Source organism: Tamandua tetradactyla, chromosome 6 (assembly GCF_023851605.1).
Source record: "Tamandua tetradactyla isolate mTamTet1 chromosome 6, mTamTet1.pri, whole genome shotgun sequence".
Taxonomy (NCBI): domain Eukaryota; kingdom Metazoa; phylum Chordata; class Mammalia; order Pilosa; family Myrmecophagidae; genus Tamandua; species Tamandua tetradactyla.
In genome coordinates, this window is record NC_135332.1 from 5,615,952 (window position 1) to 5,688,040 (window position 72,089).

The 72,089-nt window shown below is 39.9% G+C and overlaps 2 protein-coding genes and 1 pseudogene across 3 annotated transcripts in view; 2 read left to right on the plus strand and 1 right to left on the minus strand.

The window, feature by feature from the left end:
- The first annotated feature begins 14,156 nt into the window (after positions 1–14,156).
- On the plus strand, positions 14,157–41,422 carry MILR1 (mast cell immunoglobulin like receptor 1). Its single transcript, XM_077163586.1, has 9 exons — positions 14,157–14,308; positions 14,398–14,436; positions 19,370–19,639; positions 27,865–28,149; positions 29,645–29,755; positions 32,282–32,371; positions 33,378–33,446; positions 33,826–33,905; positions 40,933–41,422. Exons 1-8 carry the CDS (start codon positions 14,191–14,193, stop codon positions 33,876–33,878), a joined length of 1,035 nt encoding a protein of 344 aa, XP_077019701.1. The 5' UTR covers positions 14,157–14,190; the 3' UTR covers positions 33,879–33,905; positions 40,933–41,422.
- Positions 40,978–50,797, plus strand: LOC143686549 (ribonucleoside-diphosphate reductase subunit M2 pseudogene; annotated as a pseudogene).
- Positions 50,798–62,777: 11,980 nt separating this feature from the next.
- POLG2 (DNA polymerase gamma 2, accessory subunit) overlaps positions 62,778–72,089 on the minus strand; it is a 29,882-nt gene continuing 20,570 nt past the window's right edge. Inside the window, exons 5-8 of one of the 2 annotated variants that reach the window (XM_077163592.1) lie at positions 70,534–70,674; positions 68,363–68,443; positions 65,613–65,713; positions 62,779–64,587 (exon numbers count right to left, since the gene is read on the minus strand). In XM_077163592.1, the coding sequence (XP_077019707.1) occupies positions 64,422–64,587; positions 65,613–65,713; positions 68,363–68,443; positions 70,534–70,674 (489 nt within the window). In that variant the 3' untranslated portion in view covers positions 62,779–64,421. Of the gene's footprint in view, positions 64,588–65,612; positions 65,714–68,362; positions 68,444–70,533; positions 70,675–72,089 lie in introns of both variants that reach the window. The other variant, XM_077163593.1, reaches the window with a different exon arrangement.

Genomic DNA, 72,089 nt, shown 5'->3' on the forward strand with positions numbered 1-72,089 from the left:
AAACCTTTGGCCTAGAACAAAGATCGAAGGTGTCACAGCCTGAAAAAAGTTGAAATATTTCAGAATATGAAATATTTATTTCCCGAGGTTATTCTAGGATATAATCCTTCACTTTGCTTTATACAACTGTCTTACTATTTCCTGTTTCTTTACGGCTTTTTTTACCTGATTAAACAAAATTAAAATAAATAAATTCATTAAAAAAAAATGAGGCTGCCAAGCTGGGGTATGAGAACACACACAGGAAATGGCGCTTCTAGACAGAAATGAGATCCAGTGATTTAGGTCCGAGCCAGGGACCTGGGTAAGCATTTCTAATATGGAAAGTGTGAGAATATGTGTAGGTCTCCAGACAGCTTCTCACAACCCTCAAGGATCTGCTTTAGTTAGAACTGTTTAAAAATAGGCCAGTTGCTCAGAGACATCATTTTCACACAAAAACCTGTCCATGAACATTCACTGCAGCTCCCTTTGTCACAGCAAAAAAACTGGAATAAGCCCAAAGATCCTTCCTCTGATGAATAAACTGTGGCATAGCCATAGCAAGGAATATTACTCAGCAAGAAAAAGGAGCAAACTATTGATATATGCAACAACTCGGATGGCTCTCCAGGGAATTTTGCTGAGTGAAAAAAGCCAAACCTAAGAAAATATGACTCCATTTCTATAACATTAAAAAGAAAACAACTTTTGTGGTAACCTATATACAACATAACATTTCCCACTTTAACCACTCTTGAGCATACCACCCAGCAGCGTTAATTACATTTGCAATGTTGTGTTGCCATCACCATATGTAATATTTCTGAAATGACAAAATGTTAGAAATGGAGGACAGGTTGGTGGTTGGCAGCGGTTAGGGATCTTAGGGATGGAGTAGGGTGAGTGTGGCTATAAAAGGGCAACAGGAGGGATTCCTGTCATGTTGGAGTTTTTCGGTACCTAGATCTACGCAGGTGATAAAACTGCAGAGAATTATGTAAACTCATAGAGACAGAAGTTAAAGCACAGGTGGTCAGGGTCACAGATGGGGCAGGGGGCAGGGAGATTTAATGCACATGGGTGTGGGGGCTTCTGGTTGGCGAGATGGGAAAGTTTTAATAACGGAAGGGGGAGAGGATACCACAACACTGTGAACACATTTAATCCCACTGAATGGTGTGCTTGGGGCTGGATGAGATGGGGAAATTTATGTCGTCTGTAGGATCCCATAATTAAACAAACAAACAAAAAAGAATGAGCAACTAGAGAAACAATAACTATTAAATGCAATACATGATTCCAGACAGGATCTAATAACAGAGGAGAAAAGGCCCCAAAAGGATATATGAAAAAATTGAATAGAGATTATAAGCTTTATATCAATGTTAAATTTCTTGAACTTGATAACTGCAGTTAAGGTGGTTACACAAATAAATATTCTTGTTCCTAGGAAATGTATCTGGCAGTAAAATGAATGACATGGCAAATGTGGCAAAATGTTAAAATGGGTGGGGCTAGGTATCTGGGGGCATAGGGAGCTTGTTGGAGTCCTCTGTATAGGGTTTGTATTATTTTAGTAACCGTCCCGTAAGTCTGAAGGTAATTCAAAATAAAATAGCTTTAAAAATATATTTTAAAAATCGTACAGAACTAAATGCACACACATGCAAATGACTACAAGTAAAACGGGGGAAATATAAATAAAATGGAGGATTTATCATTGTCAATATCTTGGTTGTGATATTAAGAATATAGTTTTGAAAAAAGTTACCTTGGGGGAAACTAAGCAAAGTTTAGTTTTCCCCAAGGTACTATTATTTCCTTATAACTGTACGTGAATCCACAATTATCCCAACAAACTTTTCAATTAAAAAAACAATGGAGGCTGCAAGGGTAGTTTAGTGGTTAGAATGCCGGCCTTTCATGCGGGAGACCCAGGTTCGATTCCCGGACCATGCACCCCTCCCCCCCAAAAAACACACAAAACAATGAACGAGTTCCTGTTGGTGAAGGGCTGGTTGGACCGGCCCTGTCCGGAATGCTGTTTAGGGGCCTACTGACTTAGGTGACCCCAACGCCTTCAACTCTGCAATTCTCCCGGGGTCTTCCCAGGAGTGAGACCCTTCAGCTGGGCATCGTGTGGAAGTTTTTCATTTCCCCTGGTCCTGGTAGCAAGCAGAGTGAAGAAGGGAAAACTGGAATATTCTGAGAGGCCCACGCTGCCGAACCAAGAGGAAGCGGTGAGGTGAGCTGTTAGGCAGGCATTTGACAAGGCTTCCTCTGTCACCATCTGCTTTTCCTTAAGTGGGGGCTTCCCTGGGATCCTGGGGTCCCAGCTGCTCCGCTGACAAAAATGAAACATGAATTTTTCACACTGCTGTTTAAAACCTGGAAGTACCATGAAGATCTCCAAGGATGAGAAATAGCAAACATGCTCCAAATAAAGGGAAATTCTGGATAGAAACCAAACGGGAACATTTTGCATCTAGGAAAGATCTTGGATGTTCAAGGGGGTGAAGCGGATTTTTGAAAACTATTCCAGACAAGATGCACGGAAACGTCCTGGTGCCCAAATGAAATGTTTCTCTCCCTGGTAATTTCAAGGCCAGTTCATTAGAAAGTTATTGTTAGCTGGACCATTCAAACAGCGAAATGGGTATATGTGGGGTGCCCTGCCCCCCTCGACTCCCCGCCTAGAATGAAGCGCGGCCCTGACCGGGCCTCCAGCTGACAATGCACGCAACGCATGTGGACACAAAGTGACTTGGGGGGGGACACAAGCGTGAGGCCTCCCCTGTACCCCAGCTCCCCTCCCCTGCACCCCATTTCCCTCCATTTCATCTCCCCCTACCCGCATCTCCCTTCCATCCACCCCTTCCCTCACTCTGCATCCCTTAATCGACAAAAACAGATGCTTCTTGGGGTGTCCACAAGCGGGGGGGTCCCTGGCGCCCAGGGGGCTCTGCCCGGTGTGTAACTGCACCTGCCCTGCCCTCGCAGACGGCCTTGAATTTAAGTGTGCTGCCACCTAAGACCGTGCTACCTGCTCCCGCTTGTAAATCCGTCTTCAAGACCCGGTTAGGGAAGCTGAAGGAAGGGGAAAAGCGGGGCCACCAGTTCAGCCCTGGACGCCGCATTGTTTTCCGACCCGCATTGTTCTCGGCCGGCCCGGCTCAGCCCGCCCCCCGGGGAATCAAGTGAGATTGTTTTTCCCAAGATCGGGCTCGTCAGGTGTGAGCGGCGGTCCCTGGACGACGCAGGGTACGGCGGCATTTGTGCAGCAGGAAGGAGGAAGGAAGCGGAGACGCGCGCGGGGAGGGCACCAGCAAGGCGCGCCCAGCGGCCGGCGGCGGCGAGGGGAAGAGCTCGGGGCCGCAGAGATCAGTCCGCGGGGAGCCGGCGGGGCAGAGGCGGCGGGAGGCCTTTCCCTTCCCCGGGCTCCCCCCAAACTCATTCCAACACCTAGAGTCGCTTGGGGGCGCGGGGCGGGGGACTGGCGCCCTCCAGGCTGAGCCTCGGGAAGCGCGGGCAGAGAGAGGAGGAGGAGGGCGGCGGCGGGAAGGGAAGGGCTCGGGACTCTTTAGTTGTTCCTTAAGGGGAAGCGCAGGGCCTGAGCCCACAGGGCCGGGGAGACAGGGCCCTGCACATCTGGGTAGTCACGCGCATTCTTCTTCTTCTTCTTTTTTTTTTTTTTTTGCATGGGCAGGCACCGGGAATCGAATCCAGGTCTCCGGCATGGCAGATGAGAACTCTGCCTGCTGAGCCACCGTGGTCCGCCCATCTTCGTCTCCCCCTCCTCCTCCTCCTCCCCCTCCTCCTCCTCCTCCCCACCTCCTCCTCCTCCCCCACCTCCTCCCCCTCCTCCTTCTTTTTTAATGCAATTCTATCGAGATATCCTCACACACCATACAAACCATCCAAAGTATACCATCACTGGCTCACAGTATCATCATATAGTTGTGCATACATGCCCATGATCGCATTCAGCACATTTTCATACTCCAGAAAGGAAATAAAAAGAAAAAGGAAAATCCAAATCCTCCCATACCTTATTGCCCCCTATACTGACCCATAGTGTTGACGTGGTACATTTGTTACTGTTGGTGAAAGAGTATAAAAATATTAGTTATCTATGGTCCATAGTTTGCAATAGGTATATTTCCCCCCCATTTACCCTTCTATGATTAACTCCTTGTAATAGTGTCATTCATTTGCTCTAGTTCATGAAAAGACTAGTATCTGTGTAGTTTATCACAGGCACTGTCTACCACAGGATTCACTGTTACACATTGCCATGTTTTAACCTCCAACCTTCCTTCCGGTGACATACGTGACTTTAAATTTCCCGTTTCCACCACACTCCCGCACCATTCAGCACTCGTAATTATTCTCACAATTACGTGCTACCATCACCTCTGACAATTTCCAAACATTATTTTTCTCTTTCTTCAATTCAGCATTTGTGGGATTCCTCCCCACTCTTTACTGCCCTCCAGAGTTCTGAACAAGTGAGAATTGTCTTTTTTTTTTTCTCAATCTCTGGGGAGAGATGTCCAGTTGCTGTCTTACATCGCTATGTTGGATGATGCCCCACATGCATTCTTACCTTGCATTACCCTGCATCCTGCTTTTTGCAATACTATGTTAGATATGTGAGGCCACAACACAGGTATTATTAGCTCTGTTACAACAGAAAAGAAAACAGGCCTGGGTGAGAGCGAACAACATGCCAGAGACAACTTACCATCTCGGTGGAGATGCTACAAGTTGCTGCTGGAAGTCTTTCGAGCTCTCATATGAGACCCTTTCTCTTGCCAAAATCAAACTATTTCCCCCCCTAAGAACCATCTCAGTTTTTTTTTTAATGCTCTGAAATATCATTAGTTCCAAGCTTCATTCATAAATCTTCATCACACCACATTCTCTTGCCTCTTACCTTTGCATATGTTCTTCCCTCTGCTTGGAATGCCCTTCCCTCCTTCGTTGATCAGCTAATTCTCCAGGGGAGATCCCTGATCCCGCCTCTCCCACTGCCTCAGGTGCCTTGTTTTCTGAGCTTCCATAGAATTTATCACACCGTAGCATGAGGGAATGGAGAAGTGGTAAGAGAAAGGCTCATCTAGGCCCAGACAAGCTGTGTGATCTTGGGGCACTTACTTAACCTCTCTGAGCCTCAGTTTCCTCATAGGCAAGATGGGGAGCAGTACCTCCTTTAATAGCGTATTTGTGTGGATTAGAGGTTCACATACCTAAAACCCTTGGAAGGCACTGGCACAGTTAGTGCTCAATAAATGCCAGCCACTAAGGAACTAGCTTTCTTCAAACACGGACTGTCTTTCATGCACGTCCCTAGATCCGGATGCTTGGGTGGTTCAGCGTGTCTTCCACAAATGTGTGTCAAACAAACTCCGAATTCAGGGGAGGCTCTTTTCCAGCTACCCTTTGTGCAGGGGGCACCATGACATGGGTAAGTCCCTCCAAGCCTGGGCCCAGGTAGCCAAGGTCTGCCATTTTGCCAGGGAAGCTGTGACATCTCCTCCCAACCTCCTGCCCTGCCCCCGCCAGGCCTGGAGAAGGGTCCAGCTCTCAGCCTCCCCAAGGTTAAACCTGTGATCCATAAACACATGTTATTCCACATACCTGCAGCCCAGAGGCCACGCAGATGCAAAAGGCAAACCACACGCTGGACAGTCACACGTTCATTTTGATGCAAATATTTTGACCAAGACCCTGTTTCTTTCTCCTGACCGAGCTGCCGACCTTACTCCTTGTGCCTCCAACCGTGCCCTCCTCCATCCTAACTACCTTGAAACTCATCTTGCAGCTGTGGGGACTGCAGAGAAAAACAACCGACTGCAGGAAAAAGGAAAAAAGCCAACTTCAGATCCAAACTATTCTCAGCATCAAACTCACCGCAGATCTCCGCCTCCCTTCTCCCTCTCATCCTGGGTGAGAGGCCCTGAGAGGCTCCTGAGAGGCCCCTGAGAGGCTCCTAATGCGACTGGGTAGCCCCCCAATCTCTCGTCTCCTCCTCTCTCCCAGCCCTAATTGACTCCGAGTTATTGCAAATGGTGGCCCATTACTGCAAATGAAAACTTTCTGAACCAAATGTTCCTGGTCGCAACTGCAGTCAATCCCTCACCCGTCTTGGTGGAACCAAAACTGTCCTAATTCCACCTCAGTAAATCCCTCCACCTACCCCAATGACCAAGCCCCCAGGGGCTTTTCCTATAACCCACTCCCAGCCCTTAAAAAGCTGGCTGTCTTTTGTTTCAGAATGAATTCTCTCTCTCCCCCTGCGTTGCAGCCCCCCAGATTAAGACATCCCAGTCTGTTTAACACCATCCAGTGCAGTCTTTTTCTTTGACAATTAAAATTTTTAACCAAGTTAATAGCCTAACAACCAAGCATCTCCACTTTAATATACAATCTTCCCCAAATCTAGAGACACAGAATGCAGAGTGGTCGTTGCATGGGACTGGGGAAGGGATTGGGGATTGCCCACAAAGGGACAAGAAGGAACTTTTGGGGTCTTGGAAAGGTTCTCAAACTGAAATGTGCTGATGGTTGCACAACTCCGTATGTTTATTAAAAAATAGGGTTCCCAAATTTACAAATAAAAACACAGGACAGCCAGTGAAATTTGAATTTCAGGTAAACGACAGATTTTTCTTTACTATAAGTATGTTTCCAAATATTGCAAGGACATCCTGTAGGCTATCTAACTTAAAAAATCACTGAATTATTCACCTCTTACAATGGGCGAATTTGCGGGTATATGAATTAAACTTAATAGAGCTGTTAAGAAATTTAGCACAGGGCCTAGAACAATATTGTTACATACATATCTACTGCACCTGTAATAGGTGTGCACACTGGATAAAATGCCGATAATAATGACTGCGTTTACTGGCAGGGTGCTAAGGGATCCGCATGGTCTGCCCACCCACCGAGTCCCATGCAGCGGGGCTGGGGGTGGGGGTCAAAATTACTGAGACTCGCCCCCAGGCCACCGCTGCTTAGGGCAGAACTGGGATTGGGGCCCAGGAGCCTTGGTCTTACCCACCAGTTCAACCCCCTTCTGGCTTCTGGCTGGACTTAAAGCAACCCAGCAAGGGTGCTCCTTGTCTATTAGGAACTTTCATCAAATACACACACAGAATTAAAAAAAATAGAAAAAACATGAATTACTCGGTAAATGTCATTTCGAATGAAGCCTGCCCGAGAGTGAGATTGATAAGAGAAAAATAAAAGAAGTCCTGTTGTTGGTGAAAAGGTGGGAATACCAGCCTGCCCAGAGTTATGGAAAAATTCCAGAATCTCAGAGAGCATTTTGTACCTCTGATAATCGGAATAGTGGTGGCGAATACCTCTAGGACTGAGAGGAAAATCACTTGTTCCCAAGCGCCAAGGATTTGATGGTATTTTTCATCTAATGACTAGATTGCTTTACTAAGTCCTCATTTCACCCCCCCCCCCACTCACACACTGACTTGAAATAGCACATTTCTTTTTTATATTTTTTTATTATAGTATCTGTTCCCCCTATTATTTATTTTTATTCCATATGTTCTACTCCTTTGTTGACAAGGTAGATAAAAGGAGCATCAGACACAAGGTTTTCACAATCACTCAGTAACATTGTGACAGCTATATCATTATTCAGTCATCATCAAGAAACATGGCTACTGGAACACAGCTCTACATTTTCAGGCAGTTCCCTCCAGTCTCTCTATTACATCTTGAATAACAGGATGATATCTACTTGATGCATAAGAATAACCTCCAAGATAACCTCTCGACTCTGTTTGGAATCTCTCAGCCATTGACACTTTGTCTCATTTCCCTCTTCCCCCTTTTGGTCGAGATGTTTTTCTCAATCCCTTGATGCTAAGTCTCAGCTCATTCTCGGGTTTTTCTCAATCCTTGATGCTGAATCTCAGCTCATTCCAAGATCTCAGTACCACATTGTCAGGAAGGTCCACACCCCTGGGAGCCACATCCCACATAGAGAGGGGGAGGGCAGTGAGTTTGCTTATCATGTTGGCTGAGAGAGAGAGGCCACATCTGAGCAACAAAAGAGGCTCTCTTGGGGGTGACTCTTAGGCCTAAATTTTAAGTAGACTTGACCTATCCTTTGTGGGGTTAAATTTCAATATAAGACTGGGGGCTCAGCCTTTAGCTTTGGTTGTCCACACTGCTTGTGAGAATATCAAGAATTCAACTTGGGGAAGTTGAATTTCTCCCCGTTCTCACCATTCCCCGAAGGGGGCTTTGCAAATACTTTTCCACTCACTGATCAAATCACTCTGGGATTCATCAGGGTATCACCTGGACAAACCAACAAAATCTCATGTCCTATACAAAGTTCCATATACTTAAGGTGTTCAATCAAACTATCTACATAAGTTATATTAGGAAATGTACTAGTCAAAATATAAATTTTGTACCAAACATTTTTTGCTTTAGTCTCACACATAAGGTGACATTTTAAAATATTAATTACCATCTATTTTCAGCACCCTGCAATAATGACATTCCTTTGTTCTTCCTCATGCAAAAACGAAATAGCACATTTCTGAAGGGAGATTAAAATTTTTTTTTAATTTCTAGGAACTCAAAAGAAAAGCAAGCAAAAATAAAAACAAGATGTTACAGGCATTTTATTGCCAATAAATGCTCTCTTCCTCGCTCACTCTTCCTTCCTCTCTCTCTCTCTCTCTCTCTCTCTCTCTCTCTTTTTCTCTCTCTCTCTGCTTCCCCAGCCCGATTTGAAACTACATAGACTTGACCATGGCACCATCTAATGGAAGATTAGAATATTAGACCAAAAGAAATTTTTTTTCTTCTACCCAGTAGATTGTGTTAAAAATCAGAATTAAAAAAATCAGATTTTAACACAATCTACTGTAGAGTTTAAAATCAAGTGTTTTCAGAAATGAAATTTAGAGACTTTCAGAAAAGAAAAATACAGGCATAGGTATATCGTTGTAACTAAAGAACCACTCTGTTCCCTGTAGAATATATTTAGTGAAATAAGGAAACACATTTTGGAAAACTTATAAGGCAAGGCAGTGCTAAAATTTCCTTGTTGACAAAACATCAAATTTCACATAAATGTGTGATCTGAAGTTATTTAAAACGCAAAATCAAGACTTTGAAAATAGTGTTAGGTTTTGTTGCTTTTTTACAGAGGAAAGAACATCTGAACTACAATCATCAAACTTTATTATTAGTACTTGAGAAATACGGATTCAGTGAGAAATACATCGTGAAGACTTATTGAATTTTGTACAGGGATGAGTACTGGAGCAGGGCTCAAGAAAAAATCTAGGAAATCTGTTCTTTTGGCCAAAATTGTAGAGAGCATTTACAGAGCTTTTAACTTGGTGGGCAGAGGCTGCGGAGCCACCAGCCCGCTCCTCCAGACTCTCTCGGCCTTGCCTTGAGACACCTGGAATGTTCCATGCACATCCTAGCAGGCCAAGGAAGGACCGATGAGGAGGGGAGTAAAAGCCCAGCCCCTTGTTTCAAGGTGGATCAAACGTGTGGTGTGACTCCATCTCGGCTCTCCCCGTGGGATTATTTGAGGATCAACTTCAGCCACAGCCATATCTTTGCTCTTCTCCTGCCCTGTCCCGTTTCCCAGCTCCCTCTCTTCTCCTGAGATCACTCCCTCCATAAGCGACCGCCTCAAGAATCTCATCCTAGCCTCCGGGGCTCAGGAACCCACCGGCAGGTCCAGGTGGTATCAAAATCTCTGCCCTCATCTCTGGGCCAGGGAGTTAAAGACGTAAATCAAGTCAATCACTTTCAGTATTTTCCTGACAAAGTTTATGTTTATTCCCTTTCATCCAATAGACATCAGAGAGAATTAAGTAATGTATCTCAAGACGTGGGAATTGAGATAATGAAAACTGGAAACCTGTGGTGTTGGAGCTCTAGGAACACTGTGGAAACTGTATTGAGCTTGGCACAGTCACTTTAGGAGAAATGATGAGGACATGGGTTGGAAAATGAGAGATTTTAGAGGGCTTTATCCTTATTTGGTGCTAATCTAACAGTGAAGGCAAACCTTTTAAATATGCAAGCTTAACTTGATGAATGAAAGAGAAGTGGAAGGTACTATAAAGAAATGCATAAAGATGTGTAAGGGAAAGATGAATTTTTAGAGTCTGTTCTGTTCCACTGACATTGCCGTAGTGTGACCTTGGTAATGAATTGCTGAAATGTGCACCCCGGCTGGGAGGCCCGGCTATCCCCCGAGGAGACGTACTTTGATGAAGTTATCTAGGTCCCAGGAAACTCTTCTCAGTCCCTCGCCAGTTCCCAAACGCCACCGGGGCCAGGTCACATAGGCTAATTGGAATTCGGCCACTATTGTGTAAAGATATCATATAAGCTGCATGCCACGCGGTTAGACAGGAGAATCTTATGAGAAAAAGGGAGAGAGTCTCATCATCAGAATCTTCTCCGGGAAAAGAATGCTCTGCTGTGGATTTTTACTTATGAGACTCTGAATGTTGTCTTCAGATTGCTGCAGAGTTTTACTAATCAGACCCTGAATGCTGTCTCTGAGATCCCCCAGGACTCCTCTCCAGGTATTGGCACTGTCCTATCTGGTGATGTCACTATGTCTTATTTCTAATAGTCTTTTACTTACTTTCCTAATAAGTTCTGCCTTTATGTCACTGAAGTCTGTGTTGTCCATGAATCCAAGCTATAAATTAAATGGCCACAAATATCACGTTGCCTTTCATGCAAAAAAATGGCATACTACTTGCAACAAAACAGAATAAAGGATTGCTTATGAGAGAAAAACGGTTAGATTTTAAGATAGCAGGAAAAAATAGAATAAATGAAATTCAGAGTCATTTAAAGTTTTTAAATTGATAGCTGATTAAATGGTATTTATAAAGTTCTGTGGAAGGATAAGTATAATTAAACCAATGAATTCAATGATTTGGGAGACTTAGGAATATTAGGTAATAGAAATATCGGATATATAAAAGTTTCAAACTACATAAAGGCTACAAAATTTTTGCTTATGTTCATCGGGGCTGAGCATTTAACACTGATTCACATTGGCATGAAGAGAAATTCTCTATTTATTGAGATTACACATTAACCAATAACATTAATATCAGGAAATTCATTGCAAAAGTTCAAGGCAGTTCCCCAGTCAGTGAGTGCCATTCCACAATACCAACCCAACCATTTCTGAACATTAGCACAACTTGGGAAATTTTTCAGATGGTTGAATTAATCATTTGTGTAAAACCCTATGTTGCTGATAAATAGCTTTATAATAAAGTTCTGTTTACTTAGAGACAAAGGGGCAATATATTTTCAATGTTTTGATTCATGTATTGAGTTACATCTTTACATATTTCTATTACTCTACTGGTTGCTAATTTTTCTTTTTGCATGGGCAGGCACTGGGAATTGAACCCGGGTCTCTTTGGCATGGCAGGTGAGAATTCTGCCCCTGAGCCACCATCACACCGCCCAGTAAATGTTTTTAATATCATCTCTGTACACACCTCATGGCAATTTTGTAAGGTTTAAATGAGATTATCAGCATAAAGCTCTTAGTACAAGAGGAATAAATAAATATAAACTTAATTATTTTATTACTATATTATTGCTATAACTCTTATCAATAAGCTGACTCCTTGTGGACCACAATGATTTGCATTGGTGTGGATTTGGCCCCAAGGAATGCTGTAAGGTCCAGGGATAAATTTTTTCTTTTCTATTTAAGACTTCACCTATGACTTATTGTGCAACCTTAGGCAAATGACTTTCCTTTCTCAGGCCCTCACTAAAGCACCCCAGCAACGTTTACTAACAACTATAAGTTGCACTTCCCCTGGTTTCATCTGCTATCTTTGTAGCTGACATCTGCTGGCTTCCTGTCCAGCTGAGGGTTTCACACACAATGCTCCAGGCTCATCAGCTTTGGTTGAACCCACCCCCACCCCCACCCCATCCTGCCTGGCACCATGGTTCTCCAGACCCAGCCTCACTTTCTACCCAAGTAAGACTGGAGAAGATGCTGGTGGGAAAAGTGTCAAAACCTCTGAAACCTCACATGCCATTTATTAGAAATTCTGTCGTTGAGGGGTATCCCACTGTAGACTTAACTTGTGGGGCTCTTCCCCCTTCTCCCAACTTCTTTAGTTTTTGCAGCTGTCTGTACTGGATTAATAAAGTTTTAAAAACAAGACTGCTGGTACATTAGCAGTTTCCACAAATCCTTACTGGGCAATGAGATTGTTTAGGTAGCAGAATTTTCTAAGTGCTGTGGTGGGTTTGTGGTTGTTGGGAATTGAATCAAGTCCTCCACAAAAGGCATGTTCTTGTCCAAACCTCTGGTCCTGTGATGTGAATCCATTTGCAAATAGCACCTTTGAAAATGATATTGGTTAAGGTGTGCCCACTCTGAATGAGGGTGGGTCTTAACCCACTGGTGAAGGACTTCCTCGGCTGAAGTCCTCACCAACAAAGGAAGTTGGACACAGAAGAGAAGTCACATGGAGCAGCCAGAACCCAGAGTCAATAGAACCTGAAGAGAAAGAAGACCCTATTATGTGCATTGCCGTCTGACGGAAAAGCCAGGTACCCCAACGACTGCTGGCCAGTCAGAAGAAAACAACCCCTGGGAGAGGGGAGTGGGGAGGGAAATAAGCCTTCTAGCCTCTGAACGTTAAATTTCTGTTGTTAAGCCAACCCATTGTATGATAGTTGTTTTAGCAGCTAAGAAACTGAAATGGTGATGATGGCTGAGAAGAGGCTTCTCCCATATTTGGAAGGGCGTTAGCTTGGTGACTCCAAGTGCCTGAGAAGTGATTTGATTATGTGTTAGGGCCTAAGCTAAAGAGATGAGTGTCCCAGTTTATTGTAGCCCCCAGAAACACACACTCTATTCTACCTTCTACTTCCTTGATGAATCAAGTAGAAGATGCCTATGTGGGTTGACCAGATGTACCACCCACCTAGTCCCATGGCCAGACCTTCTTTCTCCTGTCCCCCTGGTAATCTTCATACCACCAGATTCTATACATTATGCTGTATTCATACTTCCTTCCCTCAGTCCTGTCTCTTCCCTGTGTTCCTCCACGACACGTTCACCTGGAACTGGAGTGTTCGCCATAACGACAAGCCCATGTAACTCTCCTGATGCAGAAATCACAGAGGCAGCGGCATCTTTCAGAGGTCACCTACTCAAACCTCTGCTTCTAGGATCTTGGTTCTCAAACACGCATAAGAATCATTTGGGGCCCTGATTAAAAATCAGAGTCCCATAGAAAGAAAGTAGATTAGAGGTTACCAGGGACTAGGGGAAGTGGGAATGGGGAGTTATTGCTTAACAGGTACAGAGTTTCTATTTGGGGTAGTGGAAAAGTTTTGAAAATGGATGTGGTGATGATTGCACAACATTGTGTATACCATGAATGTACTTAATGCCACTGAATTGTAGACTTAAAAATGGTTAAAATGACAAATTTTGTTATGTATAACCACAATAAAACATTAAAAGTATATAGATTTTTAAAAACTAGAGTTCCAGTTTCATCCTTGATAGGTGTTGGGGGTTTGGGGGAGCAGGAATCAGCACTTAACAAAATGAGACGTTTCTAATGCCACACTTGCCTGTGTGTCTACTCTAGACAGTCAGTATTTGCTCTCCAAGACGAAATCTGATTTCTATGAAACTGCTTTCAATGCAGACCAAGTCCAGAGGGAGATGAGCAGGTGGATTTAGGAAAAGCCAATACAGTAGTCTGATTTCTCTCTCTCCTTCTTTTTCCTACTGTCCAACTTCCTAGGCAGCTCGAGTCAGGCGTAAACTACCACATCGTTCTCTTCTTATAAGAACCCATGGGGGGGCGGGCCGCGGTGGCTCAGCGGGCAAAGTGCTTGCCTGCTATGCCGGAGGACCTCGGTTCGATTCCCGGCCCCACCCCATGTAACAAAAACGGAGAAACAGAATACAATAAAACAAGAAAATGTTTAAAAATGTTTCCCTTTCCTCCTTCCTTCCTTCCTTCTATCCTTCCTTCCTTCTCTCTGTCTTTCCTTTAAAAAAAAAAAAAAAAGAACCCATGGGGAAAAGGAGGTTGGTCAGACCAACCCATCATATTGTGCAAAGCTTGCCCAGACTCTTCAATTTCCGTAACTCACTCAAAAGAAGAAGTTCTTGAAATGCCTCACCACAGTTGTGCCACTACGTCTCCTTTACCCTCTTCTCTGACTGTGTTAGGAAGAATGTGCAGCCACTTGAACAAGCTATTCTTTTTGGCCATTTTTTCCCCCGTCACATGTAAGAACCACTTATTTTGAGGTTTGAATCTCCAGACCGAAATGTATTGCAGAAAATGAGTTTTCTCAACCTACCTTTCTGTCTTTCAGTTCAAAAAGCTGCATTGGATTGTAAGACAAGAGTAAATGGTAAGTTTCATTTACTTCTCTCTTACGAAAAACATTTCTATGGAGATGGGGAGATTGTTAGCTTTAAACGCGGTCATTCATGAATAAGTTTTTCTTTGCTTTTAGATGAAGAACCAAAGAGTAAAGTCTTGTCCTTCAGCTTTTGTTTAAAATGAAATGATTTTAGGAAGGTGAGTTGGAGTATTTTTCCTGAGGTTCAGAGACAAAATATTGAGTGCTTTTAAAATGAATGTTGTATTTGTTGTGATTGTTATTGCTTAATTAGAAAACCATAGAAATATATTTTTCTTAAAAGAAAAAAATGAGTAAATTGAAATACTAGCGGCCAATGAAAGGGTGGGGTAAGGGACATGGGATGCGTGAGTTTTTTTGGTTTTTTGTTTCTTTTTCTGGAGTGATGCAAATGTTCTAAAAACCATCGTGGTGATGAATACACAACCATGTGATGATATTGTGAGCCACTGATTGTACACCATGTATGGACTGCATGTGTGTGATTTGTCAATAAGAATATTTTTTTTAAAAAGAAAAAACTCATCAGATAATCTCTGTAAAATAACTCAAACAACACTAAGAATAGACATTGGTAGACAGTTCAACTTTAAAGGGCTTCATGGGTGTACGGTTGAGCAGTGTCAGCCTGGGCACCTGATGCAACGACTTTAAGCTTCATTTATTTCATCTGTGAAATGGGGATAGGAAACACTCCTACCTGGAAGAGTGGTTGCGACGGTCGAATGAGACAATGCATGGTCCCCAGCCGAGTGCCTGGGGTGGAGTGAGCCAGCTGTAGACCTTAGTCAAATTTGTCGCTGCTATTATCATATCAAATGTGAAATTACACCTGTCTCCACTCTCTCTCCCTTCACCCACCTCCAGAGGCAACTACTAACAGTCATTTTCTATGCAATATCATAGCGAACAAACTCGGCTGTGACTTTTCCTTTTATACATAGCAATAGATCTTATACATCTTTCTAGGTGGTACACATAAATATAGCTCATTCTTTTCAACAGCTGCATGATATTTCCGGATATGACTGTGCCATAATTCATTTAGTCATCCCCTTATGTTGTTCTACTTTTTTCTGTTCTTGTTAACACAGCTAAGGCTGCAATAAACTTCGTTGTATGTCATGTGTGAGGGTGTCTCTGTAAAATAAAATCCTAGAAGTGAAAGTCCCAGATCAAAGGGCATGTACCTATTAAAATTTTTTTTTATTAGAGAAGTGGTAGGTATATAGAAAAATACAGAGTTCTTTTATGCTCCTTCTGTTATTTATTAACACCTTATATTAGCGTGACGCATTTGTTACAATTGATGAAAGAAGGTTATTATGATTTACTATTAAGTATAGCCCATAGTTCACAGTAGGGTATTGTTTGTGTTGTACATTCCTACAGTTCTTTTAAATTTTATTCTAGTAATATATGTATTACTATACATATATATATATATAAATTTTCCCTTTTGCCACGTTCAAATACATAATTAAGTGCTGTTACATTCACAATGCGTTGCTATCATCAGCATCAACAAACTTTTCCATCACCCCAAATAGGAACTCTGTACAATTTAAGCACTAACTCAAAGGGCACGTACATTCAGATTGTTACAGATGCTTCTAAGTTGCCCTCCCAGCTCATGGTCACCCAGAGTGTGGGGCAGTTTGAGCTTCCCACACCCTCCCCAACAGTGGGTACAATTTTCTTTTAAAATTGTGCCAATCTGACAAGCGAAAAATATTTCAGTGTTATTTTAACTTGCAGTGACTCATTACTAGTGAAGTTGAGCGTCTTTTCTTGTTTAGTTGCCTGCAAGCTCCGACATTTCTACAAAACGGATATTTAGGGATGGCCGTCTCATGGTAAAGGGAAACTAGGCTTCGCCTTGAAGTTGGGTTTTCAAGTGCAAGACAAAAATAAAAACCTTTGCTTTTATTTATGTTTTAACTGTTTTCTTGTCTTTTAATTTTGCCATAGAGAGGTTTTAATTTGAGGGGGGGAGGGAGCAGGCATCCATTTTCTCAGTCTTTACATTATGGCTCTTAATTTTTGTGTCTTACTTGGAAGACCTTTTCCTACCTAATGATATAAAAATATTTCCCTATATTTCTGGTCTAGTTTGTAAGCTGCTGGAATGCAATATGCCAGAAACGAAACGGCTTTTAAAAAGGTAATTTATTAAGTTGCAAGTGTACAGCTCTAAGGCCATGAAAATGTCTAAATAAAGGCATCAAGGGAAAGATATCTTAACTCCAAAGAAAGGACCAATGACGTTCTGGATTACTCTCTCAGCAGGGAGGACACAGGGTGATGATGTCTGCTAGCTTTCTCTCCTCATTTCATAAGGCTTCCCTGGGCGTTTTCCTTCTCCATCTCCAGTGGTCTCTGGCTGTGTGGCTCTCAAGCTTTTTCCAAAATGGTTCCCTCTTAAAGGACTCCAGTAAGCAACTCCACCTTGAACGGTTGGAGACACATCTCCATGGAAACCATCTAATCAAAAGTTATCACCCACAATTAGGTAGGTCACATCTCCATGGGAACAATAAAAAGGTCCCACCTAGCAATACTGAATGAGAATTAAAGAACATGGCTTTCTTAGGGTACATAATAGCTTCAAACTGGCACAAAATCTCTTTTTTTTTTTTAACATGGACAGGCACCAGGAATCAAACCTGGGTCCTCTGGCATGGCAGGCAAGCATCCTTGCCTGCTGAGCCACCGTGGCCCGCCCTGGCACAAAATCTCTTAATCTTTCACATTAGATTTTCTGATGAGGGCAGTTTTTACATCTTGACATTTTTAAATATTAGAAAACAAACCAGCCATCACAGGCTACTGGGATTATGTCAAAAAGGGCTCAGGAGTCCATTTGAAGAGGATTCCAGTGGCAAAAAAAAGGCAACAGGAATAATAGCTGCAATGGATTGAAATACATCAAAGATGTTTAAATCTATGCACATATAATGATTCTTAAAAGAAAAACATCTCATTGCTCACCTTTGTAAGATTCTAGTGAATCAACTCATTATTTTCAAAACTAGGTAATAAAGGAAAAAAATCAAGCAATTATCCTGCCTTTTCTGTGCAAACTCGACCTTAATGTAACCATATAGTAAACAAGGGCAAGTTTCTCTTTGTACACCTATTCCAGATGATAAATGAAGGAGGAATTATGGAAGTAATGTGTCAGTGTTTTGCAGCCTCTAATGAAACAATGCTTTCAAGCAATTATCGATGATCATCAAAGGTACTAACAAACCAAAAGAGAGATAATAGGACATTAGGTGCTTCCCTATGGAAGTACGTACTACCTCCTAGGATGTATTCTTATCAAGTGTATGCTAATTTGAATCCCATCAACCATCTAGATGTATTTACTGATTTTTTAGAAATATAAGGACAGCAATCATGATATATGAAAGCCTGGGGATATGATCAGCAAAATCCAGATCATAGAAAGCACTACAGAACAAATTGCTCTCTTCAACAAATAAACAAGGGAGGAAAAGAGACGTGGGAGGGTTTACAGATTTAGAAAAAACTTATGAAACATATCAACCAATTGCAAAGGACCACATTTGGATCTAAATTCAAACAAAAGTTTATTTTTTCTTAAAAATCAGACAATATGGGAAAATTTGAACACTAGTAGATATTTGATAATATTTTAAAATACATTTATTTTAGCTGTGATAATGGTATTTTATGTCTACAAAAAGAGTCCTTTAGCAGTACAAACTATCAATATTCTCTAGCCAGAGGTCACCAGGAACACATATGTAGCTGATTAAAGTTGGGTTTATTGGCTTGTTGCAATGAAGGAGAACACATACCATGGAAAACCATGAGACAGCTAAGGAAGAGAGTGTTAGTGTAGGATTTGGATTTGTTTTAGGTGATTTGGAGGAAGATTCAAAGCAGTAGGCTTTGCTCTAGATTGGATACTTGTAAGAAGTGGGAGTAATTCTCTGATTGGGTATCTTAATAATTCTTATCTAAAAGGCAAGGACATAGCAAGGCTAAAGCTTGTGGCTGGTAAAAAAAAAAAAAAGCAGTGGTTGCTCATACTAACCAGTGTAGAGGATGTTTGGCCATCTTGTTGTTTGGACAATGTTCACGTTTTAATCTGTGTCCAGACATAATTATGAAGCAGACTTGGTTTTCTCTTGATCTGTCATAGTCATACAGTGGCCTTGACTAGTGCTGGTGTTTTGTGAAATTGTTTGTGTTCCATTGCGGAATACCAAGGCCTGGCTATGTATGTCAGCTCAGTTCCCAGCTTGGTCAGTTACCAGCTGTCAGGGGCTTATTTTCTTTCTCAATACTGAAAGTTACGAATGATATAATATATAATCTGTAATTTGCATAAAATAGTGGAGAGGTGGGGCAGATGAAACAGAACTGACCCCGAATTGATAATTGTTGAAGCTGAGTGACAGTTACATGGGGGTTCATATACTGTACTCTCTACTATTTTGCTTGAAATTTAAAATGCAAGGTAAATAATGGACAAACCTATAACCATGATAAGTTAAGGGTTCTTAGCATTCTAGTGGACAAAATAAGCTACTGGACATAATGTTTGGTCATAGAACCTGGAACTGCTTTGATATTTCTAAGTCAACATGGTGGGTCTTAAGAGAGTCCACTTCAGGTTCCCACTGGCAACAGAGATAGTGAGCACAAAAGATTTGGCTGGTCAAGCACCATCCATTGCTCTCAGTAATGAGTCTCTGCATGCGCTGAGGCTTCTTCATACACACCAACAGCTGGTCCCGCGATGTCGGCAATAAGTGCCTCACGTAACAACGAGTGCCAAGAGCAGTGTCCTCACCATCTTGACCTACGAAAACGTGGCCAGAAAACTAGTGAGTTATTATCAAAGAACACTAACAAAGACTTTTTGTTTCGTTGCTTTGTTTTTCAGATTTCCCTTCACCGCGTTTGTACTCAAAAACCAGCGAGGTCATAAAGGGTCAAAATGTATCTCTCGTTTGCTTCTTTGAGAACAAATCACTGAATATCACCTACTCCTTGTTTCTGGGTGGGAAACACCTGAGGACCCAGGATGGGAAAGGTGAATCCAAGAATTTTAGCCTAAGGATCTCAGAAGCCCACGATTTGGGACCCTACAAATGCAAAACCCAAGTTTCCGAGTGTTCAAAATATAGTCAAGAGTTTAACTTCACACCTGTAGGTGAGTAGAAGACTTGTTATCTGGAGCCCTGTAATTTGTGGGATTCTTCTCTGTTCCATTAAGGTCACTCCATGACCTTTCTGAGGACTCACTCGAGAGCCTAGAAGGAGTGTCACCAAGATGATATTCTTAATAATTCAATCTTTGCTTTCTGTTTCAAAGACTTAACAAAAGTCCTATATCTCATTTCTAGGTACTTTACGCCACGATTCCCATACAGTAGGTAAAAATTACTTTTTTCTGAAGACTCAAGTAAGAAATCTTGGAATTAGTGTTTGGCCCTGTGGAGAGTGTTTAAAGTCCAGATTTTTCCCTCCCATGTCACCTTGCAGTGATGACCCATGAGATGTCCCACCCACCAGCCCTCCTCCTGCCCAAACACATTTTATTACTTCTGCATGTTTTCCTCCCATCTTTCCACACTGCGCCTCTCATAACCTAGCATTAACGGCCTCAGTTGTAAAAGTCACCTTGATAATGGGCTCCTGGGGGTGCGGGGAGGGCTTTTAGGTGATATGTGTGCATTTTATGTGAATTATTCTAAACGTAGGGGCTCTCACTTCCCTGATCAACTCTTTGAGCTGCTCTCTAGGTCTGTACTGTCCATTCGGAAGTCACTAGCCACCTCAATTAAAATTATAAGAAATAAAAATTCAATTCCTCAGTCTCATGAATCACATTTCAAGTGATTCATAGGTAGCTGGTGGCTGCCATCTTAGGCAAGGCAGATGTAGAACGTTCCATCATCACAGAAAGTTCTACTAGATGCTGCTATTCTAGGTTAATGGCACTTGGCTTTTTAGATTACAACTTTCTCCATAATGTAATGGCATTGATGGATAATTTCCCAGAGAAATGTTCATAAGACCACAGATATAAACTTAACATAAGCCCATGAGTTTTGGGCTCCAGTTTAGAACCTATAATCTTCAGACAATTTTGGACACAAACAGAACAGCAGCCATAATTATAAAAATAGTATGAAGAAGGGGGAAAACCCCACAAACATGGTGCTGGAACATGGTAGATACTGTGAGGACAGTAGCCCAGCTGAGAATATTTTCTAATAGTCAGTCTCCTGCTGAACTGGGAAGCCTGCTATTGTGGAAAGAGTGAAGGAGTGGACATCATTCTACCACTCACTTACTGTGCAACCTTGACTATTCCATTTGAATAAGTAGTAGATACCTCAGTCATCAAGTACTATGAATTGAGAGGGTAAGACAGTATGAACCTAACATTTTCTGGTTTATCTCTGGGTGAGAATTTGAGGCCATGGGGGATGGAAAGTGGTGGAGAGGTTAGGCACTTGCTTGGCAGGGAGAACATCTGATTACCTTTCAAATCATTGAGATTTGGCATTAGACAAGATGGCGGAAGGCAAGACCCACTATTCACGTGGGTCTCCTCCATTTGAATAACATGGGTCCACATCCCTGAAAGGAATAAGTCCAGTCTTGGAGAGTTTATGAACTTAAGGGCTGAGGCTTTAACTCTTCTGATTACATAACCTCAAGCCTTCATTTCCTGAGCATCTGTTTCACAGAAATATAAAATCCTTCTACATCCTGTCTTAGTAAATGTATCAATGCACAAGTTTTCTGTACATAAGTGTCCTGCAATTTGTTGCAGCAAATACACTGTCCTGTAGAACTGTTTTAATAGATTATAAAACTTGTATCATCTTCAGTTAACAGTAGACAACTCAATAGTTGTCTACTGATCTGACTTAACTTTACAAATAATTATGTTGGGTGTTGCCAAGTATTCATCAATGAATGCCTAAGACATGGTCTTCTCTCCAGCCTAATATGGGAAATGAGTCATGCACTCAAATTCATTAATCACTGATTCACTCACCAAATATTTAATGAGTACCCAGATTTGCCACGCCCTGGACATACATTTGTTCCTGCCCTCATGGAACATACAGTCTGGTAGGGAGAAATGGAACCTGTTTTGGTTTGCTAAATGCTTCCAGAATGCAATATACCAGAAATGGAACAGCTTGTAAGAAGGAAATATATTAAGTTACAAGTTTACAGTTCTAAGGCCATAAAGATGTGCAAACTAAGGCATCTAAAGAAAAATACTTTGACTTAAGAAAGGCCAATGTCTACCACATGGGGAGGCATGTAGCTGGTATCTGCTGGTCTGTGCCAATTTGAAACTATTATGTACTCCAGAGAAGGCATGTTTTAATCCTGATCAAATCTCGTGGGGGCAGCCATTCCTTTTAATCCTGATTTAATGTTGTAGGATGGAAAGCCTTTTGATTAGATTATCTCCATGAAGATACGGTACTTCAAATTGTGGGTGTGACCTTTTAATTAGATGGAGATGTGACACCCATTTCAGGTGCATCTTGGTTAGTGTACTAGAGTCCTTTTAAAGAGGAAATATTTTGGAGAAAGCTCAGAGCTAACATAGATGCAGATGTTTGGAGAACAATTGCTTCAGAACTGACAGAGATATGGATGTTTGGAGATGCTTGGAGTGCTGACAGAGAAAGCAAATGCCTAGGCAAGGGCAGAGAGCCCAACAGACATTGACATGTGCCTTTCCATGAGATGCTAAGCAATCCAGAACCTAGAGAGAGCCAAAGAAACACAAGAGATGAAAGCCAGCCCTGAAGAAGCAAAGTTAGGACCCCCACAGAAGCAGAGGCTGAAAGCAATGGAGCTCTGGAGCAAGGGACCAGCAGATACTAGCCATGTGCCTTCCCAGATGACACAGGTATTCTGGACAGCATCAGCCTTTCTTGAGTGAAGGTAACCTCGTATTGGTGCCTTAATTTGGACATCTTCTTCAGTTTTAGAACTATAAACTTATAACTTATTAAATTCCCATTTTAAAAGCCATTCCATTTCTGGTATATTGCATTGTGGCATCTTAGCAAACTAATACAGGGTTCTTGTTCCGAGTTTTGTTGCTTCCAGCTTCTGAAGCCAGTGGTTTCTTCTCTACACATGTGTGGGCCTTCAGTTAGCTCCTCTGGGACACAGCTCTGGCTTCTGGCTTGCTTAGCATCTCGTGGAAAGGCACATGGCGATGTCTGCTGGGCTCTGCATCTCCAAACATCCACGTCTAGGCATCTGCTCCCCTGTTGACACTCCAGGCATCTCCAAATGTCTGTGCCTTTGTCGGCTCTGAAGCAACTATGTTTTCTCCAAAATGTCTCCCCTTTAAAGGACTCCAGTAAACTAATCAAGACCACCTGGAATGGGCAGAGTCAATCTCCATCTCATCAAACAGTCCCACCACAACTGGGTGTGTCACACCTCCATGGAAACAATCCAATCAAAGTTTCCACCCCACAATATTGAATTCAGATTAAAAGAAACATGGCTGTCCCACAAGATTGGATCAGGAAAAAGGACATGACTTTTCTGGGGTACATAGCAGCTTTAAACTGGCACAGAACGCAAGTGCCAAACAAATACGTTCATAATCTCAAATTGTGTTGATTGTTATAAAGGAAAGAAATGGGCACAATGATGTGTAAAAGTAGGGGAGGGGGAAAGGCCACTACTTGGATAGGATAGTTAGTGATGGCCTTTCAAAGGGAGGACACTTAAGCCCTGAAGGATGAGAAGGAGTTAGCTATGAGAAGAGTGGATGTTCTGGTTTGCTAGCTGCCAGAATGCAACATGCCAGAGACAGATTGGCTTTTAATAAAAGGTGATTTATTTTGTTAGTTCTTCAGAGAAAAGGCAGCTAACTTTCCACTGAGGTTCTTTCTTACATGGGAAGGCACAGGATGGTTTTTGCTGGCCTTCTCTCCAGGCCTTTGGGCTCCAACAACTTTCCCCGGGGTGATTTCTTTCTGCATCTCCAAAGGCCTGGGCTGAGCTGCGAGTGGTGAGATGAGGAATGCCGAGCTGCTTAGGCTGTGCTACGTTGCATTCTCTCATTTAAGCACCAGCCAATTAAGTCAAACGTCATTCATTGCAGCAGGCACGCCTCCTAGCTGACTGCAGATGTAATCACCAACAGATGAGGTTCACCTACCATTGGCTCATGTCCACAGCAGCAGAACTAGGTGCCTTCAGCTGGCCAAGTTGACAACTGAATCTAACTACCACAGAGGATAAAGGGCTCTGGTCAGAGGCACAATAGCATGTACAAGGTCTCCAACTTGGGAAATATCTTGGCTGGTTCAAGGATCTAGAAAGTGGCCAGTATGACTGGAGGTCAGGTGAAGAGAGAGTGACCCAAAATGAGGTTGGAGAAGGGGTCAGGGGCACATTCAGGAGAGGCTTTGACCATGGGAGTTTAGGCTCTATTCCGTGTGCAAGTGGGGATGTGGGGGGAGTATCAAGACCTAATTCACCATCCTTGAAGTTAATTCATTCTATGGGGAGTGAAAGGTGGGAAAGGCATGAGGGTAGAAGTTGGTGGTGGTAAGGGTTGGCTGGGAAGCTCTCAAAGTTATCCTATAGAAAAACAAAGGTGCTTGGGCAAGAGTGGTGGCAGTGGGGATGGACTGATGTGGATGGAGTCAAGATATATTTTGGAGAAAAGCCAACAGAACTTGCTGATGGAGGAGGGTAGGTAGAAAATGCTCATTTTCCATAAATAGTTAGTTTTGGAATATAAAAGATTTGAATACATGGGAGTTTATTGAATATTTATTGAATTAATAAATGTTGAATTATTGAATAATATGGGAGTTAATGTTTTGGGGTGCAATAAAAAATAAAATGAACTGCCTGGATCAATGTTCACAAACTCAGGTATCTGCAGGGGCCTAGAAGGATGCATAAATGAAGGAAGCTAGCTCAGTGAAGATTTCAACTTGCCAGATGGATGGACCCATGCTAACAAAATGAGACTTAATAGGGACGTGCGCAGTCCCACTCTTAGGTTAAAAAATCCGCAAAGACAAAATTACAGATACATTTACTGTCTGACAATCCCTCTCATAGATTCTTCAAAATCCATCCATGTTGTAGCATGTATCAGAGCTTCATTTTTATGGCTGAATAATATTCCACTGTATGTGTATGCCATGTATCTACACATGGGTTTCTTCCACTTTTTGGCAATTGTGAATAATGCTGCTATGAACATTGGTATAGGATATCTTTCTAAGTCCCTGCTTTCAATTCTTTTGGGTATATACCTAGATGTGGGGTTTCCGGGTCAAATGGTAATTCTTTTCTTAACTTTCTGAGGAACTACCAAACTGTTTCCCACCGTGGCTACACCATTTTACATTCCCACCAATAGTGCCTGAGGATTCCTATTTCTCCACATCCTCTCCAACACTTGTTATTTTCCTTTTTATAAATAATAGCTGTTCTAGTGGATGTGAGGTGGCATCTCATTGTGGTTTAGAGTCACATTTCCCTAATAACTAATAATGTGGTACATCTTTTCACGTAATTTTTGGCTGTTTGTATATCTTCTTTGTAGAAATATCTATTCAAGCCCTTGGCCCATTTTTTAAAAACATGTTTTACTGTGCAATATAACATATATACAAAAAAGCAATAATTTTCAAAATACATTGTAACAAGTAGATATAGAACAGATTTCAGAGTTTGGTATGGGTTGCACAATTATAGGTTTTTCCTTCTAGCTGCCCCAAGAGACTGGAGACTAAAAGAAATATCAATATAGTGATTCAGCATTCACGCTCATTTGTTAAATCCTATCTTCTCTGTTATAAATTCTCCTTCTCCTTTGATCATCCTCCCAATCTTTAGGGCTATTTTTCATGTTGGAAAGGGGTGTCAATAATATGGGATAGGGGATGGAACTAGTTGAAGTTTCTGGAGAGGCTGTCTCCTCTGGGTTTCAGGACTTATCTGACCTAGGAACCCATCTGGAGGTTGTAGGTTTCGGGAAAGTAATCATAGTGCATGGAACCTTTGTAGAATCTCAGTTTAAGCCCTACATATTCTTAAGGGTTCACAGGAGTGATGTTGGTTGGGGTTTGGCAAACCATGGCAATTAGCAATATCCAGCTCAAGGTTGCATAAGAGTAGCCTCTTGACTTTATTTGAACTCTCTTAGCCATTGATACCTTATTTTGTTACATTTCTTTTCCCTTTTTGGTCAGGAAAGTATTGTCAATCCCATGGAGACAGGGCCAGGCTCATCCCTGGGAGTCATGTCCCACGTTGCCAGGAGGGGGGGGACTTTCACCCGTGAATGTCATGTCCCATGTAGAGGGGAGGGTAATGATTTTACTTGCAGAGTTGGCCTTGGCCCATTTTTAAATCAGGTAGTTTGTTTTTTTGTTGTTGAGTTGAATGATTTCTTTATATATTTTGGATATTAACCCTTAGCAGATACATATTGAAAAATTTCTCCCATTCTTTAGGTTGTCTTTTCACTTTCTTGATAATATCCTTTGATGCGTAAAAGTTTTTAATTTTGATGAGGTACAACTTATTTATTTTTTCTTTTGTGGCTCATACTTGTGTTACAAAGTCTAAGAACCCATTGTCTAACACAGGTGCTAATGGTATTACTTTCTGTTTTCTCCCAGGAATTTTATAGTTTCAGTTTGTATATTTAGATCTTTAGTCTATTGTCTATTATATTTTAAGCTGCACAAACACAAAAGCAGTTTGTGTGAAAAAAGAAAAAAAACAAGCATGCTGATGGTTTTTTTAGTTTACGGTAGCCTGTATATAATGTGTTCACATTTCAGAGGTCTGAGGCCAGTTTCTGCACCACTGACAAGCAGAAGAATCTGGGGAAATAAATTTGATTTCTTTTTCATGATTCCTGAAAATTACAGAAGGTAGATTTCAATTCCGTAGAAGACTGTTCTAGTGGTGCTACCCCCAAGTGAAATTGTTTTCTGAGCCCTCCATCACTGGAGGATAATGGCATCACTGGGTGCCATTGTCACAGGGATTCCTGCTCAGGAGAGGGATGGAGTGAGGAAATTCTAAATTCTTTACTAAGATTTGGTGATATACTTTAGGCCCTTTTTCTCATTATTTTATGCCAAATTGATACTGTAAAAAAAAAAGTGTGGGCTCTTAGGTTGGTCTTGGCACTGCCATTTGCTGGCTGTGTGACCTTGGACAAGTTACTTAACCTCTCTGAAGTATGGTTAGCTCATCTGAGGGAAGGGCATGATACCATCACCTTGTCGCACTGTTGCGAAGTTGAAATGAGATAATGTGAGTCGCATTCCTGGTACATTATGGTCAACAACTATCCTTCCCTATGAAACTGTTTAATTATTAAATCATATAATGAATCACATAGCTGGATTTTCCCATGAAATAGGGTGTGATCTGTCAGAGTATACCAAACCCACAAGTTTCCTCTTGTGATATACCCTTGAATCATCAGGGTCACTTCCTGATTTTTTGGAGGAAGTGAAAGGTAACTGCAAGTATCTACTAAATGAAGATATGGTCAGGAAAAAATGATATTCTTAGATTTCTTTGTTTAAATTAAAAAAAAAAACTGTAGCCTTGTAAGGATTGATAATAAAAGTATGTCGCAACTTCCTACTTGGAACTGGATCCCTGACAAAATGGCACTCACTATCCGCGCTAACGAGATGGTGAATTCCAACGAGAGGAAGCATGTGCCTGATTCCTCAGCACAGAGAGACCCTCTTCCCCTGCTGGGATCCCTCAGCACCCGGCTCAGGCCACTAGCTGGTGTTAGTGACACATGTGTCTGATTTTCCCACCGGGCCACCAGCATCTTCACTTTGCAGAAAGGGTGCCATTCATCTTTGGATCAACATTTGTGGGCTGAGCGAACCCGCTCTGCTTATCCCTTTGTCTTAGTTTCCTAGGGCTGTTGGAACAAAGAACCACAAACCAGTTGGCTTAAGACAACAGACATCTGTTCTGTCACAGTTCTGGAGGCACGGTCTGAAATCTAGGTGTCGGCAGGGTCGTGCTGCCTTGGAAGACCAGGGGAAAGTCTGTCCCACCCTCTCCTGGCTTGTGGCGGTGGGTGGCTGGCCATCCACAGAGCTCTCAGCCTGATCGTCACACAGCGCTCTGCCCAGGTCTCTCTGTCCCTATTCACGTTTCCTCTCCTTATAAGGATAGCAGTCATACTAGATTAAGGACCCACCCTACTCTGGGTGAAGTAACTGGCGTAATTCCCTCTGTAAAAACTCTATCCCCAAATAAGTTCACATTCTGAGATACTGGGGGTGTAGACTTCAGTGTATCTTTTGGGGGGGACCCAATTCAATCCGTAACAGCCTTTAACATACTCTTTCACCTTCCTAGACCCAGTGGACACCCCTGTGCTGGAAATTAGTGTCATTCAAGCAGGAACAGACCGACATATCACACTACGCTGCATCTCGCACAGGGGCTCGCTGCCCATCAATTATACTTTCTTTGAAAAAAACGTCACCATATCACCAGCTATTTCCAAGGATAGAAGGGTGCATGCTGAATTTAACTTCACCAAGAAGACCACTGGAAATGTGCAAGAGTACAGGTGTGAAGCTAAAAACAGGTTGCCCAACAATACAAAATACAGCCCACCTGTCCCCATGCCCCTAACAGGTAAGAACTACCTGAGTTACGTTTTCCTCTAAACAGGGAAACTTCCAGAAGCTGCAAATCCTTCTCAGTCCACCATTCCTCACTTTGGCCACCTGTTTGCAAACACCTGCCCTCTGGGAGGTCCACACGGATACCGGGTGGGCTTGCTTTCTGCCACAAAGTCACCGTAGAAAAGCCTGGAAGCCAGAGCAGGAAGGGGACTTGCAGTGAGATTTCCTGAACCATCCCTATTGCCTGCTCTGCCCTTCCAACCCCCAGGTTTTAAGCAGCCACAGTGGAATTTGCATTGGTCTTGGAGCTGCCAGGTCACTTGTTTTTTTGCTTTCTTACCTTTTTTTTTTTTTTGACTTCTGGTTACCTGTGCCAGCCTGCTGGGCTGTTATTGCCCCACTGCTAAGGTCTGGTGAGCCTGAACTCCCAGCACTGCCCTTAGCCTACAAGGGGTTCCCTCTGCCAGAGCCCTGGATTTTGGGGTGCACTGCTCTGGCACTTCTGGGCCATGCATCTTCCTCTGGGATAAGGAGTCGGGGCCCTCAGGGGTGTGCCCACCTGGACTCTAGAGCCCTGCTTCTCTACACCACACACCATGACCTGGGCTCGAACTCCCTACACAATCAGACCCAAACTGACTTCTTGGGCCTGCACTATTCTCTTCCCTCCCCAGGGTAGCTGGGGGTGCACGCATGTGCTGGTGAGAGCCTGGGTGGGACCTGCAGGCTGGGGTTGGCTCTCCCCAAGCTGCCCTGCTCTGGTGTAGAACTCTGCAGAGTCTGAGAATTCTGGATTCAAATCTGGCCTTCCAGATGCTTATGAAGGTGTAGTTGTCGAGGCAGGAGAAAGGTAGAATGAAAATGGAGGACACCCTTGGGCATTGAGCACTTCACCCAGCCTCGTATTCAGAATTACAAAACCAGCACCCAGTGGCATGCGGTAAGTTCTAACAAGTGAGGTAGCCTGTCGGAGTCAGGCCCTGGAGTCAGGTTTTTGACTACGCATTCCAGCCCTTCTGTTGACTTGCTTTGTGACCTTAGGAAAGTCACTTAACCTTTCTTAGCCTCACTTTCCTCATCTGTGAAAGGGGAATGATCCCAATGAGATTAAATAAAGCAACACAGGCCAAGTGCTTAGCATAATGCCTGTGTGTAATTAATACTCATAAATGGCCACTGTTTGGGTGACACAAATCGTGCCAGTGTAGCCAAGCCTTTTTGATGGTTACGACCCAGTAACTGGGCTATTAAATACTGTGCTGATTTGTCTCTCATGTAGGGCCCCTTTATGGGAGACATACTTGGTCATATATATTGGGAATCTCATTGACTAACATGTTCACTCTTAAGAGTGGTGTGTGTCTATTACAGCTTGGGGATGAGAGAGAACACAGCCTCGTGGTTACCTTGGGAAGCAGCCGTGCCTGCCCTTTCATTAACACTCAGCAGTTCAAAGTCATTCGAAAAGGAAGCTAAGTAGTGAACAGTGATGCTCTCTCTTTCAGGTGAAGACAGCTGTCCCCTCTGCCTGCAGCTGCTGCTTCCAGGGTTATTCTTTGTGATAGTCATAATAACCCTAGTTCTGATATTTTGGATACTACCAAAATACAAAGCAAGTAAGTTCTTTAGGAGCTTGAGTATTGTCCCCCACATGGGTGGTGGGTACGGACAGCAGGGGCAGGAGTGATGTATTGGTTTGCTCAAGCTGCCAGAATGCAATATACTAGAAATAGTACAGCTTTTAAAAAGGGAATTTATTATGCTACAAGTTTATAGTTCTAAGGTTGTGAGAATGTCCAAATTGAGGCAGCAACAAGAGGTTACCTTCATTCAAGAAAGGCCAATACCATCTGGAACACCTCTGTTAGCTGGGAAGGCACGTGGCTGGTCCCTTGTTCCTGGGTCCACTGTTTTCAGCCTCTGTTTCCTGTGGTTTCCTTTCTAAGCATCTGTGGGACTTCACTTAGTTCCTCTGGAATACAACTCTGGGTTCTGGCTGGCTTAGCGTCTCATGGGAAGGCACATGGTGACATCTGTCGGGCTCTCCCTGTGTTTAGGCACCTGCTCTCTCTGTCAGCTCTCCAAGCATCTCCAGATATCTGTATCTCTGTCACATCTGAAGCTACTGTACTCCAAGCATCTGCATCTGAGGCTTCTTCAAAATGTGTCCCCTTTTAAAGGACTCTAGTGAATGAATCAAGACCCACCTTGAATGGGTGGAGTCACGTCTTCATCTAATTAAAAGGTCACACCCACAATTGGGTGCATCACCTCATCATGGAGATAATCTAATCGGAAGTTTCCATCCTGTGATATTGAATCAGGATTAAAAGAAATGGCTGTCCCCACAAGATTGGGTCAGGATTAAAACATGGCTTTTCTGTGGTACATAGTACTTTCAAACCAGCACAGAAGGGAAAGGGGAATCAGAAATCGGATGGGAAGAAAATGAAAAGAGGAAGAAAAGACCAGAAAGGGGAGGGCAGATGAAATAGAATTTCTCAACAGTTCAGGCATAGTGTAGTGCTCATTTCTCCAGAGAAAGTCTTTTCCTGTTTAGATCACAAGCTGCGCTGGCTTTGTGGGCATGCAGCCTGTGTATTGCACTGGACCCGTGCCACTCTTATTTAATGCTTCGCCGTCATGATCTTGAAACTCTTAATTATTTTTTAAGAGCGGGCCCTGCATTTTCATTTTTCACAGGGCCCCAGAAATTACGTAGCCAGTTGTTTTAGTCTGCTAAAGTTGCTGAAATGCAATATACCAAAACTGGGTTGGCTTTCACAATGGGGATTTACTAATTTGCAAGTGTACAGTTCTGGGACCATTGAAAATGTCCCATAACGGCATCACTAAGACGACACGTGGACTCCTCTGTCAGATGGCAAGGCACATGGCGGCATCTGCTCGTCTCTCCCTTCTGCTCCAGGCTTCGTTGCTTTCAGCTTCTGGCTGCTCGTCTGTGGCTCTCTCTCTGAGCTTCTGTCTTTCCGTCTTCTGTGTCTTTCTCTGTTTTTTTATCCTCTTGTAAAGAACTCCATTAAAAGGATTAAACCCTCTTGTGGCATGTTTCCACTGAAATAACTCAATCAAAAGCTCACACCCACAGTAAGTCTACACCCACAGGAACAGATTAGCTTTAAGAACATGATCTTCGGTGGCTCATTCAGCTTCAAACTACCACACCAGTCCTGATTGCAAGCACCTCCGAGGCAAGAGCCTTGCCCCTGTTTGTCAGCATCCTTGCTCGGCCTAACACTTAGAGGGAGCTCAGCATCTGAAGACAGAAGCAGCAGCATCCCTTGCTTGCCCACCTCAAGTGGGTATCCGGCAGGAAACATCTGTCCTCAATGTCCTGAGCAGAAGCCTGGGTTCTGCTTTTCACTACTCTTGTCTTATGACCACCTCTGGTTAAGATCTCAAATTGCCCTTTCAACTAGCACACAAGTAGGAGGAAAATCAAGATTTGCACAAAAGATAATTTGCGTCTAGCCACTGCCACTAGCGAGCAAGCCAAGAGGTGCTGGGCAGCCTCCTGTGCCTCTCTGAGCCTCAGCACCCTGACCTGTCCCATGGGGCCATGAGAGGTACTGTCAGAAACAGCAAGGGAACTAAGGGATAAATGTCAGGCTGCTGTGCCGCTATCTCTAACTAGAGAGTCATAGTTCAGCTAAGTTGACATAAAACTTGAAAATAGATGAACAAATGTATGCATCTCATGCATTTCTGAAACTTCTCTCTCCTGCCTACAAAAAGCCCAGAATCCTGCCAAAGTGAAATTAATGTTCTTGATCCCTGGCCTGGGATGGACGTAATTCTTAGCTGTTATCCCTTGCAAATGTCACAAAGCTTTTTATCGACTCTTCTCTTCCTCAAAGGACAGACAATGTGTCTGACTCTCTCAAGAGTAATCTGAAAGCCAAAGGATGCTACTCACAGAGCCAGGAGAATAAAATGTAAGGGCTTATGGCTTGGAGGAGTGAATGCTTTAGATCCCTTGCCACGTCCATGGTTAGCCTTCATTCGACAACAGTCTAGCCATTGGAGCAGGTTGATCTTTTTTCCTTCCCAGAACTTTGGGAAATTCAACGCTTGGCTGAATTGATTTAATGTGCTTAATGATTGTGTGCCAATTTACACAGGAAAAGCTATGAGAGCCCATGAGCCCAAGAACTGTGGAGATACACCCATGGAAACTGTAGAATATGCAAATATCTGTACAAATCAAAAAGGTAAGATAAGTTTGTGGGGCTTTTGGTTGGTTTTGTTGGGTGGTTGGTTTCAGAGTTGTTGTTGTTTTTAAGATAATATAGACATGGGTAAAAAGTTGAACAAAAGGAAGAGCACGCAATGTCTTCCTCCTATCCCTGACTTCCAGGGCAACAACCTGTTTTTTATATCATTCCACTGATATTCTGTGAGTATGCTCATGTCTAAACAAGTAGCACACTTGATTATTTCACCCAACAGTATACCTTGGAGATTTTTTATTAGTGGGCCTGTGCTGCTGCAAGTACAGGAATTATTGGCTGACAGTTTTGGAGACTAAAGCTGTGGTCATACTTGCTCCAGAGTCTATAGCATTCTACTAGTGGCAGGATGTCTGCCTCTGTTACATGGCCATGTGTCTCTCTCGATTTCTTCCTGTGGCTTCTACGTCCATAGCCAATTTCCTTTGCTTCTAAAGACTCCATTCACACAGGACTAAGGCCCACTCTCATTCAGCTTGGCCTCACCTTAACTAATTTTCATCATCAAAGATCCTGTTTATAAATAGGTTCACATCTACGAGACCAGGGGTTAGGACTTGTCTTGTGAAGAACATGATTCAACCTCCAGCCTATCAGTTTGGAGAGATTCCAGAGTCCTTGACGGTCCCTTCTTAAAGCAGACATGGTGCACGGCCTTATAGGAAGGGAGACCCAGGGCCTTGGCTAATGAAAACATCCCCACCAACCTTGGCTGGGCATTGACCACATTCCAGGAGCAGTGCTAAGCAACTCACCTGCCCTGCCTGATGCAAACACACTAACTCCCCAGCCCTGTCATTCCCATCTTTCGGGTGAGGGGACTGTGCTAGGCTTGGAGTCAAGGCAGTCTGTGCAAGATGGTAAGAGCTCTCCGCTAAGTCCAGAGGCCACACGCCATTGTGAGGGCAGTTGGCTGAGCCACCTCTGTTATCAGGCCAGAGATTCTGATTATTGGCCCAATAACTCCTACTCCTTGTCTTTTGAACAGGGACTGACCACTCCTGGGAGCTACATTACTCTTCCCCCATGGTTGGAAAGGCGGCACCTAGAGCGCACGGTGAGACACGGGGGTGGGACAGGACATGCTGATGAAATGAGACGAGGATCCTTGGGAGGTCACGGTAACCCCATGCTTCAGGCTCCCAAGGATGGGGAGGATGAGAGCAACGTGTCCATTCCAGAAAACCAACAGCAGCTGACACCTCAGCTCCTAACAGCCGTCATCAGGGGAGGGCGGGGTGCAGGCGTCCCGTAAGACATTCAGAGAGGAGGATGCAGGGTCGCTACTAAAACGTAGTCCAGGAAGAACCAGTTAATATTTAGTCTGTCAGGCCATCCAGCCCATAGAAATGGTTTTGTTTGTTTGCTGGTTTTTGTAGAGCTGCTCTGGGCACACATCCTAAACTGACTGAATTATCCTCCCTCTTACATTTCAGAAGCTTGTAATGATGATAAAACAGCATATGTATATTCTGAAGTTGTCTTCTGAAATTTAAAGAAACAAACTACATCTCGGGTAAGATGTATATATAATACATCTTATGTATATATGTATAATGTGTGTATATATATATATATATATATATATATATATATATAAAGATGATTTACGTAGAAAAAGACAATTTGATTGATACTTAAAAAGTTCTAATCTGGTTACCCAAAGTGAATCACTATTTTCCATGTTTAACACTAGTCTTTTGGCCCATTTGGGTGCATCCAATCCTGCCATCAGAAAGCAGTTTTGTCAGCTGGGATCTCACTGGTGACAGTTTTAAATGCTTTTGTGATTATGCCTGGACTGTCTCATTGCCACATCATTTTTTATGTATTAAAAAGATATGCAAAAAAAAAAAAAAAAAAAAAAAAAAAGATATGCAATTTTATGCATTAATTATAAATTAAGGATTTTTAAATTCTCGTAAAATACATATCACATCTAATTTACCACTGTAACTATCTTAAAGTGTGTAATTCAGTGGCATTAAGTACGTTCACAGTTGTGCAACCATCACCAATAACTGGTTGTGGTATTTTTCATTACCCCAATCGTAAACCCCCCACCTATTAAGTAATCCTTCCCCATTGTCCCCTCTCCTCAGGCCCCAGGCCCTAGCAACCACCGATCTACCTTCTGTCTCTATGTATTTGTCTATTTTATTTCATATAAATGAAATCATACAGTATGTGACCCACATCATTTTATTTTAAAGAATGGTTATTAAGCCACTGTGCCCTCCATAAGTAGCTCCTGGAGGCATCACACTGACCACCTCTCAGATTCCCCTGACCCCATGTCCACTGAGGGTTCAAAAGTAAAAGCAAGGACAGTGCAACAGTGGCTCAGTGGCATAATTCCCACCTGCCATGCCGGAGACCTGGGTTCGATTCCTGGTGCCTACCCGTGCAAAAAATAAAACAATAAAAAGTAAAAGCAAAATCTCATGTCTAGATTCTAAAAAGAAAACAGGGGCCTCTGAAAATGTGTTTGAAGAAAACAGGGCCTGCAGCAACCAAAAGAGGAAGGCAAGATTACTCAGCAAGAACATGTATTATCCATTGCCATTTTAATTTGTGCCCAGGTTTTGTAAGGCTGCAAAAGCATTCCTATTGATTTTTGTGGTTTTTCTCAGTCTTCAAGGTTTAGCTAATGCCAAAGGTTTGTATTTATGGTCTGCATTTCCCATTAGCATTCTGTGGAGAGAACTGCCCGGAGTTGAGCTGGGGGAAGGGAAAGCAATCAAATGATTTCCACTTTGAATCTCACATGGGATTTTTTTGTGAGGTCCAATAAAAGTCAAGAGGTATTGCTAGGATTCCAGAGAAATCTTTATCAACTCAATCAGGATATTTTAGATCTGTTCTTGAGATTCACAACAATGAACCGTTGATTAGAAAAATCATAGATATCATTTATTAAACACCACTCTGTGGAAACATGCAAGATTGATATTTATTTGCTTTTTTCTGGTAAGGAAATTTAGGCTCAGACATGGGTCACATAATTGTATAAGATTACCCACAGCTTGGTAAACAGAGGAACTGAAAATTAAATCCCATTAAAGAATAGTGTGAGTACTGGCCACAGGAAGTTCAGGGTGGGAAAGGATACTGCACACGCATACAGGTCCAGATCAAGGTTAGGATTTTGTTGCTATGAAGTAGCATTTAGTAAGCATAATTTCTCCTTTGCTCTCTGGATATTTTAATTTGGGGGATGTATTAGTTTAGTCATTGTTGCTGGAATGCAATATACCATAAATGGAACAGCTTTTAAAAAGGGAATTTGTTAAGTTACAAGTTTACAGTTCTAAGGTCATAAAAATGTCCAAACAAAGGCATCGAGAGAAAGGTACCTTGACTCAAAAAAGGCCAATGTCTGTCACATGGGCAGGGATGTGGCTGCCATCTACTGGTCCTTCTTCCAGATTCCATTGCTTCCAGCTTCTGATGCCAGTGGTTTCCTCTCTAAGCACCTGTGGGCCTTCACTTAGCTCCTCCGCAACACAACTCTGGGTTCTGGCTTGTTTAGCATCTCATGGGAAGGCACATGGCAATGTCTGCTGGGCTCTGTATCTCCAAACGTCTGTGTCTAAGCGTCTGCTCTCTCTGTAGGCACCCTAAACATCTCCAAATGTCTGTGTCTCTGTCAGCTCTGAACTTTCTCCAAAATGTTTCCTCTTTTAAAGGAGTCTAGTAAGCTAATCAAGACTCACCTTGAATGGGTGGAGTCACGTCGCCATCTAATCAAAAGGCCACCCCCCAAATTGGGTGTGTCATATCTCTATGGAAACAACCCAATCAAAGTTTCCACCTCACAATTTTGAATCAGGATTAAAAGAAACATGGCTACCCCCTTGAGGTAGTTAGGTTCAGGTGTCAACTTGGCCAGGTGATGGTGTTCTGTATTGGACTTGGATCATCAGCATGTGAATTTCGTCTATGGCTGATTACACCTGCAGTTGGCTAAGGGGAGTGCCTTCCGCAGTGAGTGATGTTTAATCTAATTAGCTGGAGACTTAAAAGAGAGTGGTCAGAAGACAGCTCAGCACAGCACAGCCCAAGCCATTCAGCATTCCTCATCTCAGCTCTCGCAGGTCAGCCTAGACATTTGGAGATGCAGAAAGGAATTACCCTGGGAAAAGCCGTAGGAACCTAAAAGCCTGGAGAAGAGGCCAGCAGACAGCGCCATGTGCCTTCCCATGGAACAGAGAACCTCAAATGAAAGCTAGCTGCCTTTCCTCTGAAGAAATATAAATTTTTAACTAAATAAATCCCTTTATTAAAAGCTGATCCATCTCTGATGGATTGCATTCTGGCAGCGTTAGCAAAATAAAACATATTTCTGTGGAAACAATCCAATCAAAGTTTCCACCCCACAATATTGAATCACGATTAAAAGAAACATGCCTACCCCCACAAAATTAAATCAGGAATAAGGATATGGCTTTTCTGAGGAACATAGACAGATTCAGACCAGCACAGTAGGAAAACACTATATCCCAGAGGTTAAGAGCTGAGGGTCGTGTACCTGGTAAGGATCTATTATCCAGACTTTATAAAGAATTCTTGCAGCTCAACAACAAAAATACCAACAACCCAACTAAAAAAAACTAAAAAAATTGAATGGCGTTTCTACAAAGAAGATATAAAAATGACCAAAAAGCACATGAAAAGATGCTCAACATCACTAGCTGTGCTAGTTTGAAGCTATCATGTACTCTTGAAAACCTGTTTTAATCCTGACCCAGTCTTGTGGGGACAGCCATTTCTTTTAATCCGGATTCAATATTGTAGGATGGAAACTTTTTATCTTGTTCACAGTACTTAAAAATTCACCACTCATAAATATTGACTCAGCGAGCCACAACCAAGACTTGATTTATCAACAAAAACCCTCAATATAGCAGCAAAAAAAAAAAGAGATTGATATAATTATTCCAGTTTTTTAAACTTAAAGAAAAGATACTCATTGCCCAATTAATAGGGTAACTCTTATACGGAAAGAAGGGCATTCAGGCACACTAAAGAAACCTGAGGCAAGTATAATCTGTATAAAATGAATCCGTTCTTTCTGGCATTTTAAAAAATTTGCAACGTTCTTTTTTTTTCTTTTTCTGTATTTTAAGACTACCTAATTCCGTTTATAGCCCTTGTCTGACAAGAGTAGCAAAACAGTATCAATAAATAGTCCTTATTTAATTTGTACATTTTTAAAATAATTTTTTATTTTACTTTTTAAATACCAAAAAACACCAAACAAACGCAAACATTCCTATTTTGATCATTCCATTCTACATATATAATCAGTAATTCATAATATCATCACATAGTTGCATATTCATCATCATGATCATTTCTTGGAACATTTGCATTTATTCAGAAAAAGAAATAAAATGAAAACAGAAAAAAAAAAATTATACATACCATAGCCCTTACCCCTCCCTTTCATTGATCACTAACATTTCAAACTAAATTTATTTTAACATTTGTTCTCCCTATTATTTATTTTTATTCCATATGTTTTACTCATCTATTGACAAGGTAGATAAAAGGAGCATCAGACACAAGGTTTTTACAATCACACAGTCACATTGTGAAAGCTATATCATTATACAATCATCATCAAGAAACATGGCTACTGGAACACAGCTTTACATTTTCAGGCAGTTCCCTCCAGCCTCTCCATTACATCTTGACTAACAAGGTGATATCTACTTAATGTATAAGACTAACCTCCAGGATAACCTCTCGACTCTGTTTGGAGTCTCTCAGCCATTGACACTTTGTCTCGTTTCACTCTTCCCCTTTTGGTCGAGAAGGTTTTCTCAATCCCTTGATGCTGAGTCTCAGCTCATTCCAGGATCTCTGCCCCACGTTGCCAGGAAGGTCCACACCCCTGGAAGTCATGTCCCACGTACAGAGGGGGAGGGTGGTGACTTTGCTTGTTGTATTGGCTGGAAAGAGAGGCCACATCTGAGCAGTAAAAGAGGTTCTCTTGGGGGTGACTCTTAGGCCTAATTTTAACTAGGCTTTGACCTATCCTTTGTGGGGTTAAGTTTCATATGAACAAACTCCAAGACTGGGGAATCAGCCTATAGCTTTCGTTGTCCACAGTGCTTGTGAGAATATCAAGAATTCAACTTGTGGAAGTTGAATTTTCCCCCGTTCTCACCATTCCCTGAAGGGAACTTTGCAAATACTTTTTTATTCACTGATCATATCCTTCTGGGATTCATCGGGGCATCACTCTGGACAAATCAACAAAATCTCATGTCCTACCCAAGGTTCCATGTATCATGGTGTTCAATTAAGCTGTCTACATAAGTTATCTTAGGAAAGGCACTAGACAAAATATAAATTTTGTACCAAAGAAACATTTTTTGCTTTAGTCTCACACAGAAGTTGAAATTTCAAAATATTAATTACCATCTATTTTCAGCATCCTGCAGTAATGACATTCCTTTGTTCTTCCTCATGCAAAAACATTTTTAAAATTTGTCAGTTTGTACATTATTTTGTTTAAAATGTCTGATGTCATCTGTTTTTAGTCCTGCAACTGTAAACATACATTTGAGTAAGAAATTAGACAAAATTTTCATGTCCAGTAACATAATAAAAGGCCTTTCATAATACAACTAGAAGCCCCCAATGCAAGTAGGAAAATATGTTCATTCCCCTAATGCTGCAGTATATACTAGCATTAGCTTTCTGTATTAGTTCATTAAACACTGCCCACATGCCATATACCAGAAATGGAAAGGCTTTTAAAAATGGAATTTATTAAGTTACAAGTTTACCATTCTAAGGCTATAAAAATGTCCAAACTAAGGCATCCTTAGTTTGAAACAGATACCTTGACTCAAGGAAGGCCAATGTCTGCAACATGATAAGACACATGGCTGGCCTCTGCTGGTCCTTGTCCTGATTCTGATTGCTTCCAGCTTTTGATGCCAGTGGTTTCCTCTCTACGAATCTGTGGGCCTCCACTTAGCACCTCCGGGACATAACTCTTGGTTCAAGCTTGTTAAGCATCTTATGAGGAGGCACATGGTGACATCTGCATCTCCAAAGGTCTGTGTCTAGGCACCTACACTCTCTCTGTTGGCACTCTAAACATCTCCAAATGTCTGCATGTTTGTTGACTCTAAAGCAACTGTTCTCCAAGCATCTGCATCTGAGGTTTCTCCAAAATATTTTCCCTTTTAAAGGACTCTAGTGAACTAATCAAGATCCACCTTGAATGGGTGGAGTCACATTTCCATCTAACCAAAAAGGTCACACCCACAATTGGGTGTGTCATATCTTCCCAGAAACCACAATATCGAATCAGGATTAGAAGAGCAAGGCTTTTCTGGTGTACATAATAATTTCAAATCAGTTTATCAGAACTGAGAAAACCATTGGAAACCAGAAATTGGGAGAGAAGGACAGCAGACATGGCCATGTGCCTTCCCATGGGATGGAGAAACCCAGACAGAGAAAATCGGCCTCTCTTCCAAGAAAGTATCCTCTTACTGGGTGCCTTAATTTGGACATTTTCATGGCTTTAGAACTGTATATTTGTAACCTAATGAATCCCCTTTGTAAACACCAATCCATTTCTGGTATATTGCAATCTGGCAGCATTAAACTGAAACGTTATCGGATTTCAATTTACTCATTTTGGTATTTATATCAATATGGATTCCTATTTTTTTCAATGAGTTATAATCATTACCATTATGATTTAGTTACTTTATTTTAAATTACAGAAGTTACTGGTTTACAGAAAAATCATGCAAAAAATATAGAGCTCTCATATACCTCCCACATACTTTGTATTAGTGTGGTAATTTTGTTACATTTAATGAAATAATATTATTATAATTAAACTATTAATTATAGTCCATAGTTTACGTTACAGTTCATTCTTTGTGCCATACAGTCTATGTTTTTTGTTGTTTTGTTTTGTTTTTTGTATGCTGTATGGTGGGGAGTCACATTTCATTCTTTTTCCATGTGACTATTCTGTTATTGCAGCACCATTTGTTGAATTTTTTTTTCGGGGGGGGGTGGAGTGCATGGTTCGGGAATTGAACCCAGGTCTTAACTCCCCATTCCCTACCCCACCCTTACCTTGTTCTTAAGAGTGTCTTAGCTATTCTCAGCCCTTTGCATTTCCATATAAATTTTAGAGTCAGCTTGTCATATTCTACAAAGAACATAACTGTTGAGATTTTGAATGATATTCCATGGAGTCTGTAGATCAATGCGGCAAGAATTTAATTGTTACAGTCTTGAGTTGTTTAAACCATAAACACGGGATATTTTGCCATTTGATTAGCTCTTCAATTTCCTCAATAATGGCTTATCATTTTCTACATAAACATCCTACATGTCTTTTGTTAAATTTATTCCTAGGTACTTAATAGTTTGATGCTATAAAATGTTGTATTTTTATTTCTTGTTGTTGATATATGAATATAATCTATTTTTATTGTTGACTTTGTGTCCAGTAACCTTGCTAAAATATCTCATTAATTTTAACAATTTATCTGTAGATTTTCTTACAATCTGGGGACCAGAAACCTACCGCTGCTACTGATATGGTTGTTGCCTCTGCCACGAATGCCTCATGTCCAGAAGCTGGAGTCCAGATTGTGGAATGTAGAGCTTTGCCCTGCAGACATTTCCTTGAAGTCACAACCTTCTTCTCCAGCTATTTTGCAAATTCCACTCATGTGCATCTAACTAGTGAAAGATATTCACTTCTGTAACCCTGGCTTCAAGGGAATCGTAAATTTTTAGGTGTCTGACTTCCCCAAAGGGAAGGTTTATGAGTTGGTATAAAGGAACAACTCACAATATATATCATACTAGCCAAAATATCTAATCAAGCGTGAGGGTGATATAAAGAAAATTTAAGAGAAAGATTGAGCCAAGTACCAGAAATTAAAGATGAAATTCGTGAAGACAGAAATTGAATACAGACGAAGCGTGAAGGATTCAAAGAGACATATGGGTAAACTTAAATAAGCCAGAGAAAGAAATGAGTATATAAGGATAAGGTTTGGAAACATTATAAATTTAGCATGATTTCAAAAGTTTGATATTGGTATATGAATAGACAATAGAACAATGGAACAGCATAGAAAGGCCAGATATAGATCTAAATGGTATAAAATTTAGTATGTGATATGTATGGCATTTCAAATCAGTGGAGAAAAGATGGATTATTCAATATATTATATTGAGAACCACATTTTAAATGTTGGACTCCCACTTCACTATTTAAAGCAAAATAAATCCCAATAGATCAAATATTAAAATACCTGAAAATGAAGACACATAGGGGCTAGGATAAAACAGGGGTAATTTTTAAATAATCTTAAAGTACAGAAGGCTTTCCTAGGTGTGGCTCACAAACCATAAGGCATAAAGGATTGTTAAGTCTGATTAGATGGAATATTTTAAAAATTAAATTTAAAAATTATAAACTAAGTCAAAGAAGAACTATTAGAAAATATTTTGGACCCATATCTCAGATAAAATACTAAGTTATATATAATATTTACTTGGTTTCTAAAAATCATTAAGAAAAGGGCCAACAATATAATAGGAAAATAAGGTATCTGAAGGATAACACCAGAGTATCACAAAAACCTTGCTGGGATGAGGGGTTACAAGTATGTGTGGTCTGACCACCTGCCCTAAAGCATTTGTCCTTCTGCTCCTATATGTCTGATCCTCCTAGGGTTGGTGGATTACAACCTAAGGAGACTGCCTTTCCTGAATGCTACTTCTTTCTAAGAACTTAAAGGTGAAACATAGCCAGAGGAATGATCAACAGTGGTTTTGTGATGCCTGGGAACTCGTTTCTTTCTTTTTCCTGAGCTACTCTGGAGTAATATAGATGAGGGCCTTACCCTTGATCCTTTCCCAAGACAAATGACCAAACACAGTAACTGATATTTCCAGCAGTATGTAAACCCAAAGTCAAAAAAACCAGATGCTTGAGGATTACAATTACATCAACAGAAAAAAAATAAACAAACTGGACAATATGTACCAGCTAAAGTGAAGTTATTGGAGGAGATAGATTAAAAGTTTTAAATAAGCATGATAAGTATATTAAAGGATAACTGGGTAGATTTTAGCATTAAAAACACAAAAAAAATCATTAAAAAGGAAATATTGGGGAAAGTTAAAATAAAGCATACAATAGTATAGAAAGTAGGATGGATATAGCTGAAGAATAAATAAACTGAGAAACACTCAAACAAAAAGAATTCAGAGAGTTCCGAAAAGAAAAAAAAGAACTCATACCTGGAGGTTGTATTGTAGAATATTGAATTAAAAAAAAAAAATCTGAACTCCACCAAAGTGAAAGAAAATCATCTACAAAGGAATAAGAATAAGACTGACATATATAAACTTCTCATCATCACCACTAGATGCAACAAGACTATAAGGTAATGGTTTAAAGTTTGAAGTAAAATAACTTTGACCCATAATTTTATATCCAGCTAAACTGCCATTCAGAAGTGAGGGCATAATAAAAATATTCTCAGGTATACAAAGCCTCAGAAATTATGATATACATAGCCATACTGAAAATACTTTTGGAAGATGTACTCAAATAATCAAAGAAACAAATCTAAGAGATAGTGCAAAAGACATGGAAAATAAGGGTGATCATCTATCTTGCTAATTTTATATTACTGGATGTTAAAAAAGGAGGATGAGTAAGAACCAAAGAAAAGAAAACAAATTCTATCCTATATCCACACATGATTCAGGTCTTTGGAGAGAAGACCAAAAGAATATGGAAGTATTCTAAAGTATTTGTCCTTTTGGAGGAATAAATACAAATTGATGAATTTAAGCAAATGATAGGGTAAATAAACGTGGGTCTTAAACTAAAGATAACCACCAAAAGAACAAGCATAGTATACTCAAGTTTTAAGCCAGGGAAGAAAATGTAATTTATCCAATAAAAGAAGGAAAGAAGGGAGATGGAGAAGTAATGAAGGTAGTTAAAAAGGGAAATATATGACAAAATGGCAGAATTAAATCTTAATCTATCAGTAATTGCAATAAATATAAATGGGTTAAACCTACTAATTTAAAGACAGATTCTCAGACTGGATCAAAATAACATGATCCAACAATATGCTGTCTATAAGAGACATACTTAGAACAACAACAAAATGTGGTACTCAAATACGAGTAAAAGAAAACTGGGGTAGCAATCTTAATATCTGACAAAATAGAAGTTAAGGCAAAATTGTCATAATGGAAAAAGAAAAATCATTGCTGGGAAAAGGAACAAAGCAAGACATATCCCTTCCAAATATATGTGAACCTCAAAATATACCAATTGACTGAACTGCAGGGAGAAAATAATTAACTACTGTAGTTGGAGATTTAAAAATATTCTACTTATGATCGGATAGATCAAGCAGACAAAGGAAAGATATAAAAGATCTGAACAATACAGTGAATAATCCTGAGCTATTGATTAGTTGGAACCCTAAACCCTAAAAATTTAACATGTTATTTTTGAGTACATACAGATAATTTACAAAATCAGATGACATATTAGACCATAAAGCAGCCTCAATAAACTTCAGGGGATCAATATCATATAGATTATGCTGTAATGTAATAACAGTAAAAAATATAACTAAAGGAGAGCTTTAAAATTTTCATGTATTTGGGAACCAAATAACATATAACTTATGAATTAACAGGCAATGATAAAAGAAACTAAGATATACTTATAACTGAACGATTATGAACTAAAGTGTAAAATGTGTCAGACATAGCTAAATACACACATAGGCTATTCCTATATAGTAGGAATTCAAAAGATGATAGAAAAAATAATTTTTACTATTATATATTTTAGGATCCTTGTCTGGCATCCAGCATCCTAAATTTTTGGAAGTAATAATTGTTTTGCAGATAAATTTTTTGACATTTGCACATATACCCCATCATATTCAACAATGATCTAATGCTAAAAAAAAAATGCATACTTTTACCAAACAGCAAATGGAATCAAGTATAGAAGAAAGTGGTAGAAAAAGTTAAGATGAAATCAGGATTGAGACTGCCACACAAAATACATGCGGTGTGATCCTCTATGTGACACAGGCAATGAATTTGGTACTGAGCTTTTCAACAGCCAATGCAAAGGCAGCAATGTATAACCTGGCACTCTTCTCTTTTCTATTTATTCTTTCCGTACATGATGTTATCTAGTCCTTGGCCTTAAATTCCATTTATTCGTCCAGAGATTAAAAAAATCGATCTCAGTTTTGATCTCTCCATGGAGTTCCAAAATTGTATATCCAACTGCTTACAGCCTTAATGGCCAAAATGATTCCCACTCCCCAAACCCAGCTCTCCGCAATTTCCCACATCGTAAAAAATGATATCACCAAAATACCAAGTTGCTTATATAGAAGACATCAACTCCTCTCGTCTCTCATTCCTCACATCTAAATCCATCAGCATGTCCTGCCAACTCAATCTCTAAATTGTCTTGAATATATCTGCTTCTCTCCATCTCCACCACCACCACTGAGGCTAACCCCTAACATTTGAGAGACAAGAGTATGAAATAGAGAACCACATATCATTTGTCTAAATATTCAGTTTTAAATAAACTAACAGATTGAAATAAAACATATTCAGTGCTCTTACCTTGAACAATATATTTTCATAATAACCTGAAAGGTCAGGTTGGGCTTTAGAGTCTTAGACTGCTCAGATTTCTCCACCAGAAAGTGGAAGATGGAAGAGCTGGCCCTCTGCCTGCCCTTTCTCTTTTCAGCCCAGCCTCTCTGTCCTGTACCCCAAAGCCTTGCACACACATTAGATGATAAACTCAGAGAAGAGGTCTTGGAATAGGTTTTGGAAGTGCACTTTGGATTGTTTGGCAAGAAATTTGGAATCCAAGTTACCTAAAATATGGTCTAGAAGAGGGCTGACACATGGGTTCCAGGCTTGTCTCCTTGGCACTTCAGACATCCCATGAGGACAGGGATAGCTAGAGAAGGGCCAGAATGGAATCCTCTAAAAGGCAGGGCCCAGGGCAGGGGCTCCTCTTGCCAGGCCTAGGAGCAGTATTGCTACCTCCCTTGCCTGACCCCATCACCTGGGCTATTGCCATAGTCTCTTAAAAGGTCTCCTTGCTTCCCTTCTATTTTTTTCTAATCCATTTTCCACAGTGATCTTTTTTTTTAGACTTTATTATTATTATTATTATTTATTTTTATTTTGCAGATTTGGTATTTTGCAGATATTGGTTTGCTAAATGCTGCCAGAATAAAAATATACCAGAAATGGAGCAGCATTTAAAAAGGGAACTTATTAAGTTACAAGTTTACAGTCTAAGGCCATAAAAACGTCCAAACTATGGCATCCAGGGAAAGTAACCTTGACTCAAGAAAGGCTGATGGATCCGGAACCCCTCTGCCAGCTGGGAAGGCACACGGCTGGCGTCTGCTGGTCCTCTGGCTTCTGTTTTCAAACAGCTTCCCTGGGGGCATTTCCTTTCTGCATCTCCAAACATCTCTCTCTGTGTCGGCTTCCAAGCAACTGCTGTTCTCCAAGCATCTGAGCTTCCTTCAAAATGTGTTCACTTTTAAAGGACTCCAGTAAACTAATCAAGACCTGGCTTGAATGGACACAGTCATTGTCCAACTAATCAAGAGGTTGCACCCACAACTGGTGTGTCACATCTCCATGGAAACAATCCAATCAAAGTTTCCAACCAAAATATTGAATCAGGATTAGAAAGACCAGGCTTTTCTGGGGCACATAACAATTTCAAACAATTTCTGGAGTGCAAACAATTTCAAACACAGTATGGTATTTTTTCTCATTCATGGGCATTTATTAAAAAGGAAAATGTCAAATATCCCCAAATTATTCATTGCCCATCCACTGACTGTGATATGCATTTTTTCAATTTTATTGTGATATAGTCACACACCACACAAAACATCTAAACTATAAAATCATTGGCTTACAGTATCATCACAGAGTTGTGCTTGCATCCCCATGATTAATTTTAGAACATTTTCATTATTCCAGAACTGAAATAAGAATAAAAAATAAACCCAAATCCTCCCACACCCTTTATTCCCTCTTATTGCTGACCCATAGTATTGGTGTAGTAAATTTGTTACTGTTGATGAAAGAATATTAAAATATTGCTGCTAACTCTAGTCCATATTTTGCAGTAGCTATGCTTTCCCTTATACCCCTTTATTTCTATTTTTTTTTACATTTGTAGTAGTTCACGCAAGAATTTATTTACATACATGACTTTAAACAATCACTTTCAATCAAATTCACCTACAATACGAAACGATTACTTATAATTCCAATAACAAGATACTACCACCTCTATCCATTTCCAAACAGTTAAGTTCAACCTTGTTAACAATTCTGTTCATATTAGGTAATCGCTCCCCCATCTCTAGCTTCTGTCTATCTTTAGGTACCCTACATTCTATATTTTAAGATTCTGAGTTTACATGTTCTAGTTAGCTCATATTGGTCATACAATATCTGTCCTTTTGTGTCCAGCTTATTTCACTCAATATTATGTCCTCAAGTTTCATACATGTTGTCACATGCTTCAGGACCTCATTCCTTCTTACTGCTGCATAACATCCATCGTTTGTGTATACCACATTTTGTTTATCCACGCATATGTTCATGGGCTCTTGGATTATTTCTACCTTTTGGCAATTGTGAACAATGTCGCTGTGAACACCAGTGTGCAAACATCTGTTTGTGTCCCTGATTTCATATCTTCTGGATAGATACCAAGTAGCAGAATTGCCGGGTCATATGGCAATGGTATTAGTCAGGATTCTCTAGAGAAAAAGAACCAACAGGAAGTATCTGTAAATATGAGATTTATAAAAGTGCCTCATGCAACCGTGGGGATGCATGAGTCCAAAATCCATAGGGCAGGCTGTGAGGCCCGATGAAAAGTCTCAATGAACTCCACAGGACAGGCTCACTGGCTGAAGAGTGAAAGTCCTCTCTTCTCCCTTGAAACCCTTACACTGAGTGGATCAAATCCAACTGATTGGATTCTCTCGTTTGTGGAAGATATACCCTTAGTTGATCTGGACGTAATTAGCCACAGATGCAATCAACTGAGTGATGATTTAATACCCCAGCCTTCTGGTTTATTAACCAGCCACGAAATATCCTTGCAGTAATGGTTAGGCCAGTGCTTGCTTGACCAGTCAACTGGGCACCATCATCTGGCCAACATGACTCCAGAACCTAACCATCATAGCATCAATATTTAGATTCCTGAGGAACAGCCAAAGTGTCTTCCACAATGACTGTACCATTTTATATTCCTACCAGCAGTGAATAAGTGTTCCTATTTCTCCACATCCTCTCCAATAATTGTGGTTTCCTGTTTGTTTAATAGCATTCGTTTAGGCATGAGATATATTTTATTGTGGTTTTGATTTGTATTTCCCTTACAGGTAATGAAGGTGAACAAATTTTAGCCATTTGTATTTCCTCTTTGGAAAAATCTCTCTTCAGATCTTTTGCCTAATTTTTAATTGGGTTGTTTGTCATTGAACTGTAGGATTTCTTTATATATACTGGATATCACACCTCATCAGATATATGGTTTCCAAATATTCTTCCCCATAGAGTTAGTTGCCTTTTTTGACAAAGTCCTTTGAAGCACAGATATGTTCAATCTTGAGGAGTTCCCATGTATCTAATTTTCTTTTCTTTCATTCTTGTGTTTTGGGTGTAAGGTCTAAGAAGCTACCTCCTATCACTGGGTCTTGAAGATGTTTCCCTACATTTTCTTCTAGGAGTTTTAATGGCTCTTTTATTTAGGTCTTTTATCCATTTCGAGTTAACTTTTGTATAGAGTATGAGGTAGGGGGTTGTCTTTCATTCCTTTGGACATGGATATCCAGTTCTCCCAGGCCTATTTACTGAAGAGACTATTCTGTCCCAGTTCAGTGGATTTGGGGGCCTTGTCAAAAATCAATTGGTTCTCGCCTGCCATGCCAGAGGCCCGGGTTCAATTCCCAGTGCCTGCTCGTGCAAAAAAATTAAAAAAAAAAAGATCAATTGACCATAGACCTGAGGGTCTATTTCTGAACTCTCAATTCAGTTCCATTGATCAATATATTTATCTTTATGCCAAACCATGCTGTTTTGGCCACATCCATTCTCCACAGTGATATTTTCAAAATAAGATTACGTCCCTTCCCTGCTTAAACCATCCCCTTCTGCCTCAGTGGCTTCTACATGTCTTAATATGGCCCCACGGCTCTAAGAGATATGACCCCTGACTGGTCCTTGGCTCACTCTACTCCAGCTCATCTGGCTCTTTCTGTGCCTTTTCCTTCCTCCCGGCCTTACCACTTGCTGTTCTCGCTGCCCTCAGTACCCACCCCAGACCTGCCCTCAGATGGCTCCTTTGGATCATTCAGTCTCAACTGAAATTCCCTTCCTCAGAGGTCTTGCTGAACATGTGTGTAAAGACGCAATTCCACGTCATACTGTTTATTTCCTCCCCAATACTGTCACTATCTGAATTATCTTGTTCATGAGTTTCCTGCTTCCTACCTGTCTCCACCTGCCCAACCCTTGAAGGACCCTGTCTGTTTTGTTAATTGCTACCTCCCCAGCACTTAGAGTCCAAAGGACCTAGGTGCTCAAAGTGTTTATGAATGAATAAATGAGATATAATAAAAGACCACTCATTCAAGAGAAGCACAACTATTCCTGGCATTTAAATCTGAGAGAAATTTCTCCCCTGCTTCCTCACACAAGGGCGTGGTATAACATAGCAAAGCATGTCTTCAAGAACATTTTTATGGCTAAATGAACAAGGAGTTTCATAATATCTTTCAATGAACATTGAGATAGCATAATACCTCAAAGAAATTTATTAGAAGCAATTGGGCGGAAAGAAGTTCTGTCAAAGCGATACAGTCCAGGCAGGCAGCTCTCTGACAAATTTAATAGTGGTTATTACCAGGGGTGACCATCAGAAGCCACCTGCACTTTTCAATTAATTAATTACTTTTAAATATGCTTGTCTGAGCCCCACTGCCAGACTAGGCCTGGGATAAGGGTTCAAATATATTTTTTAAAAGCTCCCTAGGTGATTCTGATGTATAATCACAGTGGAAATACCTCTCTTTTTCCTAGATTCTCACAGTCACACCATAAGGAAACATCCGGCTGGTGCCGCGCGCCCCGTGCGTGTCCCGCCCACCAGCCCCGGCCCGGCCCGAGCCCTGGGGGCTCCACCCGGCGGACCGGAGCGCATGCCCACCGCCCTCACCTGCACCCGCGATCTGGCGGGCAAGGCCGCCCCGGAAGACCTTCCAGGAGTCCGCCGAGCCTTGCAGGACCTGCCCCCCCCAGCGCGCAGGATGCACCACTCCCGAGGGAAATTCCCTCGGCTTTGTCACTTTTCCCATCCAACATAGGACGTCTGGCAGATGTGTAAGAAAGCTGAGGCTTCCTTTTGGACAGCTGAGGAGGTGGAGCTTGCCAAGGCCATTCAGCCCTGGGAAGCCCTGAAACCCGGAGAGAGAGGTTTTGTGTCACTTCTGGCTTTCTTTGCAGCACGTAGCGTGGCATAGTAAATGAAAACCTGATGGAGAGATTTAGCCAAGAAATTCAGATTACAGAAACCCTCTGGTTCTGTGGCTTCCAAATTGCCTTGGAAAACATGCCTCGTCCGAAATGTGTAGTCTCCTTATTGACGCTTAAGTAAAGATTCCAAAGAAATGGATTTTCGCTTCAGTGCAATTACAACAATGCCTGGCTTAAAGAAGAAGGCAGAATTGCGCCTTGCGTTGGATTGAGGACAAAGAAGCCACCTCTGGGGAATGCCTACCAGCGTCTGCAACAGTAGAAGCATCTTCTTTTCTGGCTCTTTCGCATCGCTCATCTGGCTCAAGAAATAAAAACTGATGCCTGGCCTCACATTTTCCGGTGAACTTACTAGCAGTGATGAGGGTTTACACTGTGGCTCTGCCTGCCTCGTGTTCAAACACTTGCTTCATCAACCTTCAGAACAGAGAGTATAAGAAAGAATTATCAATGCTGTAAGACCAGAACGTGAGTTCCTGACGGAGGCTTTTCCTGGGAAACTGAGTGGAATTAATTGCACTTACATGAAGCAGTGCATTGAATTCGTGGCAGACAGACTTATGCTGGAACCGGGTTTCAGCAAGATTTTCAGAGTAGAGAATCCGTTTGACTTTATGGAGAATATTTTGCTCAGAGGGAAGACCAACTTATTTGAGAAAAGAGTGGCCAAGTATCAGAGGATGGGAGTGATGTCAAATTCAACAGAAAGTTCTTTTACCTTGGATGCTGACTTCTGAATGAAGTGCAGATGTAATCTTATTGTGCTGATTTTTTTTTCCTTCTCAGAAACGTGGGAACCAGCTACACCACGAAGTACCCCAACTGGAATATTTGATGGCATCTTTGAAACTGTGTAGCTACCTCAAAACTAGTGCTGTTAATAATACTAGTGGAGTCATGTAGAGAGAGGATATTTAAGACAAAAGGTTAGTAGGATTTTTATGGAAGCTCTTGTCTGTGTTTGGTTTTTGCAAGCGGGTTGGCTGTAGGTGACTCTGCTATAGCCAAACCTGCAGCATTCTTGGCTTTGGAGAGGGGAGACCCTCAAGCCAGTTGGATCCCGCAGGATTGAACATTCAATTGTTAACTCAAGATGTCATCTGCGCTGCTTCGAAACAGATTTTAAAGTTACTTATTAGTTTGTATATACAACTGGCACTTTACATGCACATAAACATTGCACTGTCAAGCTACAAGCCTAATAATATAGCTTAACTTTGTTGGTTACTAAGCCAAATGTAAAGTATTCTATCTACCACTTAATGGGAGCCAATTCAAAATTTACTAGGTAACTGAAGTTTAAGCCTGCATAGACTAGGCATGTTACTTCTAAGTTTTATTTTCTTTCATGAATTGAAGTACTTTTATATCAATTTTAAAGTTAGTCCTGTGCATACTTAAGTATTAGCTAGTTGATGCCGAATAGAAGATAAGTTGTATGTTTTATCCTGTAGCACAGCTGTGCATTTGAGGTAGTGTCCTGGGGTAAGAGAAAAGAAAGTTTAAGTTTGTTTTTTTTTTTTTTTCATCAAAATTGACTTTTCTTTTTTTGTGAAAAATAACATATATTTAAAAAAGTGATATATTTGAAAGCACAGGACATAATTAGTTGTAGAACAGATTTCAGAGTTTGGTATAGGTTACAATTCCACAATTTTAGGTTTTTATTTCTAGCTGCTGTAAGATACTGGAGACTAAAAGAAGTATTAATTTCATGATTCAGCAATCATATGTGTTTGTTAAACCCTACCTTCTCTGTATAACTCCACCATCCCCTTTGATCTTTCTGTCCCTCTCTTTAGGGGTATTTGAACTATGGTCATTCTAACTTTTTCATGTTGGAAGGGTCTGTTACTATTATGGGGTAGGAAGATGGAAATATCTCATGTTCTGGAGAGGCTGGGCCCTCTAGGTTTCAGGTCCAGGGGCCTATCTGGAGGTTGTAGGTTTCTGGAAAATTACCCTAATGCATGGAACCTTTGAAGAATCTTTTTTTTCTTCTTTTTTTATTAATTTTTAAATTTTTTAAAAAATATAACAACAAAACTAATGCAAACATTCCTTATGATCATTCCATTCTACATATATAATCAGTAATTCACAATATCATCACATAGTTGCATATTCATCATCATGATCATTTCTTAGAACATTTGCATCAATTCAGAAAAAGAAGTAAAAAGACAACAGAAAAAAATTCATACATACCATACGCCTTACCCCTCCCTTTCATTGATCACTAGCATTTCAATCTAAATTTATTTTAACATGTGTTCCCCCTATTATTTATTTTTGTCCATATGTTTTACTCATCTGTTGATAAGGTAGATAAAAGGAGCATTAGACACAAGGTTTTGACAATTACACAGTCGCATTGTGAAAGTTATATCATTATACAATCATCTTCAAGAAACATGGCTACTGGAACAAAGCTCTACATTTTCAGGCAGTTCCTTCCAGCCTCTCCATTACATCTTGACTAACAAGGTGATATCTGTTTAATGCGTAAGAATAACCTCCAGGATAACCTCTCTTGACTCTGTTCAGAATCTCTCAGCCATTGACACTGTATTGTGTCTAATTTCACTCTTCTCCCTTTTGGTCGCGAAGGTTTTCTCAATCCCTTGATGCTGAGTCTCAGCTCATTCTAGGATTTCTGTCCCATGTTGCCAGGAAGGTCCACACCCCTGGGAGTAATATCCCACATAGACAGGGGGAGGGTTGTGAGTTTGCTTGTTGTGTTGGCTGGAGAGAGGTCATATCTGAACAACAAAAGAGGTTCTCTTGGGGGTGACTTTTAGGCCTAATTTTAATTAGGCTTGATCTATCCTTTGTGGGGTTAAGTTTCATATGAACAAAACCCGAGATTGGGGGCTTAGCCTATTTTTTTTGGTTGTCCCCATTGCTTGTGAGAATATCAAGAATTCAACTTGGGGAAGTTGAATTTTCCCCTGTTCTCACCATTCCCCGAAGGGGACTGTGCTGGTTTGAAAGGAAGCATGCCCCCTAAGAACAGCCATGTTTTAATATAAATCCCATTTCATAAAGGTAGAATAATCTCTATTCAATACTGTGTGTTTGAAACTGTACTGAGATCATCTCCCTGGTTGATGTGATTTAGTCAAGAATGGTTGTTAAACTGGATTAGGGGATGACATGTCTCCACCCATTTGAGTGGGTCTTGATTAGTTTCTGAAGTCCTATAAAAGAGGAAACATTTTGGAGAGAGAGACTCAGAGAGAGCAGAGAATGTTGCAGCACCACGAAGCAGAGAATCCACCAGCCAGTGACCTTTGGAATGAAGGAAAATGCCTCCTGAGGAGCTTTATGAAATAGGAAGCCAGGAGAGAAAGCTAGCAGATGACACCATATTCGCCATGTGCCCTTCCAGCTGAGAGAGAAGCCCTGACTGTGTTTGCCATGTACCTTCTTACTTGAGAGAGAAACTCTGAACTTCATCGGCCTTCTTGAACCAAGGTGTCTTTCCCTTAATGCCTTCGATTGGACATTTCTATAGACTTGTTTTAATTGGGACATTTTCTCAGCCTTAGAACTGTAAACTAGCAACTCATTAAATTCCCCTTTTTAAAAGCCATTCCGTTTTGGTATATTGCATTCCAGCAGCTAGCAAACTAGAACAGGGACCTTGCAAATACTTTTTTATTCACTGTTCAAATCACTCTGGGATTTATCAGGGCATCATTCTGGACAAACCAACAAAATCTCATGTCCTACTCAAGGTTCCATGTATTATGGTGTTCAATTACGCTGTCTACATAAGTTATATTAGGAAATGCACTAGTCAAAATATAAATTTTGTACCAAATAAACATTTTTTGCTTTAGTCTCACATATAAGTTAAAATTTTAAAATATTAATTACCATATATTTTCAACACCCTGCAGTAATGACATTCCTTTGTTCTTCCTCATGCAAAAACATTTTTTAAATTTGTACGTTTAGTCACTATCATTATATACTCTAGGCATTCCTAAATTATACCATCTCAGTCTTTATCATCTATCTTTCTTTCTGATTTCGTTTGTGCCCCTGCCCTCCTCTCTCTATCAATCTCACATTCAGGTTCATTCAGTGTTTTAACATAATTGTATTACAGTTAGATAATATTGTGCTGTCCACTTCTGAGTTTTTACATTCAGTCCTGTTGCACAATCTGTATCCCTTCAGCTCCAATTGCCCAATATCTTACCCTATTTCTATCTCCTGATGGTCTCTGTTACCAATGAAATTCTCCAAATTTATTTACTTAATGTCAGTTCCTATCAGTGAGACCGTATGGTATTTGTCCTTTTGTTTCTGGCTAATCTCACTCAGCATAATGTCCTTAAGGTTCATCCATGTTGTTACATACTTCATGACTTTATTCTGTCTTACGGCTGCATAATATTCCATCGTATGTATATACCACAGTTTGTTTAGCCGCTCACCTGTTGATGGACTTTTGGGCTGTTTCCGTCTCTTCGCAATTGTAAATAATGCTGCTATAAACATTGGTGTGCAAATATCTGCTTGTGTCCTTGCCCACATGTCCTCTGAGTAGATACCTAACAATGGTATTGCTGGGTGGTATGGCAATTCTATATTTAGCTTCCTGAGGAACCGCCAAACTGCCTTCCACAGCAGTTGTACCATTTGACGTTCCCACAAGAATTTTTTAAAGGGTGATCTTTCAGGTGAGAACTTGTAACTTAAATCCTTAGGAATGGAGGCATTGCCTAGGCTGAGTGCTGGGGAGCTTGGTCTTAATACGTGCGAAGGTCTGCAAACATTTGATTTCTCAAACTGTATTTCCCTCACCTTCTAGTTGGTGTGAAATGATCCTCAAAGAGTCTTAGATGGGATAATGTTGTAAATTGATTTATCAAATCATCCTTGTATGAAATGACCAGTACAAGATCTTGTTCTTCAGTGGTAAAGCCGGGATTGATGTTGGTTCTCCTAAAAGTTGTGTTTTCTTTTTTTTTTTAATTAGAAACTTTCTACATATGGCCTTTTAGATGATACCTATGGTTCTTCCTTGGAAATAACCACCCAGTATTGTTCTGTAGTCACAATTGATTGATTAGACATGCATGGTACAATCATATCTAACATTTACCTAAATCTGATGCTAACCTGATTGCCCCAACTTCAACAGAAAACTAGTGTTGCATGAGCTATTAATATAGGTTCTATTCAAATTTTTAATTTCAGAAAGAAGTATAAACTAATAGATATACTTAATAGGGTTTACGTTGGCAATCTGCCTTTTGTGTTCCAAACAATAAAGCCAAGACATTATATGGAAAATGATGCTCCATATACATTGACCCTTTGGCAGCATATGTCAACCGATCTTGTGGGCCGTTTGACCGCTGGCCTGTCCTACTATCAGTTTTCTTTAACCCTTTTGTATAGTCTAGTGCATCTTTTTACTCCTGTAATATATGGGACTCTTCTATCTATCAAAGCGTTATCTAAAGTTACTAAATTGAGATTATGGTCCACACGCTTGGGCAGCATTAAAATGAATGAGCACTTCTTGAGTTGTCAGGTACAAGGGGGAGTTTGGAATCAGATTTTAGGATTCTGCTTCTCATTAGCTGTGTAATTTGAGAATTCTACCAACTCAGATTCAAGTCCTAATCTGTCGAAAGGAAAATAGTTTTCAGTGTAAAGCATTTCAAAGTCTCTTAAGATGGAATACTGCGCAAATGTTCAATGATTAAAGTAAAATTATTCATCTGTCAGAAAAAATATTGAACAAACTGAAAAATGAAACTTAAGTAGTCATATGGCAGTAGGATTGGCATTACAAATTCTGAGACAGCTGTGTGTAATGTAAGATGAAGCAACTGGGTGATAGTGTGGCATTCTAATTCTGTCATCCTCAGTGTTCCTGAGAATCAGTGTCCTTGGTGTCGAGAAAGGAGATACAGATGTATGATGAAAGAGACTAAGTCAAACCCTGCCATCCTAAAGGGACCTGAGGGAACTTTGGGGTGATGGAAATGTTCTATGTTGTGATTGTAGTGGTAAGTTACATATTTGCCAGAACTCTTCAATTTGTATGCTTATAATTGGGAAATATATTATATGAAATTTATATCTCTTGGAGCTGATTAATACATGCCCATGCACCTGCACACCCTACAGTCACAAATTTGAACTGTAAGTATTAGTATGAACTCATGATAAATTTTTCTTCAGGGTGAAAACACACACACACGTGTTATATATTTGCTAGCTCTGTACACTGAAAAGGCGTAGAAGCAATGGCCACTTATCACAATGAGTATCCCTAGTACCTAAGTATATGGTCTCCAAATACTGCTTCCCACTAAAAAGAACCAGGGTCTCTTAAAAAAAATTGCTGACATATATCAGCTTTATATTAGATATTAGATAGCAATGCAGTTATCAAAGACTACCAAAGTTGGGTCAAAAAGGACTTGAAAAACTTGGAGAATTCCAGTTAAGAAAACAAGTTATCAAAAGATGGAAATAGGGTAGAGATCGGGTAATTGGTGCTGAAACAATACAGATTGTGCAACAGGACTGATTGTAAAAATTCAGAAATGGTTAGCACAATACTACCTCGTTGTAGCACAATAATATAAGTACACTGAATGAAGCTGAATTGTGAGTATGATAGAGGGAAAATGGCTGGGGGCATGTATGAATCCAAAAGAAAAGATAGAGGATGAGGACTGAGATGGTATAATTTAGGAATGCCTAGAGTGGACTATGATGGTGATTAAATGTACAAATTATAAAATGTTTTAGCTTGAGGAAGAACAAAGGAATGTCAGTATTGCAGGGTGTTGAAAATACATGGTATATGGGAAGAAATACAATCAATGTAAGCTAGGGTCTATTGTCAACAGTAACATTGTAATATGCTTCCACTGAATGTAACAAAGGCAATATGCCAAAACTAAATGTCAGCAGGTGGGGGGATTGGAAAATGGGTATGGATTCTTTGTGGAAGAAAAGGAAATGTCTTCAGATAGAGTATGGTGGCGAAGGCATATCTATACACTTGGGCTGGATGGGATGATATGTGAATAAAAGTATTTAAAAATGAACAGAGAGAAACAAGTCCTAGAGAAATTGTGGAGAAAGAGACGTACCTATTCACTGTCAGTAGGGAAATGAGAGGTGCAGCCCCTTGGAGGGCAGTGTGGTGGTTCCACAGGAGGCTAAGGGTGGGGTTGCCATATGATCCTGAAACCCCATTGCTCAGTATATACTGGAGGAACTGAGTGTTGGGACATGATGGACATTTGCACAGTAGTGTCTCTGGCTTCACTGTTCACAATCCATAATGAATGGAGGTGGCCTAAGCGTACAAGGACTGAGGGATGGAAGGGGGAACTATAGTGTAGACATACAATAGACTACTGAGCTGTCCCAAGAAGCAATGAAGTTGTGAGGCATGTAACTAGAAGAATGAACCTTAAGCTGTATGTTGAATGAAATATCAGGAACAAAAAGACAAAATATCGTCATGCCTCAATCAAATGGACTAATTATAATATAAAAATTTGGTGAACTGAAGTTGAGAGCATGGGTTATCAGGTTGGGGCTTATTGTAAAAGGTCCTAGATTGTAAGCTCTTATGGCAGTCACATATAATCACATATATTCAGGAGGTGCAACTGTTAATTCTAAATTGAGGTGTTGAGCTGTTTGTACATAACATGGTCTTTCCCAGAAACTTCAGGTATTTATGTGACACCTGAGACTCAGAGTTTGAGCTCTGAAGCTATGAAAGTCAGCAATATGCCATTCAGGAAGTGTTTAAAAAGTTGAAAAAGTGATCAGATATTGAATAGAGATGTGAATGTACCTGATCGGGACAGGACCAAGGTATATCAGAAAACTGGGTAAAGGATGATATCCGTATTTTAAAAGTTCAACTTCTGTGTGAGACTAAAGGGAGAGATGTTTATTTAGTGTAAAATTTTATATTTTGGGTAGTGCATTTCCTCATTTAACTTGTATGGTCAGTTTAGTTGAACACCATAAGTACATGGAATCCTGAATAGGGCGTGAGATTTTGTTGGTTTGCCCAGGTTAGTGTGGTGCCCCGATAAATCCCAGAGTGATTTGGACAGTGAATAAAGGAGTATTTGCAAAGTCCCCTTGGGAGAAGGAGAGAAAGGGGGAATATTCAACTTCCCCATTTGGAGAATTTCTGATATTCTCCCAAGCAGTGGGGACAACCAAATCAATAAGCTGAGCCCTTGATCTTGGGGTTCACCCCTATGAAACTTATTCCTGCAAGGGATAGGCTAAGCCTACTTAAAATTAGGCCTTAGAGTCACCCCTAGAGAATCTCTTCTGTTGCTCAGATGTGGCCTCTTCCTCTAAGCTGACATGGCAAGTTAACTCACTGCCCTCTCCCCCTACATGGGACATGACTCCCTGGCAACATAGGACAGAACTTCCAGGATGAATTGGGACCCGGCATCAAGGGATTGAGAAAACCTTCTTGACCAAAAAGGGGAAGAAGGAAATAAGAAAAAATAAAGTGTCAGTGGCTGAGAGATTTCAGACAGAGTTGAGAAGTTATCCTGGAGGTTATTCTTACACATTGTATAGATATCCCTTTTTAGTGTATGGTGAATTGGACTGTCTAGAGGGAAGTATTTGAAACTGTACAGCTGTGTTCCAACTGCCTTGTTTCTTGAAAATGATTGTCTAATGATATAGCATTTACAATGTGACTGTGTGATTGTGAAAACCTTGTGTCTGATACTCCTTTTATCTAGGGTATGGACAGATGAGTCTAAAAAAATGAATAAAAATAAATAATGGGGGGACAAAGGTTAAAATAAATTGGGTAGATGGAAATACTAGTGGTCGATGAGAGGGAGGGGTAAGGGGTATGGTATGTATGAGTTTTTTCTTTCTTCTTTCTTTTTCTGGAGTGATGCAAATGTTAAAAAAAAAAGTCATGTGATGAATACACAACTATGCGATGATATTGTGAGCCATTAATTGTACACCATGTATGGAATGTTTGTATGTTAAGTTTTATCAGTAAAAGTATTTTTAAAAAAAGGACTTGAAAGCTAACTTGAAGAGGGTTCCACTGGCCAAATGAGACAACATAAGCATCAATAATAATACCTTTAAAGGGAAAGAAGCACATATCCCCAATTATATATATATATAAATTATATATATTATATATATAAATATATATACATAATACATAAATTATATATATAAATGAGCAAGAGAGAACGTGACAGTGCACAAATCTATGGGATAAAAGAGACGTTAAAGACCTAACAACCCTCTTGATGTATGGACCTTATTTAGATCTTAATTCACACAAACAGTATAAAGATTGTATGAGTTTATATAAGACAGTGGGAAACTATTTGACTTTTAAAGAATTGTTTTTTGAAACTTATCATGAAAATTCCTAAACATACACAAAATTAGACAATGAACTCCCATGTACTGATCAATCCGCTTCAACAACTCAGTGCCATTCTTGTTTCATCTGTCTTCCACTACTTTCATTTTACTGTTGAATTTTAAATCATCTCATATATCATAAATTTCATCCCAAAATACTTAATAATGTATTTCTATTAATACTTTTTAAAAAAGGAAAACATAACCATAATCCATTATCACACCTGTGCCAGTATGAATCTGTTTTATACCCCAGAAAAGCAAAGTTCTTTAATCCCCATTCAATATTGCTGGGTGGGATCTTTTTTATTGTTTCCATGGAGATGAGACCCACCCAATTGTGGGTGGTAACTTTTGATTAGATGGTTTCCATGGAGATGTGTCTCCACCCATTCAAGGTGGGGTTGCTTACTACAGCCCTTTAAGAGGGAACCATTTTGGAAAAGCTTTAGAGTCAACAGAGCCAACTGAGCCCACGGCCAGAGACCTTTGGAGATGAAGAAGGAAAACGCCCCCCGGGGAACTTCATGAAACAACAAGCCGGGAGAGAAAGTTAGCAGAGGTCCCCATGTGCTTTGCCAGCTGAGAGAGGTGTCCAGAAGCCAGAGACCTCAGCAAAAGCCAGCCATATGCCCTTCCATTTCCAGCTGAAAGAGGTATTGCGGATGGTATCACCTTTCTTGAGTGAAGGTAATCTCTTGTTGGTACCTTAATTCGTACATTTTCACAGCTTTAGAACTATAAACTTGCAACTTAATAAATTCCCTTTTTAAAAGCTGTTCCACACCTAGGGCAATGTATGATTGCACAAGGGTTCCATGCACTAGTCTAACTTTCCAGAAACCTACAACCTCCAGATGGATCCCTAGGCCAGATAAATTCTGAAACTTAGAAGGCAGAGCCTCTCCGGAACACCAGATAGTTCCATCTCCCTACCCCATTTGAAAAACATGAAGAAGTTAGAATGGCTATAGCCCAAAGACCCCTAAAGAGAGGGAAAGATGGTGGCGTTATACAGAGAAGATAGGATTTAACAAATGAATATGATTGCTGAATCATTAAACTGGTATCTCTTTTAGTCCCCAGTATCCTAAAGCAGCTAGAAGTAAAAACCTAAAATTGTGAAATTGTAACCCATGTCAAACTCTGAAATCTGTTCTACAACTAATTGTGGAAATTGTGCTGTGCTTTGAAATTTATTGCTTTTTTGTATATATGTTATTTTTCACAAAAAAAGAAAAGAAGTTGTTGTGGTGATAAAAAATATTTATGCCCTCTAGCCTCCTACATTCTAGAGCAACTAGAAGGAAAAATCTGAGAGGATGGTGTAGCAGCCCATGACAAATTCTGAGATCTGTTCTGTAACTACTTGTTGAAGAGTGCTTTGAAAACTATTGCTTTTTATTTCTTTGCTTTGTATATATGTTATAGTATACAATACAAAAGTTAAAAAAAAAGCCGTTTCATTTCTGGTATATTGCATGCCAGCAGATTTAACAAACTAAAACAACACCCAAGTAAATTAACAATAATGCCTTAATGTCATCTAGTGTTAATTTTTCAGGTATGATAGTCGTATTGTGGTTATGTTAACAAAAGATTTTAAAATATTTAGATGAAATATGTCTGCAGTTTGCTCCAAAATAATATAAAAGTGTGATGGTGGATGAGACAGGAATGGCCATGGGTTGATAGTTCTTGGTGAAGAATGTTAAGTATTGGACTATACTATTCTGTATATGTTTGTGTTTATTTGAAATTCTCCATAGTAAAAGCAAATAAACAGAAATAACAAAAACAAACACCCAAAACTACAGAGACAAGTCAGCCAATCTTTCAAGGTATCTTACTCAAATTGTGAGTTGAAATTTTTCTTAGGTTGATACTGATAGGATATTTAAATACAAACATAATAAGCACATAAAAGTCCAGATTTCTTATAAACTTATTAAAATTATACATGAGGTACAATGCAAGAACTAGATTGACATAAAACACCAAACATTTTTTAGTTTGCTTTTCCAAAATGTTCTGAGCTTTTAAAGTCTAGTTTTAGGTTAATCTTTGGCATTTGACAGTGCAGATGTAGTGTACTCCATCTATTGCCTATTCAACATTCATTTTGCCAGGATCCATTGTTTCCTGATAACAAAACACAGTTCAGACAGCACAACACTACCTAAGTGTAATACAGTTATGTTAAAACACTGAGTGAAGCTGCATGTGAGAATGATAGAGGGAGGAGGGCTGGGGCATAAATGAAATCAGAAAGAAAGATAGACGATAAAGACTGAGATGGTATAATCTAGGAATGCCTACAGTGTATAAAAATAGTGACTAAATGTATAAATTTTAAAAATGTTTTTGCATGAGGAAGAACAAAGGAATGTCATTGCTGCAGGGTGTTGAAAATAGATGGTAATTAATATTTTAAAATGTCACCTTATGTGTGAGACTAAAGCAAAAAATGTTTATTTGGTACAAAATTTATATTTTGACTAGTGCATTTCCTAAGATAACTTATGTAGATAGTTAGATTGAACACCATAAGTACTTGGAATCTAAAGGTAGGACATGAGATTTTGTTGGGTTGTCCAGAGTGATGCCCCGACGAATCCCAGAGTGATTCAATCAGTGAGTGGAAAAGTATTTGCAAAGCCCCCTTTGGGGAATGGTGAGAACGGGGAGAAATTCAACTTCCCCAAGTTGAATTCTTGATATTCTCACAAGCAGTATGGACAACCAAAGCTGAGCCCCCAGTCTTGGGGTTTGTTCATGTGAAACTTAACCCCACAAAGGATAGGTCAAGTCTACTTAAAATTTAGGCCTAAGAGTCACCCCCAAGAGAGCCTCTTTTGTTGCTCAGATGTGGCCTCTCTCTCCAGCCAACACAACAAGCAAACTCACCACCCTCCCCCCTGGCTATGTGGGACATGACTCCCAGGGGTGTGGACCTTCCTGGCAACGTGGGACAGAAATCCTAGAATGAGCTGAGACTCATCATCAAGGGATTGAGAAAACCTTCTGGACCAAAAGGGGGAAGAGTGAAATGAGACCAAGTGTCAATGGCTGAGAGATTCCAAACAGAGTCGAGAGGTTATCCTGGAGGTTATTCTTATGCATTGAGTAGATATCACCTTGTTATTCAAGATGTAATAGAGAGGCTGGAGGGAACTGCCTGAAAATGTAAAGCTGTGTTCCACTAGCCATGTTTCTTGAGGATGATTGAATAATGATATAGCTTTCACAATGTGACTGTGTGATTGTGAAAACCTTGTGTCTGATGTTCCTTTTATCTACCTTGTCAACAAAGTAGAACGTATGGAATAAAAATAAATAATAGGGGGAACAAATGTTAAAATAAATTTAGTTTGAAATGCTAGTGATCAGTGAAAGCGAGGGGTAAGGGGTATGGTAGGTATAATCTTTTTTTTTTTCTGTTTTCATTTTATTTCTTTTTCTGAATGGATGCAAATGTTCTAAGAAATGATGAATATGCAATTAAGTGACGATATTGTGAATTACTGATTATCTATGTTAATGTTTTATTTTGTTTGTTAAATTTTTTTTTAATAAATAAATTTAAAAAAAACACAGTTCAGAGAGTATACCCTGACTCTAGCCCCAAGGGATAAACTGTGTTTGGTCTAAATTAATCATGATATTCTCATTCCCTTGGATTGGCCTAGGAATGACCATTTGACCTTGTTCTAGTTTGCTAGCTGCCGGAATGCAATATACCAGAAACAGAATGGCTTTTAAAAGGGAGAATTTAATGAGTTGCTGGTTTACAGTTCTAAGGCCGAGAAAATGTCCCAATTATAACAAGTCTAAAGAAATATCCAATCAAAGGCATCCAGGGAAAGATACCTTGGTTCAAGAAGGCCGATGAAGTTCAGGGTTTCTCTGTCAAGTCAGAAGGCACATGGCGAACACAGTCACAGTTTCTCTCTCGGCTGGAAGGGTACATGGCAAGCAAGGCGTCATCTGCTAACTTTCTCTCCTGGCTTCCGGTTTTGTGAAGCTCCCAGGGAGGTGTTTTCCTTCTTCATCTCCAAAGGTCACTGGCTCGTGGACTCTCTGCTTCGTGGTACTGCAGCATTCTCTGCTCTCTCTGAATCTCTCATTCTCCAAAATGTTTCCTCTTTTATAGGACTTCAGAAACTAATCAAGACCCACTCAAATGGATGGAGACATGTCATCCCCTAATCCAGTTTAACAACTATTCTTAACTAAATCACACCAACCAGGGAGATGATCTCATTACAGTTTCAAACATACAGTATTGAATAGTTTATTCTACCTTATGAAATGGGATTTATATTAAAACATGGTTTTTTTTAGGGGGCATACTTCCTTTCAAACCAGCACAGACCCTTTTTTGACCAATGATTTTTTGACCACTCAAGTCTTCTGAGTGGGACACCTGGGAAAGTTTTTACTTCCCTCGTTTAAAAGCAAAGAGTCTTGGCTGGCTAGCCCTTGTCTCTCTGACATTCCTCCTAACTACAAAGTAGATGAAAAGGCTGGAGGTGCAGCAGCCACCTTGTGACCATGAGGAAATTTACTAAAGATAGTGAAGCACAATGATGGAAAGAGCCTGGGTCCCTAACTATAAACAGCTATCCCAACTCTTGACATCTACCCCCTAGATTTCTTGTTATATGAGAGAAAATTTTTTTTGCTTAATCTATTATAATAGGTTTTGTTTCTTATAGCTGAACATACAACTGGAGTCATCAAGAAATACAATAAAATGTATCAAGAAATACAAGCAACAAAAATGGAAACAAAGCACAAAAAATATCCACTTAAGTGTAAAAGGGCTAAAAAAATCTAAATTAACATAAATTAGGAAAGAAGAACATTTATTAGATAAATATTAAAATCTATACATTCTTAGCTGATAATATATACTAACAAATATTAAAATCTACACATTCCTAGCTGATGATATGTACTTGGTTAAAAAGTCTTTTAGTTTAGATATATGCATCATTTCCTTCATTGTTGTGTCTCTACTTCTTAGATGTATTAATCCATTCTCCAAAGTAGCTTCAGTAATCAAAACTGTGAAGAGGATACTCATTTCATCATATCTAAGAAAAAAGTAGTTGAACAAAATACATGAACACAAATATAAATCATGAATTTACCACACTGTCAGCTGTAATTACGTTACAATCCATGCCTCTTTCAAAACTCACAGAACTCAAAGGACAGGGCTTGAGAAGTGGACCAAACAAGACATTTTTCTAGTTTCAAAGCCTGTTCAAAGTAAAATTTTCAGAAAGTTTCTAACTTATTGAATAGCTGAAAAGTCATAAGGGAAAATAAAATTTGAGAAATAAACATTGGTACTTCAATACATCATTGGAGGCATGTTATGGATGAACTTCATAATAACTTCACGCTTTTAGTTCTTGGATGCATTACAAGATAATATTATTTTGGACTATGGTATCTTATAATAAACAATATTATAGTAAAGATCCAGTGTACAAGTCATACTGAAATCATGCTTAATTTATCTTAATATACTTATAGTTTCTAATTTAGCAAAAACTGTCCACACTGGCCTTCTTTCTGCTTACCCAGTCACACTACTCATTACTGTTTATTTTCTTGTTACGACTCCATCAGAAATGATCTTAATTATCTGTTTACTTGTTATTGTCAACTTTATTCCACTAGATTAAAATGTGCTTCATAAGAACAGGAAACTTCTCTACCTTGTTCACTGCTGCATTAAGTGCAGAATGAACCACCAAGCCCACAAGGAAAAGGCAATGGTGTTCTTTCATACCTGATTCAATGTATGAAATTCAATATAAACAAGTTATCTCTGATAAATGAACAAATTGAGTTATACATACTTTGTGGCATTAAGACTTGGTGTTGCACACTGTTCAACATGCTCAAAAATATCTACTAACGAATATATTATTTCTGCTGTAGCGATTACTAAGGGCATGTGAGTCCATAAATGGCAAAGTCAAGAATAATTAAAAATTATATTTTATATATATTTGGAAGAGATTTGTTTGGGTTGCTAACAAAGTAATATAATATAATCAAAAACTCTGAATACATTTTTTAATGAGAAGGAAGACAATTTTCTTACTTTGAATAAAGTTGTTCCAATGAGGAGGGCACAGTTTCTAAATAACCAGGCCACACAGAAATTCCGTTTTCTAATAATTCATTAAATAGTCCTTGACAAACCTGGGAGGAAAATACAAAAACTTCAAATACGAAAGAAATAAAAGTAGCTAGGGTGATTATCCTATTTTTGCCCAAACCACAAATCACTTTTTTCATTCTCCAAAATTGGTACAATTTCTTTATGTGATAATGTTACAATTTATAAATTGTATATTTCCTCTGAAAATGAAGAAATTAAGCACTGCAAAGCAGAATCCTAAATGGCATTCTTTTCTGAGAGAAATCTTTTTTTTTTGCATGGGCAGGCACTAGGAATCGAACCTGGGTCTCCGGCAAGGCAGGTGAGACTTCTCCCTGCTGAACCACTGTTGCACTACCCTCTAAGAGAAATTTTTATGCCAAACATAAGGATTTTTATTATCATCATTACAACTCAAGACACAAACAAAACTAAAATAGAGAAAATCAGTAAATCTAAAAGGCTCTGTTAATTCTAAACTTGTCTGAGAGCTGAGGACTGAGCCCTAGGGTTTACTACTATGTCAGTTTTTTTTTTTTTTTTTTGGCATGGGCAGGCACTGGGAAACATGTCAGGTATTTTTGACAGTGTAGATGTACTGTACTCCATCTGCTGTCTACCCAACATTCATCTTGCCAAGACTCATTCTTTCCTAATAACAAAACCCACTTCGGACAGTATACCCTGACTGTAGCCCCAGGGGATAAATTGTGTTTGGTCTAAATTAATCATGATATTCTCATTCCCTTGGACAGTAACTGGCCTAGGAATGACCATTTGACCCTGTTCTGCCAGTGAAGGCGACTACAAAGAAACAGCCAGAAAAGCATGAGGAAAACCCAGAGAGTGGTGTCCCAGAAGCCAATTAAAGGAAGTGTTTCAGGAAGAGAATGATTATGTAAATGCTTCTTATCGTGACCTAAGATGAAAACTGAGAATTCACCACTGGATTTGCAAGATGGAGATTATTAGACACCTTGTAAGGCAACACTAAACTAGTTTCAGTATAAGGCTGGAGACAAAAGCCCAACCAGAAATACAGAAGTAATATTGAGTAAATAACAGAGTAAACTCTGTTTTCTTAACAAGCACTGACGGAGTGAAAAAAGCAAAATTATGCACATTCTTAACAATCTAGAATTAAAATTATAGAGCGGGATTTCTCAAGCTTGGCACTATTGATATAGGATGTTTAGGAGCTTCCCTGGCCTCCACTTGATGCCTTAGCATCACGACTCCATATTTGTGACAACAAAAACTGTCTCCAGATATTGCCAAATGTCCTGTATGTAGATGTGAGAAACAGAGAGGGAAAGAGGAGGGAGAATGGGGAAGAGAAACCAAGCTAGAGCAGTTTCTCAAACTTAAACATCAGAATCACCTGGAGGATTTGTTAAAACAGACTGCTGAGTCTCCCAGAGATTTTTATTCAGCAGGTCTGGAGTGGGGCTCAAGAATTAGCATATCTAACAAGATCCCAAGGAAAATCTATAGGGAAGTAAATGGGTATTGTGGTACTTGATATTTTTAGGACAGAAAAGAATATAGATGTTAATAAAACTAAGAAATTAGGGCAAAATAAATTTAAGAATGTGTTTTAATAAGCCAGTGGCTGATCTTTCCAATGGAGAGTGGACAAAAGAAAGAAAGCTGTAAGCATGATCAAACACTAGTGAGGACATGGGGAAATGAGAGCCTTCATACACCATGGATGAGAGTATAAATAGATACAGCCATTCTGGGGAGCAATCTAACTGATTCATGAAATACTCATTTTAGCCAGCAACCCCATCCTTATCTATATAATCCAGAAAAACTCTTGCATGGCCCAGAAAGTGACATGCGTAAAGATGTTCTCTATCATATTGCTGAAGGAAAAAGTAAGAAACAGAATAAGGTGTACAGCACACTACTCTTTTGGCAAATTAAAAACATTGAAGGCACATAAAGCTACTATATTCTTATAAACAAACAAAACAAAATAAAATCTAAGGAGCAGAATTCTTTTTTGTCCTTCAGGTAATAAACCTAAGAATTTTCTAATTGCACTAGGGTGTTGAAGAAACTGCCACAACCCTGAGCAGAAAAGAGGAAAATAAGCCATTATATTTCCTTTCCTTGAACTCACTATCCTTCACCTTCTAGACTTCTCCTAGAGTCAGAAAAGCAGGTGGCTCTCCAAGTCTTTAAATTATGTTTGTGTCCTCAGTCAGGTCCCGGATGGATGATCTCAGTCACCCAGATAGAAATGATGACCACTGAAGGGATCTCTGGAAAGAAACCAAAACCACCTGCCTGGTTCTTCTCAAGATTGTTTAACAACTAGATGAGAGATTAGAAAAATCAAAATAAAATCATAGATCTAGAACCTTTGCCTATACCAGTAAGTATCAAAAGTGTTAAGTTGAAGGGCAAAGAGGTGAAAAAAATACTTTATCTACACAAATATTCTGATTACCAAAACTATGTATACTCACTTAAAAAATGGAACTCTGGCCATGAGTTTAATAGTAAAATCCAGTAAATTACATTCAGCTTCTTTAATATACTATGCTTTGAATTAGTTCAGTTTAATTAAAAAATTTTAAAAAGGCAAACAAATCAAAATAAAATTTCAAATAGCAAGCTATGTGTTTACTTGGAATAATAGCTATAATTAAAATTATGGCATCAAAACTTATTTAACCCACCTGTCTTAGTTCCACTGTTGGCCCTCTTCCCACATCCAAAGCAACCTTAACAGGAGCTAAACAAGGGTGAAGTTTAAGAACCTAAGACAATTAAAAGAGGAAGGGAGAAAAGGACAGCACATCTTGTTTATATATATCACAATTACTAACAAACATGGAACCTCTTTAACAGTTAAGATTTTCTTCATGAAAATGGAAGCCAGCTGAAGTCATAAAACACCATGCAATGATATACTCAGCTGTCTATATCCAGCTGCCTAAGAAATTTCTTCACGTACGTACTCTGTAGGAAAAAAAAAACCAAACTTGCTACCTTTCTGTTTTTTGGCTTTCTCTTAGAAAACTCCATTTTCTGTTAGTCAAAGAGACTGTTTCTGGCATCACTTCCTTACCTTCCAAGCCTGAGCCTACGCCTTACCATCTGGATTACTCCCTTTACCAAAACCTATCACTCTTCTCACTTATTCATCCATTCAAAAACATCTGAATGGTTACTATGTGACAGAAACAGTTCTGGGGTTCTGGGAACATAATCTGTGTCCTTCATGTGAGGAGAAACAGATAAAGTAAATAAGTAAACAAATATATCTGAAGGTATTAAGTACATTAAAAAATGGAGGGGGTGGGCAAGAAGGGGATTGGGGGGTTTGCAATATTAAATAATGTTGTCAGAGAAGGCCTCTTTCCTGAGGTGATGTGAACAGACTTGTAAGGAGGGGGAGCGAGACACATGGATGGAGGAAGAGCATTCCAAGCATAGGGGAGAACAAATGACAAGGGTTGATTTGGGAGCCTGCCCGGTATGCTCTAGAAAAGTGAGATGGAGAGTTATAGGTATGGTGGTCAAAAACGAAATGGTTTTGTAAAGCTCCCATGAGCTTTGGCTTTTCCTCTGAATGAGATGAGGAGTTTACTGGAATGTTTTGAGCAGAGGCCCATGCACACTTTAAAATGGGCACTCTGAACGGAGAGCAGATGATGGCAGCTTCAACTACGGTGGGAGCTGTGGGTGAAAAGAGGTGATCAGATTCAGGATACAGTTTGAAGATAGAGACAATAGGGTTTAGTGATTATTTGGATGTGGTGGGATATAAGAGAACCTCCAGAACAACTCTATAATTAAGAACTCCTCTACATCCATATCAGGATAATTGAGCACTCATGATAAATCATTTAACCATGCAGAGTGGTGTGACAAGTTCATGGTTTCTGTTCCCTGTTCGGCACTTCACACTACTTGTTCAATCTTTTGATTTGGAGCAGCTCCCTTTCACATTCAAGGGGAATATGTCTAATTCAAGTTCTTATGACTTTAACCCCTATTCCATCACATTTTACACTAATAACTTTCCCCTTAATTCCCTGAGAAAACACAGTGTAAGAGTAAAACTCCCTTCAAAGGCTATCCAGCCTCAGTAGCCTACTTATATCTGTACTACCCTTTTCTTGCCTGTTGTTTTGAACAACTTCTTCTCAAGACAAATCCCTCCATTTGTGTTCTGATCCCATCTTGACTCCTCCCGCTTCCTCCAAAATCCTGTTCCATTAGTCATTCCTTTTCACTCCTATAACTTTAATCTCTCCTCTCTCCTGATTTTCTTTGAGCCCATAAACATGCTCAAACTGCACATCCTAAAATAAGGCTTTTCCTTGACCCAAGCCCATAACTAGCTCCTGTGACCTAATGATCAGTCATTTGGAGCAAGTCCAGATGCCAGATCCCTGGGGCAGATAGGACAACAACACCAGTCATTTAGGTTCTGTCATATTTACATCCACTTACTAACACTCCTGCTCCTCATACAAATAGAAGCTATCAGGGACTAAAAATTATAGAGAAAGCTGTCTGCCCCCAATCAAAAAGAAATGGTTTGGGAATTACCCAACAGGGATGTCTTGTTCTATTCTGTGAAAGCCTGACAATTATTCCCATGGCCAGATTCTAAAAAACTAAATACTTACTTGCACTAAAAGAAATTTATTATTCAGAGCTTAAATTAGAAAGCAAGCATACTAACAATAAAAAAAGGCGGGAAAAAACCGTATTTTTAGTTTTCCATCTATTTCTAAGATATCAAAAGCAATACATAATTATGTGATAATATTGTGAGCCACTGATTGTATGTGAAGATTTCACAATAAAAATATTTTTTAAAAATTATCAAAAGCACCTTTCTATGAAGATTTTTCTTTCTTGTAAAGGAGTTCTCTGTTAGCTGGAAAGAATCATACAGGTAAGCCAGGATGCCTCGGTCTAGATCTCCACTTATAGATAGAACATGAGGAACCACATTTTTTCGTCCATCTCGTCCCTTCACGAAAAAGCAAAACAAAAATAAATATTTTTTAGAAGATCTCTTGAAATTACATATTTTATACACACACAATCAGAATGCAACATTATAAATTCATTTTACAAACATTAACAGAGCAACCACTCAATGGTAGAACTATGCTTGGCACTGGGGCCCCAAAGAAGAGCAAGGTGCATTCTCTGCTCTCGGGGAGCTCCGGGTCTAGATCAGTGGGTTGCAACCAGCTGTATTTTAGAATTGTTTTGTGAGTTTAAAAAAAAATAAAGGTGCTTGGGTCTCATTTTCAGAAATTCTGAACTGGGGTTTGAAGAGGAAACTGCGTATCACCATTTACAAAAAAAATTTTTTATTATTTTTCATCAACATTTTTCAAGGCTCCTTAGGTAAAAATCAGCATTGAAGACGGAACACGCAAGTAAAAACTGTTCAAACATTATTAATCAAGTTCAGAAGAGCCCTTGCTGGTATACTTAGATAAAGGGGTTTGGAATGTACTTTTTTGAAATGTAAAGTTATTTTTATAATAAGTAAACAGACTAAAAAGCTTGCTTTGGGTTTTTACTTTTAGGCTATAATTATAAATATAAAATATACCATAATGCATGATATAAATCAGGTATAATAAATAGAATGATTTCCTCTCTTGAATGCTTTTAAAATGATGAGGAAAGATCTCAAAATTAAAATTTTTCAATTTAAAAAATTTTGTAAGTTTTTGCATATAAACATTTCTGCCTTTATGCTCCTTTTTTCTATTACCATGGTTCACCTGAACATTCGTGCAATTTTATATATTTAAAAAAGGCTTCTGAATTCTCAACCTCTACTAATTATGATCAGGCATAGTCTTCATTAAAACATGTATGTACTGCCATTTTAAACCTATTTGAATTTTATGTGTACTTTAAAGATTAATGTGATGACTACCAGGGATGAGGTGAGACCCAGCTTCATGGGAATGAAAAAGCCTTCTTGATCAAAATGGGGAAGAGAGAAATGAGACAAAATAAAGTTTCAATGGCTGAGAGATTTCAAACAGAGTTGAGAGGTTGTCGTGGAGGTTATTCTTATGCATTATATAGATAGCCCTTTTTAGTTTATAATGTATTGGAGTGGCTGGAGGAAAGCACCTGAAGCCACTAAGCTGTGTTCTAGCAGCCTTGAATCTTAAAGATGACTGTATTAACTATATAACTTTTACAATGTGACCATGCGATTGTGAAAATCTTGTGGCTAACACTCCAGCGTATGGACAAATGAGTAAAAAAATAAGGACAAAAAATAAATAAGGAATAAGGGGTAAAAAAAAAATTGGATAGATTATAAATACTAACGGCCAATGAGAGGGAGAGGTAAGGGGCATGGGATGTATTAGGCTTTTGTTTTTCTTTTATTTCTTTTCCTGGAGTGAT

What these genes read in the sequence shown, in the direction of transcription:
- MILR1 (XM_077163586.1), top strand. Translation starts at nt 14,191, where the DNA reads ATGCCTCACCACAGTTGTGCCACTACGTCTCCTTTACCCTCTTCTCTG. An exon ending in CATTTTTTCCCCCGTCACAT is followed by an intron (nt 14,309 to 14,397) that starts GTAAGAACCACT and finishes TCTGTCTTTCAG; the next exon opens with TTCAAAAAGCTGCATTGGAT. An exon ending in TTGTAAGACAAGAGTAAATG is followed by an intron (nt 14,437 to 19,369) that starts GTAAGTTTCATT and finishes TTTGTTTTTCAG; the next exon opens with ATTTCCCTTCACCGCGTTTG.